The 72089-nt window shown below is 41.6% G+C and overlaps 1 protein-coding gene and 1 pseudogene across 1 annotated transcript; both read left to right on the forward strand.

Annotated features, from left to right (window-relative positions):
- Positions 1 to 17705: 17705 nt before the first annotated feature.
- On the forward strand, positions 17706 to 19297 carry LOC150040250 (testis-specific Y-encoded protein 9-like). Its single transcript, XM_090327320.1, has 5 exons — positions 17706 to 17996; positions 18571 to 18648; positions 18756 to 18867; positions 18954 to 19099; positions 19208 to 19297. Exons 1-5 carry the CDS (start codon positions 17706 to 17708, stop codon positions 19295 to 19297), a joined length of 717 nt encoding a protein of 238 aa, XP_090183446.1.
- A 15-nt stretch (positions 19298 to 19312) lies between these two features.
- Positions 19313 to 45980, forward strand: LOC150040251 (hormonally up-regulated neu tumor-associated kinase-like; annotated as a pseudogene).
- Positions 45981 to 72089: the final 26109 nt, after the last annotated feature.

The raw sequence follows: 72089 nt of genomic DNA on the forward strand, positions 1-72089 counted from the left end.
AACCTAGGGAAAAGTAAACATGAAAGAGACACAATTGAGAATGGAGAGGGAAAGAAATGGAAAAGCACTGAGTGAGTGTGATCAACAAATATTATAAAACAATACTGATGCTTACTAAAATATTTTGGGGAGAAGCAGAACAGATAGATTTTACACTGAATGCACATGTCAAAGAACAAAGTGGAAGAAGAAAAGCCAGGAGGGTTGGTATGGCAAACAGGAAGTTAAAAATTCCTGATTGCAACCTGGAGACTGGAAAGAGGAAGGCAAGACTCAAAGAGCAATTAATGGTGGAGACCAGTAATGCTGGAATGTGTGTATTCTATTAGAAGGATAATTCTGTAATAGTGTGTGGAGAGAAAGCCCAAATCATTTTTGTGTGTTCCTAATTAGGTCGTGTAACACCTCTTTGGTCTTCCTCCTTTTTTCCCACTGGCTCTTCTACTAAAGGTCAGCCTAAGAGGAGCTAGAGGAGGAAGAGCAGTACTTACTGATCAGAGATTAGAACTCCAGGGTGCTGTCCCTCTTCCAGCAGTAGTGTCCTGAAACTTGCCATTGACATGCGCATGCTAGAACTGCTAACTCCAAAGTCAGGAGTAAAACAAATATGAGATAGGCCTCTGTGTATGTTCTTTCTTTGCATACTGCTAGGTTTAGTCTTTCTTCCTATGAGGATCGATTCCCTATACAGACACACACATAGATTTACACACCTATATGTATAAATAGGTGTACCTAAATATATGAATGTATAGGTATACCTGAACATGCATATACACATACTCTTATTGGTATACACATGTAACTGTGCTTATAGGTACACATGTGTGTATATGCACGCACATACATACTGTATAAATGTATTTATATGTGCATAGTTCTTCATTACACAGAAATAGGGAAGGAGAAATGGACAAACTAAACACAGAAAGACAAGGACATATGCATAAACCAAGTGAGAACTTTATTTCAACTTGCATAGTGTTTTGGTTAGTTAACTTTTTTACATTTATTGTATTCCTGTTAGATAAATATCCTGTGACATTTCTGTGGATGGACTTTCCAGTGGCATTTTGTCACATCTCTAATCACTCCAGTAATCTCTAGAGATTACTATTGGGTTCAATGGCTTTTCAGTGCTCTTAGGCCTTTACTGATAAAGGACTTTGAATATAGAGGTGAAACTATTTGTGGTTAATGTGTACATTTTTTAATTTGTCAGAAATCCCTGGGTGAATTCCATATGCAACTGGCTCATTAGTCTTGATTTAGGGCCAAAAATCAAATGCGAAGAAAAAGAATAGCACCCCATGTTTTCTCCTTCTTTGGGCCATGTATCACTGTAGGACCCAAAAGAATTTCTGTTTTTAAGCTCAGATGCTTTATGGAGAGAGCATCTATACCCATAATCTCAGTTTATCGACAAGGGTCACAGGATTAAAGAACGTGTCTTCCCATAATTCTCTGCTGGGCAATCTGGAATGCTGTCTCTCTATTTGACTTGCACACTGTTTGATTAATGTTGTAAAACAAGGAATAGAGCCCTAGCTTCTGGATAGTGATCTGAAAAGAAAGCTAGCAAGGATACACTAGGGTTTTCACTTACTGCATGTTCCATAAATAGTAAAACCATATATATCAAGGACAATAATTCACAAGTGACCGCACTCAACCATTCAATAGAAACTGGCCATATGTGGACAGGTAGGTAGCCAGTTGAAGAAACTCTGGGCATTTGATTGTTGAAGTCCTGGCAGCATACATACATTTCACAAACCATTGCACTCAGTAGATCCAGCCTCTTCTAACTGTGAGCATTGATATGTTCATTGTATTTATTGCAATAAGACAAGGGCTTGGTGTCAAGTAGCAAAGACAAATATGCCTAAGTCTTCCCTACTCTATGGAAAACACACTGATTGGGAGCAGTTTGTCTCTGGATTCCCTGTCCCCTGTGCTCCAGGTATGGCATGAGTTGATAATGCAGACAGGCCTTGGGCTTCTGCCCTTATGTTACCACTGGCAGCTGTAAAGGGATGCCTGGAAAACATTACAACCAAATAAATCTAGACAAATACTAATTTTCTGATACTACCTAGCACAATGTACTTATCTGAGAGCTGTCACTTGACACAAGTGGATATTACCTGGCTAATAGATATAGTGGGTTATGAAAGGGTAGGCACTCACCTTGGGGAAAATGATCTCAAAGGATTTTCTTTTATGCACTCATGGTCCTAAGTAAACTGGTAGAAATGCAGGCAAGCACACAAGGGAAAGACGCCATGCAGGCAGTATTGTAAGAGCATTGTTTAGCTTTTCACGGAGAGTCTTGGCTCTTCACAGACTCAGGAGAGTAAGAGTACTTTGATGGTTTTTCAGAATTGGTGATGGTCTGGATATGGAAGTGAACCTGTTTCACACTTGAGTATTGTGCATGTACCTTCTTTACACAGATGGCTTTCCCAAGGAAATCCCTAAGGTGCAAAGGACTAAACAAAGTATGTGCAGGGATGAACATGGCTGAGCAGATGTCCTTATCATATACTTTGTTATGATAGATGCCCAGGATGGTATGGTGGGATCGTAGGGGAGGTCTATTTTCAGTTCTGTAAGCAACTTCCAAACTGTCTTCCAGAGTGGCTTTACTAGTTTACAATCCCACCAGCAGTGAAGTGGGGTTCCTCTTTCTTCACAATCCCACTAGCATGTGTCATTGTCCAAGTTCATAATATTGGCCATTCCAATTGGGGCAAGGCGGTATCTTAGCGTTGTTTTTATTTGCATTTCCTTTACGACATGGATGATGAGCATTTTCTCTTTTTTTGTTGTTTTTGCCATTTTAACCTGTTCTTTTGATACATCTTTCTTTAGTTCCCTTGGCCATTTAGTGATTGGAATGTTGAGTCTGGAGGGGATTTTTTTCTTGAGTTCCCTGTAGATACTGCATCTTACGCATTTGTCTGATATATTATGGGTAATTGTCTTTCCCAGTTGGATGGTTGTCTTTCTACTTTAGTAGCTATGCTTTTAACGGTGCAGAAACTTCTTATTTTTAGGTAGTCCCATTTGTCAAGTTGTTCTCCAAACTGTTGTGACACTGGGACTCTGTTCAGGAAGTTTTTGCCTGTGCAAATGAGTTCCAGTGTTTCTCCTACTCTATCGTGTAACAGTTTCAGGGTTTCAGGTCTGATCCATTTTTAGTTAATGTTTGTACATGGCAAAAGGCTAGGGTCAATTTTTAGTTTTCTGCCTGTGGCTACCCAGTTTTCCCAGCACCAGTCATTGAATAGGCTTGTTTGTTCTATTGTATATATCTGGCTCCTTTGTTGAATATAAGTTGACTAGAGTATGGTGTTTCATTTCTGGATCTTCTATTCTCTTCCATTGATTTCTGGTCTATTTTAGTGCGAATACCAGGCAGTTTTTGTTATTATGGCTCTATTGTAGATTTTGAAGTCTAGAATTGTAATACCATCTGCATTGCTCTTTTGCCTAGAATTGTTTTGTCTATTCTAGGCCTTTTATTAGTCCATATGAATCTTTATTAGTCCATATGAATAAATTTTACCCTTTATTATGTTGATTAGAAATATTCTGATTCCACTGTAATCAGCTAGCATGCAGGGGATTTCAACAGTCCTCTTGTATCTACTTAAGATTTTGGTGTGAACTAGTATGTGATCTATTTTGGAATGTGTTCCAGTTCTGCTGAGCTAAATGTGTAGCATTTTGTTGTTGGGTAGAAGACTCTGTTTCTGTTTATTAAGCCCTGCTAGGTTATGGTGTCATTTAGCTCACAGAAGTCTTATCTTTTGCTGAGTTTATCTGACTTTTGGTGAGAGTGGCATATTGAAGTTTCCCACTATGACTGTGTTTGAGTCTGTCTTATCAAGTAACTCCAAGACAGTCTGCTTGATATACTAAGGTGTTCCCATGTTGGGGGAGTAAACATTTATAACCGTAATATTCTGGTTATGAATTGACCTCTTTAGTAATACATAGTTTCAGTGAGCTTTTGGTGGATCTTGCTTCTCAATCCAATCTGCTGTTATGTGTCTTTTGATTGGATTGTTCAGCATGTTCATAATTAGGAAAATTAGGGAGAAGTGGTTAGCGTCCTCTGTCATTATTTATCTTTCCTTCTGTGTTTCTCTCTGTCTCTCTCTCTCTCTCTGTCTCTCTCTCTCTGTCTCTCTCTCTCTATCTCTCTCTCTGTCTCTCTGTCTCTCTCTGTCACTCTGTCTCTCTGTCTCTGTCTCTCTGTCTCTGTCTCTCTGTCTCTCTGTCTCTCTCTCTCTCTCTCTCTCTCTCTCTCTCTCTCTCCCCCCCCCCCTTGGTGCCTATTCATTTATAGGTGATAGCTTTTTCAATATATTTTATTATAATTAATAGAAGGGTTATATTATATTCACCAGATAGAAGATACATTACTTCACAAACATTGCTACCCTTTCTCATGTCTTGGTCCCCATTTCCTTCCCCTGACCGCATCACCTCATCTTGTTTTTCCCCTTCCCTTTCCTTGGTTTATACTAATTATTACAAATGAGGGAAACTACTGAGTCTATGTTCCTTTGAGTCTGGCTTATTTCATTTCATGAGATTTTTTTCTAAGTCTTTGGTGATAGCTTCTTGATAGGAATTCTTGCTGTTCAGAAATTTGTTCTTGATTATTTAATATGTTTTAATGCTAGTTTAGTGTGCATATATTCATATAGCTTCTCTTTCAAATGAAATATTCTCCCTCAATTGTAAATGCTGGATATATCACTCTGGGTTGGCAATTGTTGGTCTTCAGGTTTTCTTGTTTTTAGGGTTTGCATAGAGAGGACTGCAGTGATTCTAATAAGATCTTTGATTTTGCAGCATTAAGGATCATGTTTTTGTTATTCTAGTCTAATGTTTTTACTATGATGTGTCTAGGAGAGTTCCTTCTTGGGTCTTGCTTATTAGGCATTCTGAAGGTGTGAGCAATATTTTCCCATTTGAGTTTAGGGAAGTTCTCTGCTATAATCTTGGTGAATAAGTGTTTCATTCCCTTTGTTTGAAGCTCCTCCCCTTCATCAATTCCTATTACACAAAGAGGAGATGTCTTGGCTGAGTCTGCCATTCTTGGGCTTCTCTTTGGTGAATTATGACTGATTTTTACAGACTGATGGCTCTCTCTTCCAGCCCTTGTGTCTTATCTTCTGTTTCTGATGTCCTGTCCTCCATCTCAGTCAATCTGTTGCTCAGTGCTTCCATTTTAGTTTGCAATGTGGACATTGAGCCCATCATGTCTCCTCTGCTAGCATTCATCTTTCCATCTAAGGAAGTTTAAACTTTGTCTATTTGTCTACTTCTCTTTTAAAAGCAAGGAACTCCTTGGTAAATTTCCTGCTTATATTCCCAGATTCATTTTTGGATTTCTGCCTTAATCTTTTTAGGCATGTCTGCAACCATCTCCTTGAACAGAGTCATGTGTCAAGTCTCTTCAGGAGGCATTTATTTAGAGCTGACTGCTCTCTCATCCCTTCACTCTTGTTACCTTTTGGGATTTGTGTGGGACTTTGAATGTTCATATATTTTGTGATTTGTCTCTGTGTATAAGTTACCATGTGTGTTTGTATTTGGACAGAATAAAATACTTGCATGAAGTGATATGTCTTGTATGAATTTTTTGCAGAGTTATTCATAAATAAGAAATTAACTTAAAGAATAGTACCAATATTTGAGTTTGAAAAAAACTTGAGTATGACACAGAGCTATCTGAGGATGGAAAGGGAAAGAAAGTGAAAAAAAGAAATGGCTGAGAACAATGTAAACACTTCATATTTTTGCCTGGAAATATTAATGAAGCATAGTAGAATTGTTTGGGGAGAGGAGTGCATCAAGTGAAACAGGTGGATTTATTAAAAATATACTGTATATGTGTATGGAAATAAAGTACACTAATAAAATCCAGAAGCGATGGTAATTATAAATCCTTCCCCAAGATAGAAGGCCTGTTTAGAATTGCTTTCTCTTAAAGATAAGACCCAACTTAAGGTGAGTGCATCCATTGTGTTAGAAATATCCAGGACATCTAGAGCTGAAATAGATGACAACAAGCAAAGTACTATTCCCAAAACTTATGTAATTCCCTGCAAGAGAAAAACAGCTAGGTCCCATCATCAGTAAGATTTCTTAAGTTTGAAAGTGGACTCGGGAGCATGATTTTCTGAGAAAGGATGAATGGGAAGGCACTCCCCTATGTGGAAAAGTTCCCATAGCATTTTCTTTTGTGTACCCTGCATAGTCCCATGCAGTAAAAACAGGCACACAAGAGAAATGCCATGCAAACAATATTCTTCTTTTTTTGCCAGTCATGGGCTTGAGCTCAGGGCCTGAGCACTGTCTTTGGACTTTCTCAAGGTTAGAGCTCTACCACTTGAGCCTCAGCACCACTTCCAGCTTTTTTCTATGTATGTGGTACCGAGGAATCGAACCCGGGTCTTCACGCATGCTAGGCAAGCACTTTAACCACTAGGCCAAACTCCCAGCCCATGCAAACAATATTCTAACAAGAATCTTTTTCTTTTGCCAGTCCTGGGCTTGGGCTCAGGGCTTGAGCACTGTCCTTGGACTTTCTTAAGGCTAGTACTCTACCACTTGAGCCTCAGCACCACTTCCAGCTTTTTGCTATGTATGTGGTACTGAGGAACTGAACCCAGGTCTTCATGCATGCTAGGCAAGCACTCTACCACTAGACCAAACTCCCAGCCCCCTAACAAGGATCTTTCCCCTTCCACAGAGATTCTCCTGGCCATTCACAGAATCAGGAGAGTATGAGTACTTTGATGGTTTCTCAAGGATAAGTGAACCTGTTCCACACATAAGCTTCCACCTCTCCTCACAGATGCCTTTGTCAAGAAGATACCTGAGGTTCATATGACTACACAAATTATTTGATTTATGATGGCCTTCGTACCCATTTTCCATCAAGAAACACCAAATCATTTTATTTGATTTCACAAAACATATCACAGAAATTTCAGAAATCCATTCCATTACTCAGTCACTGAGAAATCTTTCCATATTCTTTCCCTGTACTTTATATAAGGCATTGTTAAATATAGTGTATAACTTCACATGATTGCAAATATTTATGGAGTTTGCATTTCCACTCATCAGAACACATAGCTGTGTGTTTGTGCGTGTATGGGTCTGTGTGTGCGCGTATGTGCGCGCACACACACACATACACACAGCATTGAGAATATCCCAAATAGCAGGTACTGAGTTAGGTTATAGTCCTGTGGCAGTAGTCAGTACTGTGTAGTCAGTACTATGAGACTAAGCTGAGTAGCATCATGTGAGTCTTCCTAAGTGGAGGGTAGAGTAAAAAGAGAGCTATCTAAAACAGGGTTCCCTGTGTCCTTAGGTTTTAAACACAACCAAGACCCCAACCTTAGAGCTCTATGAAAATATTTGCAATGTTTATGTTATCTGTCTTTATAAGCTTCTGTCTGTCTCTGACTCTCCCTGCCCCCCTCCAGCCAAAAATAAGCACAAGTTCTCTAGAAGTGGCAGCCCTGAACAGAACCTTTCTCACTTCAGTGGTGACCATGGCTGGGATCAGAAAGTCCTTTCCAGTTCTAAGCTGCAGCTTGATTCTGGATGCTGCAAGTTGGAAGTAGCTACCAGGCGGTGGAGGGACTGATACATAAGGTCTGGCAGGGTTCCTCAGGGAGGTGTTGGAAGGCTCTGTAGCCCTTGTAAATGCATGCCACTCATAGTCTTCTCTGTGAAGTTTTCTGAGCACCCACTGATCTCAAGGTTCAAGTTATTTGCAAGAACCCAGGTGGACCTTTTGCTCACCTGTGACTTTGAAGTTCCTTGAGCCTTTGATTTAGGTGTAAACCAGCTTCTCATTTGATTGCATAACTAGTGAGCTGTCTTCACTCTCATTACCCTAATCAAGGACAGAATACTGAGCACAGGGCTTTCTTCTGTGTTGCTAATCTCAAATTAAGCCAGAGCAAGAACATAGAGGGGCCAAAGAAAATTAGGAAATGCAGAGACATATGTAGTAGTAGGGTGTGAGGGATCACAGGATTATAGGCACTTGGGCCCTGAGTCTCCAGCATGCAGATTTACTTGCAGGTTCACACAGGGAAGATTACCATGGAAACATAGAAAAACCATAGTATGCATATGACAATTAAAGAAAAAATAGCATTTGCAAGAGACATAGGTTCCTTTTTTTTAAAAAAATATCAGACTGCGGCTCAGCAACAGTCCAGACACAGGTCTTCTTATCTTGTCCCAGAGCTAAGCTATCAAGATCTCCAGTACTCAAAGCCAAAGTGCTAGCATTTCCAGTACTAAGGTAGGGGGTACAGCATTCCAGTTTTATAACCCTCTCCAGAGCAGTCTGAATTAACCCTGGATGGACAGCTTTTCAGCAATCCAAGTGCTAGATAGAGGGCAGCTAGCCTCTCCAAACTTTTCCAGGCTTCACAGCTCAGCATCGGTGTTCCCTTTACCCTTACCCTTACTGGCTTTACAGTCAAAATAACACTGAGAATGTCTGAGTAGCTTCTAATCCTGTCTGGGTGTGCACCCTATAATATAGCACCAGAGCCACATGTAGCCTTATCATGTTTCCCAAGGTGCACATGTGATTCAAATCTATTACCATTCCCCTTTCAATGTCAGCCAGAATTAGCTGCCTGATCACATCAAAACCAGGCCACAAACACACATCAGTGGGAAGCAAGCGTCACTGCTGCTTCTCCAGCCTCATGTCTAATCTGGCAGATCATGGATTCAGTTTATGCCACAGCCTAGAGCATTGCTGGCTACAATACCAGCAATGATGTAACCCAGGGTTGTCCATGTGTAGAGATTCTGACCACTGGTAGATGTGATGCTGAAGGCCAGTTCTGGGGTATGGGACTGCTGACATGACGCTGTGACACAGAGTATACTTTTGAGATACTCCGTTTCTTCTTCCTGAGAAATGGTTTGTGATTTTTGGTGAGAACCTCTGGAAGCTGGACCTTCTAGTGTTGAAATAGGGAAAACATTCCAAGTACTCACTTACACATAAATCTAGACCCAGGTGGCACCCAGAAATAATGAATGTGATCTGGAAGTAGGCATAGAAGACCACTCCAAACTGCATAATTATATAATAATAACTGAATGGCAGGTAAGGTCACATGGTACAACACTCTATGAGTTTTAGAAAAGCCAAGCATGGTGGTGGTTACTATTTGTGATACCAGCATTAGGAAGGCTGAGGAAGGACGATCTACAGTTCAAGGCCAGAATGAAGCTACATACTAGACCCTGACCCCTGACACACACACACACACACACACACACACACACACACACACACACACACATGCACACCAATAAAACTCTAGTTTTCAGACAAACTTACTTGTAATTGTCAAAATAGAAGGTTCCAACATAAAAGATCATGTGCGTAACACATGTAGCTATCATGGAGGAGTCAGTCTGAAGATATGATAGGAAGAAGAAATGTATGAGACCTTATGGTAAGTTAAAAATAGTGGAATATACCTGTGACTTAAGTTATGTGGAGTAGTAGAAAGAACGATATCAGCGCAATATGGACAGGAGCAAGCCCTAGGCCAAAACTAAATCGCTAGAGCAAATTAAAAAATTAAAATCAAGAAACAGCTAGAGGTTTGATGAAACCCCTGCCTATCAGTCATGTGCAACCTGATTACTACTGAGTACAAAGCTCATTTATACAGAAAAAAATACAATGAAAACAGATTCTTGTCAATACTTTGAGAGTGACCAGTAGAAAAGAACAGATGCAATATTATTTTGTTTATCTTGAAAGCAGAATAGTCAAACATGATTCAAGGAAAAGAACATGAAAAAATGATTAAAGCATAATATGCTAATGTGGAAACGGCAATTATGTTATGAATTTTTGAGCTTTAAAATGTGCAGGCACAACAACTGACTCACAGGCACTGGTGGGCACACATGCTTCATCAGATGCACATGCCTATGGTGGCACATGCTCACTATGGGACCCAGGTGCTGTAAAAGGCATGTACACAATGTTATGGGTCCGAAAATGAGCCCACCAATCTGAATTTAGGGTTCAAAGAAGTTTATTACAGTCTTGCAGAAGCTGGCTGGCCAGGGACACAGTGCAGATTTGGGAGCTACCAATGTGACCCCAAAGGGTTCTCAAGTTGGGCTTCTAAGGGTAAGCACCCCAAACAGTTTGAGTTGTACGGTTCCATTAATAAAACATCAGCTCTTTTGAAACAAAGGACCTTACCAAATGTAGTTACACATTACTGGGCAGGAGGGAGGGCAAGGTGCTTTCACATTATTCCATAGGAGGTCCAGGGACATTCTTCCAAAAACCGGGCCTGGGGTTGAGTTAAAGTAAAACTGCTGTTTCATAGTATTCCTTATTTCCCCAGTAAGGGTCCAATTCCTGGCTCAGCTTCTCAACTTAGTCAAGAGGCTTTCTATTCCAAGGGACCCTTACACACAAGTATGCACATGGGCTTCAAGAGACCCACCTGAGTCAGCTGGCATAGTCACATCAGCAGGCCCACACAAATCAGCATGCAACAGGCAGACATGTAGGACAGTTGGCATAGGGAATTGCAATAAAACCGGGAGGCCTACATGCATTTGCTGGCACAGGGACAGGAGCAGATGAACTAGCATCAGTAGTTGCAACTTTGTACCTGCATGCCACCACCAGATGTAACCTTTGCCATCCATTTCCCATGGACACAATGGCATGCTTACTCTTGTATAGGAAGCACAGCCCATGTCATGGCTGGGTGAGCAGAAACCTCTGCCCAGTGGTTCTGCTAGGGCCACGCCCATGCTACACAAACACCCTAGGACAGACATAGGACATAGGAGCTTGAGTACACTCTAATAAAGCACAAAAGAACCAAAAAAACCCAGAAACAAGAAACAGAAACACACACCAGCATATACACAGCCCTGCATGTGCACACACGTGTGTACACACACAGACACACACACACACAGGACAGGAAATATCAAATGTGTAATCCTCACAACTAAGCTCATTTGCAGGCCTTTGTGCCATACCAGGAGTCCCACTCACAACAGAAACTCCACCTGTACTTAGGCATGCCTAAGCTCACAAACAGACTGCACATACTAGCACAGGCTCTCTTGGATAGGAAGTGCACCTTACTGTTGGCATCCAATCAGACAATACCAACAGAGAGAAAATGTGAACTCAGGTTAAACTATGGGCTCCCCCTCTCATGGGGACACTGAGAGGATGGGCTCTACAATCTTCAACTGCACATAGGCTCCAATACAGTGCTCGCAGGTAAAATGACCATCCTGATAAGGACTCTACCTGTGCTCTGTGGCACCATAGAACTGGACAGGGAAAGTCCAGTGGGACCTAGGACTCAGTACCCTGCTGTGACACAGAGCAAGCACTTCCCCTCTCCTGTAAGCAAACTCCTTCTCAAGGAGCCCAGCAGTTCCTACAAGACTGCAGCAGTACAGGTAATGCAAGAGGAGGTCAGGAGCTGAGCCTGGGAAACACCTGCCCACAAGCCAGTGCCTGTGGCAGCTGCAAGAATGCAGGCCCATGCAGACTGTGCAGCTGTCCATACACCAAGAGTGAGATGCTCACAACTTGGAACCTGTGGGAGTCTTCATCCCTTTCTGTGTGTGCTTGACCCTGCCCTGGGAAAGCCTGGCCTACTGGAGTCATGGATGGTCTGGCTGGGATTGAAGGAGTCGCTCTTGGCCCTGTAAAACTACAAGTGGCTAGAAGGGTGGATAGCACCTGCTTCAAATGCCACTAGGCATCAGTACGTGATGCTTGACCAAAAGGAGAAGGAGGAGATGCAGAGAGAGAGGAGAGTTTTTTCCACACCCAGACACCTAGTCACCCATCCACTTGGTATTGGGATTCCTCCTCATGTTTCCACACTCATGGAGATCAGGCTAAGGTTGATGTCTCCACTTCACTGAAACACACACACCTCCCAGCTGAAGCTGGGGTCTGTCCATAAGTGCATGTCTCTTTCTGAAGTGGGCAGGCCAGACCTGCTCTCCGTCACTCTGTGATATGAACTATAGATGGAACTGCATTCTCTTCACCTTATGGAGAGACTGCTTGAACCTGATTCTTGTTCATGGGTCCTCTTATTCCATCCCCTTGCTCAACCCCACCAAAAGATTCCTGTTGAAATAAAGGATGTCTCCTGAATATAAACCTCCTGACAAGGGACTCTGCCATAGTCCTAGCAAACTGATGGCTAGGCAAGCCCTCTTGCAGAGGTGAGAAATGCCTCCAGCTCTGATTTCCTTTATAGTTTAGAAATATGGATGGTCTTCCCTACTGTATATTATGCCAAGTGAATTCCTCCACTTCATTTAATCTGGCATCCACCCCCGTAGAAACTGTGTGTAAGAAATGAGAGACAGAGGGCTGGGAGTTTTGGCCTAGTGGTAGAGTGTTTGCCTAGAATGTACAAAGACCTGGGTTCCATTTCTCAGTACCACATACATAGAAAAAGCTGGAAGTGGTGCTATGGCTCAAGTGGCACAGTGCTAGCCTTGAGAAAAAGCCAAAGGACAGTGCTCAGGCCTGAGTTCAAGACCCATGACTTGGAAAAAAGAAAGAAAGAAAGAAAGAAAGAAAGAAAGAAAGAAAGAAAGAAATGAGAGACAGAGAACCAACACAGGCTCAAGGCTTTATTAGATGTCAGATAAACTGAGATATTCCAAGCAGGAAAGGAGGCAGCAGAGATTCACACATATTGGCAAAATTTAAGCTAAACTGTGGGAGCAGTCATGGGGTACATTACATGGGTTGTGGGAATTAGAGGAGAGCGATGTTCTGAGAAATGGAACATGACTGATGTAACTGGGCTGGCGTGGGCCTGGATGTGGGGGAAGGAGAGGGGAGATGTTTCATTGAAGAAATGCAAACTTAATAGACTTTTTTCAAGAGGAAAGTATATGAGGTAGAGGATTAAGTAACCAGAAAGCTGATTCTGAGAACTTTGACTATATTTCATTAAATTAAAAAAAGGACTTTCTTTAGCATACAACTGCATTCTCTCATTCTCTAATGGACCATGATATGAAATTCATATTTGAACAAGATGGAAAGAGGCTTGAGGTGGTAACAATTTTGTAGGCAAAGGAAAAATAAATTACCACCTCCTTCAATTGGCCAGGAACAGTTCTTTTTAATTTTTATATTATAGACTCTCTAGAAAGGAATAACATTAATTGTATGACCCTTAAGGTTTTATAGTAAGTACTCATATAATACATTCGTTAAAGTATTTGAGGCTATTTAGTTTGTAATGAAGTCAGTATGTATTTATTGCCTACAGCTATTCTGTACTTATAAATATAAATACCAATTAAATTACATTATTCCCACATGAACTACTGATTCATTTTATGATGTCTATAACTTATTCAAATGGCATGAAATGGGATACACAGACAATTCATCTCATAAGTTTGCTTCCTTTAAGGGTGTGATTTTTCACTTAGAATGATATAGTATCATTTGTAAAGGAATGGAACACAGGACCTAGAAAAATTTTGTTAAGTGAAGTAAAAGCCATGTCAGAGAGAATAGATGGCTGATTTCCCTCATCTGTGAAAGCTACATTCACATACATTTGGAAGTAAATACTCTAGTTGGCATGCCAGTGAATACAAATCTATTAACAGAAATATGGTAGCTTCAAAGAAATGCTCAAAAAGATAATTCCATAGAAAGGCAAAGATAAAGTTCAACAGAATACACAATGAGGAATGGGATTTGAAAGAAGTACATTGGGATAAGGGAGACAGGAGGAGATGAATAAAGAGCAGAAGGTAAAGGAGAATGCAGTCAAGAATTCAGTATGTTTCTTACAAGCTGAAGAGAAGTAAAGGAAGGGGTGGGTTAGAAATGAAGGGTGAGAATGTTGAAAGGGGTGACAGTGATCAAGATGCATTTTATTTATCAAGTCTTTGTCAAAAGACACCTACCATTTCTATGACATACAAACCCTTAGCCTGATTTGGATTAAGTTCTAAAAACTAAGTCCCAGTGATTGTATATAGAGATTCCCTTCTTGAACACTTGTTTGATAAACTTGTCATTTGAAATATCATGTAAAAATCAATGTTAATAAATTCTTTAACAAAAAAAGGCAATTACCCTGATAAACTTCAAGGCAGGAAGGAATGTATGTGTGTGGACGGGTGGGGGAATGTCTTTTCAGAACACGTAAATCTAGCTAAGTGGCTTTCATCAGATGGTGATTATATGCAGTTTGGGGATATTTGCAATGCTTTGAAGACATTGCTGATGTTTGCCACTGGGCTTTATGGACAGGGACAGGAATGCTATGATACCTGACGCACACCCAGGACACTCCCCGGAAGCTTAGGGCAGGTAGGCCACAAATATCCAATGACAAATCGTAGAAACAATTAAATAGAAGACTCTCCCTCCTTCTCCTCTTGTTCCTCTTCCTTCTCCTCCTGTTGTTTCTCCACATGCCTCATTCCAGGCTAGGCTGGGTTACACAGGCAAGTCTTTCTTGAAATACAAAATCAGAGTTAGTGGTATGGTTCCAGTGGTAGAATTCCTGCTCCGCAGTTAAAGCCCTGAATCAAGGTTTGGGATGGGGGTAGAGATTGTAAACTGTCTGAATTCAAATATTATTTGAGATCTGAAAACCATCACAATACCAAACAAACCATTTCCTCTGAAGCTGAAAATTCAAAATACACAATGAGGTAAATAGAGATCATATGATAATGCTCATTGTCCTAAGAATAATGGGGAAATATTTCTCAAGTATGACCCCTAGATTTTTCTTAGTAGAAAGGAATAAAGAGTTATACAGATTTCTATATACAGTCATAAAAGAAAAAATTGGACGTACATATAATATAGCTTACTTGAAAGTCACTTAAAAAAAGAAGAAGAAGAAACTATTGGAGCAGTAACCCTGATTATCTAGAATGCTGAGGGCTGAGGATTATGGATAGAAGACAGCTCATGGAGACTCACCTGTGCAATATTCTAGGAAACAGCTGTTCATAGATATGTGATCCTTCTGGTAGCATATCAGTCATGAGTGAACTAGTGAAGTGTGAACTCAAGAAACAGAGTCAAACCTCAGAACCGGATAGACTCACGACAATAAACCTAGATACTTTGAATGCTGACATGTGAAGATCAAGGTTTGAAGTTAGCTGAAGCAGAAAAATCTGAGACTCAAAAATAACATCTGAGACTCAAGAAAAAAACAGAAGTAGAACTGTATGTCAAAGGTGACACTTTAAGCATAAAAAAACTCAAAAGAAAGCTCAGCGCAGTGGCTCATGCCTGTAATCCTAGCTAGTCAGGAGGCTGAGATCTGAGGATCAAGGTTCAAAGCCAGCTCAGGCACAGAAGGACCTGAGACTGTCCAATTAATCTCTAGAAAAAGTGAAGTGGGGTTTGGCTCAAGGATAGGGTGGTGTCCTTCAGCTGAAGAGCTCAGGGAGCACGCCCAGGCCCAGGGGTAGGGTGGTAGCCTTGACCTGCCGACTCAGAGACCTGTGCCCAGCCCAGGGGGAGGGTGATAGCCTTGAGGTGAAGAGCTCAGGGGCAACGCCCAGGCCCGTGTTCAAGCCCTATGACCCACAAAACAAAAGGAAACAAAACACTCAAGAGAAAGTACTTAGATCCTGGGTTCAAACTGAGGCACAACCCACAAAAACTAATTAAGCTATGTTTAATAGTGCTGCTTGCCAATTCGTGTGTGACTGTGTGCCTTTGTCATTAAAGGTTTACAGAAGGATCATTGTATATATCCATCACAGTGATCTCTAAAATACTTTGTACTTGAGATGTGGGAAGGAGTTTCATGGTCGACCTGGCCAGGAAAGTTCTTGTGACTCTTGTTCCAATAATGGCTGAGGAAAGTGGTGGGTTCCTGTTCTCTCAGTTCCAGGAGAGGGACAACGGCTGGGTGCAGTGGATTGCAGCTGTCGTCCCCAGCCACAGGGAAAGCAGGGAGCACGACCAGCCCGGGGCTGGACGGGCCTACACTGAGAATGACCGCTGTGTTGTTGTTTTCCTCCTTTCTGACTTTGATGTTCTTTACAAAACGAGAAGAAGCAGGATTGTTCTGGGTTGCCAAGGGAGAGAAAGAGGAAGATGTTCCTGGGCCTCTGCTAAGAAGAGACGTGGACACGGCCTGTAGTTCATAGGGTAATGGGATCCCAAAATACGGGAAGACTTGCGTTTAGTATCGTTCAGTCTGAGTTGAGCCCCTCATCCAGCTCCTTGTAATGTCACGTTACACTGCCATGATTGCCGTGTCATCCGACCAAGAAGGTAACGTGGAGTCCGCACTGCTAAGTGACACCCAATCTTTAGACTCTTCCAGTTTCCACGGCAGAGTCTCTGCTTCCGTCTCTCCCGCTGTCTCTGTCTTCGTCCTGCCCTCCTCTCCCTTTTCCTTTGCTTGCCATGTACTTTTTCTTCTTCCTCTGTCTGTGCGGGGCTTGGACTGAGGGCCGGGTGGACTCCCTGCGTGTCTCTGGGGTCAAAGCTGGTCCTGACGGGCATCAGGGGTCGTTTACCGGGGATCGTCTCAGGAACGGACTTTCCTTCCAGGACCAGGCTTCAGTCGCCCATCCTCAGGCCCAGGCTTCCTGAGTAGCTAGGATTGCAGGCTGTGGCCCCTGCGCCCGGCCTCCTTGCAGCTTCTGCTTCTAAAGGGAGGAAAGCGGAACTAGGTTCCATCAGCCTCAGGGGAGGGAGGCAGAGGGAGGCGGAAGTATCCGATTGCCTTCCTGTGAGGCTGCTCGGGCCCCGCCCCCGGCAGAGAGCCTCTGGGCAGGCGAGTTGCCTGCAGGCCCTGCTTCATTTCACCAGCTGCTGGTGAGGACCCGCAGGCCTGCATGGCGACTGGAGGGGAATTGGGGACTTCCCAGGAACAGGTAATACAGCAGGGTCACCCCTGTGTGGAGGGGTGGCGGTGCGCCAGTGGGGGGGGATGGGCGTCGGAGAGGGAGAGGGCACGCGGTAGCGGGGAAGGTGGGGCGTGAGGCAGAGCAGGGAGGCGGGCAGGGCAGCAAGGGTCAGCTGAGGTGGCCACAGCCACTAGGGGTTGGGGAGGGAAGCGAGCACTCTGGCAGGGAAATGGGCGTGGGAGGGTCGGCAGGGAGGAGGAAAGAGGCATGTTGCACCTGATGACGGAGGTGGTGCACGGGAAGGGGCAGGGAAGGCGGCAGGCATGGAGAAGGAGGACCTGTGTCTTAGGGTGAAGAGAGAAAGCGTGTCAGGAGGAAGATGCTCAACAGCACACACGGAGGGAAAGATGAGGGTGGCGGCACATGGAGGGAAAGAAAGAGAGGGGGCCAATGCCTGAGGGTAAGGGGGCAGTTGGCAATGGGAAGGGGCGGACAGAGGGAGGCACAGCAGGGCCAGCCGACGTGACTCAGGTGCCAGCCTCCAAGAACTCCTCACCATACACTGCTGGTACGGCAGGCCCAGGATCCCCTGTACAAACTCCTGGCCATGATGAGGCCTGGGTGCAGACAGCACCACCCAAGGGGGTGGAGGTTGTGCTGCTTCTGCTGCTGGATAGCATGCAATGGTGGAAATATTTACTGAGGAGTCTGTGCGGTAGTTGCAGCAGCAAGAGGACAACATGGCTGAAGAGGAGACAGAAGAGCAGAGGGGACTGATGCAGGGCCACCTCTTGGAGAACTTGGACCAGAAGCAGGAAGAGAGGAAGCCAGAGTCATCCAAGCCCACACCTACAACTTTCCAGAGCCCACTGGAGCAATTGCAGGCTCTTCAGTTAGATCTGGGACCAGTGAATAGCCAAGCCACCAGGGCCTATGACCGCCTGAAGCAGAATCTCAGCAAGAGGCGAAAGCCTCTCCTGGATTGCAGAAGTATCAGCATCCAGGGCATCCCTCACTTCTGGGCCCAAACTGTATCCTTGGGCATATTTACTCCTTACTGTCTGGCGGTCTGTGATCTAAAGGGAAAAGGCCTGGTGTTTGAGATTGATGATGTGGAACATCACACTGCTGTGGGCCCTAGATAAAAGGATTATGGGTATCACAAGCTGGTATGTGGCACAGGGATGGATTGTGGGGACAATGAGTACTGGAAGCTATAAGGATCCTGAGTAGCTCAAGGAAGTTGTCACAGAGACTGCTACTTAGAGTACGTTTCTTTGCAGTCATGCTATGTGAAGGGGCTGTGAGTGACCACTCTCATCAGTCAGTGCTGGGCTAGAAGACATTTAGACAGAAGCAGATCCTAACATCTGGCCCTCTCCACACAGAGACCAGAGTCCATGACAGCTCAGTGCAGTCAGTCCCCAAATTGCCCAGTCCTGGTTTACCTTCTCCTTTAGGAGATGCCTAGCTATAGGAAGAGGAGCTACGGTAGAGTGCAGTTCCTACAAGATCATTAGCCTCACAGGTCCCTTGCTGTTTACCATATGCCAAGTATTATGCCAAGTAATTCCACAGCACCTGAAGGCTCCTTGACCTGGGCAGTTTTTGAACCATCCCCATCTGTCCGTGATGATCAGTGATCAAGATGAACACATGCTTAGGTACATGACCAGTTTGGAGGTGAGTCCTCAAGGATGTACACTGTCAGGGAAGAGAATTCTTTACAAAATAGGGACTTGGAGGTTACATAGAAAAGTGCCTTTAATTTATGCCTTTTGTTCTGTTAGGTTCTCGAAGTCAGACATCCCAGGAGCTCCTGCAAGATCACCTTCATCTTCAGGAATAACCCATACTTCCAGAATGGAGTGATTGTTAAGGAATACCTAGTGGATATCACTGGTAAGAAGTGGCTCCCAGGCTGTGTGGGAGAGAAGGTGAATTGATAATGTCCAACGTGACATGGATAGTCTTATCATGTATTGCAGGGTATAAGACAAGCCATTCCACTCCCATTCAATGGCATCAGGATTACAGAATTGAAGCTGATAGTCGGAGACACCACAACACCAGCCCAAATTTCTTCAACTGGTTTACTGATCATAACTTTGCCGGCTCAGACAGGATCACCGAGGTGCATCCGAGAAAGACTAAATCAATCCATCGGTGACCTTGGTTGGTTCACTGGCTTGCTGGGGTGTTGGGTCTCATTCCTGATGTGACATCCCTGTTTCATTGCCAGATCATCAGAAGAGACCTGTGGCTCAATCCTTTGTACTACTACAAGAGATTGAAGGCACCTGAAGAGGAAGCAGAAAGGAAGGATGAATAGTTGGGTAGCTAAGATATGCGTCCATCTTGTCAGGTAACTACAAGCTAACTTCACACCTGTATATCTGAGGGCTGTGGCCAAATGGGGATGCCCAAAGCTAGTCTATCCAGGGCCTCTAGAGGAAACAAGAACTTGGAAGAACAGCAGTGAAACAGTAGTTTGAGGCTGAGCTGATTCTACTTGAAGCATGCTGAATATCCAGAGACACTCAGGCAGAAGCCAGGCTGAATCTTTAATACCCTCTCCCTGCACATGATTCCACAAGAGAGAACTCCATTTCCAATCTTCCTTCCATCTTCCTGAGTTTTTGCTCTCAGAGATTTCTTTATACCAGTATCTAGGAATAATACTGGTTGAGGTAAACCATGTCTTGTAAGTTTTCTTATTTAGTCCTCTGCATGGAAGTTGGGAAGGAATGATCAAGAATTGTTCTTGATCTCAAGGAACTGCAAACTTAAGAGATCATAAATCTGGAAAGGAGTTAGCATGTTTTAGCCAATGTCCTAAAAACCAAAGCAACTTTAAAGTTTACAGTTATAATGTATATGTATTTTTCATGTGTTTTAGGGTACATTAGACAGTGACCAGAAGATGATGGAGCATTAAATTATATCTGAATCCACAAGTAAATATATTCTTCAAAAGCCCTTCTTCAGATTCAGATTCTGTAGCAGCACAGAAAATTCATGGAACACACATGAGGTGGTGAGAAAAGCCAAAGAAAGCCAGAGGGCTGGAGAAATGGGAACTGATATTTCAGGACAAACCAGTACTGTCATTTTGTCTGTAACTCTGTGCAAATATATTTAGGACTTGATTGAGTAAAAAAGCAAGCCAGTGCCTTCTGTGAGTATATGATTTTTTCTAAAAGTCAGTCATAGACTCTTCCTATACCATTCAAGTGGAAGAAGGAGACATAATTCTATCTGAGGTCCTGTTTGGGGACACAAATTGGCCCCTTTCAGGCCCAGAACAAGGGAGGGTGGAGACAGAAAAGAAGGCCCAGAACAAGGGAGGGTGGAGACAGAAAAGAATGCAGTTAGATTGGAGGCTTGTTGTAATTGAAGGGAAGTTAAGCAGGACCCAGATTCCACCTATAGAATATAGTCCTAAAATATATGCAGCTTTTCCAACTGATGACCCTGAGTGTGTGAAGCTTGACCCACGTCTATGCTAGGAGTAAGTAAGCCAAGTTGAAACCCTGACATCTACCTGTATACATAGCTAGATACTGTGGTCTGGAGCATTAGCTTCCATCCCAACTGTGCTTTCTCCATATTCTCTGAATTTCATATATAAGTCCTAAAACATTTCAGGGGTACCTAGAGGACCATGTCCCTGCTGTCTGGATGGCCAACAGCAGCCAGAGGAGTGACAGAAGCCTTCTACAAGACTTGGATTATCACTTTGGGGATAAGGAAGAACTGCTTACAATGTAAGCACCTGTGTGGGGTTAGAAAAGCCCTAGATGACACCAGCAAGAGGGGTAGGGGAACTGGCAGAACGGGTAAAAGCCATGGAATGGCAATAAAGTTGAAGTCCATGAAGGCTTGGCTTTTTCCCTCTCCCAATACCAGAATATCGAATGTGTATATGCATATGTATATGTATATACATATGTATATATATGTGATTCACTATCATCATTGTTTATACAATTGTGCTGAATATGAACATTATGTAGAAGCTCTTGGTCAAGAAAAATGTTCTTTTAGTCTGCAAGCAAATGTAGAGGGGACAGGGAGACACAGAAAGAGAGAGACAGAGTGAGTGAGAGAGAGAAAGAGAGAGAGAGAAAGAGAGAGAGAGACCACACGTTGTGTGCATGAATGGGGATGTTTTTATGTGCCTAATCAAGAAATTGTTATCCCCTCAAGGGCATACCTCCAATCAAACATGTCTTTCAGTTAAACCCCAACATCTAGTTTCTATAACATTCTAATAGTACATTTAGTTAAAACTATATGGAAATATTAATTCATATATGAAGGTAGAGCCCTCATGATTCATGGTGAAGGTGAGATGAACAAAACGGGAAAGTACACACACACAGCAGGTCAGAGAGAAGGAAGGAGTGGAAAGGAACAAATTGGAAGCATGATTGAGAAGAAAGACAAACAGGCAAACTGACTTAGATAAGGGCACACAGTAGCTGAAAACTGAAGACAGTAAACATCACCCATGTAAAACAAACAGCACAAAACAAAGAAATAAGAAAACACAGATGTTGTTCAGGTTGCCTTGTTACCAGTTGATATTTAGGTATCCAGGAAAATTAATGAGTGAGAGGACAGGGGTAGGAGATGAAATGGGTTAAGGTAGGAGATTCACTAGTATGTGGGGAGGGTTGAACAATGAGAGGGCAATGAGAAAGGGGTAAAAAGGATCCAAAGAAGAGGGTAAAATGGTAGGTTCTAAAGGTCAGTTAAGGATGATTTCAGGTGGAGGAAAACTAGGGAACACCAAATTAAGTGGAGCGGGTTCAATGGAAATCAATGGCAAGTAGTTTTATTTCATTTTATTTTATTTTTCTTATTTAGTCTTAGAAGAAGCCAGAATTAAATACAGATTAAATACAAAGGCACAAAAGTCTTTTCAGTGGAATAACAAATCCCTTTATTTTCATCTAAGCCAGCAGCTTGACTTCGGTCACTGTTGTGACTTACCTGATCCTTAGGAAAAAGAGAGGGATAGTGAGTTAACTCCTGTTTCTGGGGACTCAGATGGCACCACACTGGCTTCCAAGGGCCTCAGTCTGCATGGCAGACAAGTGAGCAGATCGCACAGTAGGCATCAGGGAAAAACTGAGCTGATCCCTACAGCAGCCATCCTGGGAGAAATTGAAAGGCCATGATCAGGCCTTAACCACTGCCCCGTGCTGGACTCTTAATGGCCTGTGGACCTTTCACTGGTCTGCCTGCACCTGTCCAGGCTTCAAAGCACCATCAAGAGCTCGGGCATCCAATCACGCAAAGAACTATCAACCCACACCCAAGCCCTGGAACAACATTCACACCGAATCTTATAAATGCCACCTGGCTCCAGTCCTGTAGAACTGAATTGCCAGCTTTCTAATTTATTTCAGAATTTGCAATTAATCTATTTTCCTAGAATTTTAGTCATCATTAGTATATTAATTGACCATTGTACTTCCTTCCTTCATATAAACTAGTGAAAAAAGTAGGTCATGACTTAGTACTCAGACTAAGGAACTAAGTTTAAAGTAAAAATAGGTAAAGGTGATTTTTATTCAGTTCCTTCAAAATGAACGTATAATTTTGTTTATGGAATTACTAGAGAGTTATATGGAGTAAATATATTGTTGAATAAAAAAAGAATTGTAGATGACTATTTCATCTGTACCTAGTGTAAGCATGACAGTCTAGAGGGCTGAATTCTCCAATACCCAGTGGCTTTGGGTAATGGAGAACTACTGCTCTTTGATAAAGAAACTCAGTAATCCATCATGTTGCTAATTTAAAATGTAATGTATGTAAGGCTTGCATTGCAAGTGTTGGTGCCTCATTGTGTGGTATCACCTAGCGATCACATTGTATTTTCCTAATATTTGGATATCTCATGGGCACAAATCAGACCTACATATTGCCCGTTGTTCTCCACATGGAACCGCATTAATTATTTTAATGAGGACTAAACATTGAAGTGAGAATATCATGGGGTAGCCACCACTCTGTACTTAATTGATTTTGTAGTATGTATATCGAATGCTTAACTGCATTCTTTCCCCCAACTCCACCTTCTCCTCTTCATTCCTCTACCCCTGCTCCCTTAACCCCATCCCACCTCTTGCAAGTACCCATTAGTTGGCAGTTAGTTGTTGGACTTTCTCTTTGATTTCTAAGTAACTGAACCTTTTCAGGTCTCCCTTGAGTCTATCATATTTCAGCTTATAACTGAAATATGGTATTTGTGAATACTTGTATACCTTCCAACACATTTACTTATAAGTTTATAAGCTACCTGTAGCCAGGTTCCACCCATGCATCTTTTGTCTCTCTGGGCCTGGACTTACTTCACTTAACCCAATTTTTCCCCCAATCTTTCCATTTCTTTACAAATGGTACAATAGGAATGCCTTCTAATAGATGGAGTCAATTTCTGCTGTGTACACATACCACATTTCCTATCTGTTGAGTAGCCTCTGGGCTGATTTTATAACTTGGCTATGGTGACAAGTGCTAGAGTAAACACAGTTCTGCTAATGACTACTGTATCCTGGCTTGCAATTTTTTTGGGGTAAATGCCTAGGAGTGGAACTGCTGGATCCCACAATTTAGTTCCTTTTGGGAAAACTCCACACTGCTTTCAGAATAGTTGAACAAGTTTGTATTCCCAAACTAGGGTTTCCTTCTGGCTGCATATCTTCACCAGCATCCCTTATTGTTTGTTTTCTTGATTATGGCTATTCAGATGTGGTTGAAATATAATCTGAGTGGTGTTTTGATTTGCATTTTCTTTCTGGTGAGAGATGATGATCACTTCTTCAGGTGTCTGTTGGCAATTATTATTATTTTGTCAGTCATGGGTCTTGAAATCTGCACCTAGGCTCTGTCCCCAAGCGCTGCAGTGCTCTACCACTTGAGACACAGTGCCACTCCTGGCGCTAAGAGTCTCACAGGCTTTATTGCCCAGGCTGGCTTTGAACCATGATCCTCAGATCTCAGCCTCCTGAGTAGTTAGGATTAGCGGTGTGAGCCTGGTGACAGGCTGTAGTGTCAATTTTTAATTCTTCCTTCTTCCTTCTCTTTACCTCTTTAGTCTGTTCATTAATTAGTTTCTTGTTGTTTCCAAAGTTTAACTTTTAAGCTTCTCTGGATATTAGGATATTGGGCCATAGTCGGATACTACACAGAACTTTACAAGAATTTCACTTGGCAAAGCAGCATCACACAGGTGATAAAACACCCTAACTGCCTCACACCACCCAAAAAACTCCAATTTATCCCTCACTTAATTAAAATACTGAAAATGGTTCCCAGAGAACTGTAGTACTGCATGAGAATTTTTAATGGGTTCTATTCTGGTTCTATGCATTGTCCCCAAACCTCCCACCTTCAGCAGGCACCTTCAGGTGCTCCAATATCCAAGATGGATTTTTAACCATCACCTTTCTAAATTGCCTCCCACTACTTCTGCACCTGCCATACTGCAGAGATTCCACTCTCCCACAACAGGTGCTTCTTGGCAGAAGCCCAAAGCATCCTGGACCAGTAATCACAAAAGGGCCACAAGGCCAGGGCTACTCCAAGTGCTCTTGAAAGAGTACAGTCCAGTACAATATACCTTCAGGGCTTTTGCTGTTCTGGGAAACTCCTGGCAACGCCGATTCTTATGGTGCAGTACCACTTTTACTTCACAGCACATCTTCATTGCCTCCATGTCTATGATCATCACAGCATATAAGAAATTCATGAAAGACATTGCTTGAAGGAACTGAAATATGAAGATGATAGCTTCTGAAGCTAGTTCCTCACTGAAAACTGAGAGGTTACAAAAGGGCAGTAAGGAGGCCTTTCTTCAGCAAGTCATTTCTCTGCTCTATATTGTCCCTCTTTAGGTAGCAGACCTGCTGAACTGGAAACACTCCAAAATAATGTAAGCGTGCAGACTTACCCAGGAAGACTGCCATATTCATCTGGATGATCACATAAGCACTCACCTGTGGAAACATAGTAACTTCCTGATTATGTGCTTCCTGCAACCCCCAAAACACAGAGCTCTAGTCAGACTCTCCAGAGGCTAAGTGCTCAGAGAAGCATTATTCAAATGGAAGAGCTTATGCCCAGTTGAGGAAAAAGTGGTATGTGTAGCACCTGGAGATAGAAGTGCAGAAGACATGCTCTGTTTTGATTCCATCTTTCAGAGACTTCAGTTTTATCATTCTTGATTCTCACACTGTGGTGCTCAGCAGGACCATTCCTTACAGAGTTCTGGGATGGGGCTTATCATCTCTCCCTGTTGGTCTCAGTTCCTAGCATGGAAAAACATTTTCAATGCCCAGAGCCTCAGTACTGCCCTGAAGTTGATGGCCCTGCCTGGCAATTCTTAGTTAAGAATAAGGCCTGAGACCTATGGCTTGAAAGAGTCATGCAGGCTGAGGGAATAAAACAATGCTCAGCAGGTCTTTATGAGTCAGAGGACTATTAAGTTGTAATATATATTCTGGCTTCTCCAAAACACATGATGTGAAAAGTATGTGTACAGGAGCTTGATAGGGCTAAGCACAGGTCATGGGTATGTAATAGAGGCAGCTGTGATTTCTCAGAAGCTGAGATGGTAGAAGTTATGAGTGCCAGTTGGTCAATATAGAAAACACTTCCTAGAGCATTTGATCTCTGTGCCCTATTGCAGTTTCCTGTGTGGATGGACCAGTCAGTGTCCAGCGGGAAAAGCCTCTATACAAATATGCACAATAATGTGACGTGGGGGTAACATGTAGGTATTCCAAATGTCTCTGACCAGTCATAGAGCCAGAAGATCCGAGGTGCTTCCTTGGGTGTAGTGCACTGTAGGGATAATGGACTGCATTCTGAACACTGACTCTTGTTTTACCTGTGAGATCTTGAGAAAAGGATTATGCTCCTGTGTCCCAGTTTGCTCTTCAATTAGATCTTGAGTAGAGGACCTAACTTTCTTTGCCCCAGCATGCTCACCAGTGAGAGGAAGAGAATAATGGCCCCAGCTAGACAAAATTGTGGTGAGAATCAGAATGGGTTAATACTTCAGAATCTCTTAGTGTGTGGCATACAAATAAAATGATCCAATTGTTTGCCTAATACTGCAGGCATTTATGAAAAGAAAACAAAATAACTGTACAGCCATGGAGTTGCTTATGCCTGAGTTTACTATGTCTGAGGTGCCAAATAGTCTAGTCTAGGATGAGTTGGAGAGAAGGGCAGAAGATGAGCAAGGAATTCTGGGGCTTCTGACATATAAGGCATGCAGAATCAGAGAAATCCTTCAGGAGAGACAGAGGGGGAATTTTCAGGAGAGGACAGAGGAAACTGCTTCTGCTATTAGAGCTCATGTCAGTACCCCAGGCAGGGAGTTAGGGGGCAGTGGGGGGTGGAGGAGGTGGGAAGATGCAGTTGATGTACTAGCCATCTCTGCCATTCACTGTGAAGCATCTGGTCTTGCATTTATGACTGGTTGGAAGTACTGACAGAAGCCTAATGTTCCCTATACTTCCTGGTCTACCAGTACTAGAATCTGTGGAGAGTAAACAGGTAACTTCAGTGCCGCAGATAATCCCTGGCAGCAGGCACCAAACCAATCATAGGAGAAGCAATGTACATACCTCATGTCTACATGACTCCAGCCATTTACTACCTTTGCATGACTCACAAGATCCAATATGGAAGGTGCCATGCCCAAAAATATTTATTAGGAGGAAAATTATTAGTCAGACTATGACACTCAGCTCTGAAAGAATCATGATTGCCTAAGAAACTTATAATGCAAGACTACCTACAGTGAGAAAATTAGTAATTAGGAAGGAAAGCATATCCATTCCACCAGATGCTTTGCAATTTTAATACAGATACAAAATAGTATAGCCACTATAGAAAAGGGTTACTTTGGTTCCTTCAGAAACTAGCCTATATGCATTCCATCTCAGTAAATATCTTCCATCCAGGTACTCTGTACTTGGTTGTGTAGATAACCGCACTATAATTTTATCCATAAAACCTATGCTATGGAATGAACCTAAATGACTGTGAACAGATAGATGAATAATAAGCAAAGGGTGTACATGAGTGTTTGAAATATGTAAAAGTTATTTTATGTGTTGATTTGTATGTAACATGAATGTCTTATGTATATTAATTATGTATCTGTACATATGTAATGTTAGTATACATATGTACAGATAGTCATAAACATACACATATAAATATATGTACACACATGCCGGGGCCAGCCGGCAGCAAACCAGGGTTCTCAGATTGGGATTCCTGAAATAGGGGGCAAGGACTAGGAAAAAATAGAAGAGAGACAGACACACCGGGTCCGGGATGTCTGCAGCCCAAGTAAAGACAGCCTCGTTTATTCAACTCCAGCTTATCCCTTCTTGAAACCAGGGAACTTCCAACTGTTACATTCATATGGTAAATCTTCACTCCTCCATGTAGGCTGTCCCCTTGAGGTCCCTTTAGAACCCACAGTTTCTGTTTCTTGTCTACAAGTTGGGAGTTGCCTCAAGAATTGGCTATGAAAAACTTTAAGATGGACATGGTGGCTCATCCTAGCTACTCAGGAGTTTGAGATCTGAGGATCAAGGTTCAAAGCCAGTCCTGGCACAAAAGGATCTGATTCTTATCTCCAATTAACCTCTAGAAATTGGGAAGTGGGGCTTGGCTCAAGGGTAGGGCTATAGCCTGGAACCAAAGAGCTCAGGGACAGTGTCCAGGCCCAGGGCTAGGGTGGTAGCCTTCAGCTGAAAAGCTCAAGGACAGACTGAGGCCAAATTCAATTCCCATGACCCACAACAAAAAAGAAAAGGAGGAAAAAAAGAGAAAAGAAAAAAGAAAGAAAGAAAGAACAAGGAAACATCTTGGATTCCACCTGCACTGTTACACCAGAGGACTGATGCAGAACCATGTGTTAGCTTGTACAGATGCCTCTTCTGCCCACCAGTCAGGCCCTCTGGGAACCCAAATGCCAGACCTCTTCTATACACACAATTGCATCTGCCCCCCAAAATGCATGCATTCCTCACGTCCCTTCAGTCTGAAAGTCCTTTCCAATGGGTGGATGGATCACCTCTGTTCTCCATGTTGTTGTTTCTGGATGCTTCATGATGGACACCTTGACTGGAATGAGATGGAGTCTCAGTATGTTTGGATTTGTGACTCCTTTATAGTCAGATATGTAGGTCATTTTCATGTCTTTTTGACTAGCCTAGGGGTTACAGATCTTTGCTTTGCAGAGAGATTTCAGATTGATGTAATCCCATTTATCAATCCTTGCTCTATGTAGTGAGCCAGTAGAGTTCTAGTTAGGAAGTTATTGCCTATATCATTCACCTGCTCTCTCCTGTACTGCATTCAAAGTTTCAAATTTCTTTCATCAAGGTCTGTGATCCACTTGGAACTGATATTAGTATAGGGTGAGAGATAGGAATCCAATTTTTATCTTCTGCATATGCACATCCAGCTTTCCCAGTAGCATTTTTGGAAGACACCATTTATTCAAACATATGTTTGGGGGCTCCTTTATAAAAAATAAATCAGGCTTGGAACCTTGATAGGCCCAGGCACTGAAGTCTGTGGGACTCTTATCTCTAAGTAACCACTTGGAAACAGGAACAGGCACTGCAGCTCAAGCGTGATAGCCTTGAGGCAATCACGCTTGAGCTGCAGAGCTCAGGAACAGTGCCAGGGCCCAACATAAAATAAATAAATATAGAAAGAAAAATATGGATGTGTGTGTATACACACACACACACACACACACATATTCCTTGCCTCTTCCCATTTCATTGGGGCAGTTTTTGTCTCACTGCTATGCTGTCTATATTACTGTGGGTATGTAGGAAATTTGACGTTTGGGACTGGGTTAGTTCCAGCACTGGTCTTATATACATTTTTGGACCACTTTTTCTTTCTCTGTGAAAATTCACATTAGGACTTTGCTGGGTATTAGGTTGAATTTGTATTGGCATTATGACCATTTTCAAAATGTTAATTCTGCCTCTCACAAACATGGAAGTCTTTCTAACTTCTGGTGTATTTATCAGTTTTTTTTCCCCAAGATTTTATAGTTTCCAATGCAGATGTTCTTTGGGACCTTGGTTACGCTTATTCCTGGGTGTATTTTTCTATTTGTTAATTCCTCTCATATCTTGGTAGTTGTTGGGAACTTCTGGGCTGCAGATGGTTTACCAGCTCTAGGAGTAACATAATGCAGGGGACATCCTTTTCCCTTGGTGTGGAAGGAACATGGTTTTCTTTAAAAGATGCACAATTCAACCTGTCATGGTTTGAATAAATTAAGAAAACCCAAACACACATTTCCTGCTCAGGGAGTGGCACATGCCTGTAACCCCTTTATTTAGAGGCTGAGGTAGGAGGATCCACCACAACAGGCCAGACAGGACCTCATGATAGATTTAGGGAGGTATACTGACATTTTCCTGCTGTGAAGGAAGAGCTTGTAGAAGAGGAATGAAGTTGTGCTTTTGTGCACTCTAGATAGGAGGATGCCAGCAATGTGATCTCCCTCTCACAGCCTTACTGCTCTACTGTTCCTTCCTTCCCTTACGTCTACTCATTTGGGATCTTTCTGTGATGGCCATGATCTTTTCCATTAATGTTTTGATGGAGTAAGTGGATTATGTCAGTTCTACAGGGAATCTATTAACAACCCATGTGCCTCTCAAGTTCCATGTGGCAGGTGACCAATTCACTCTAAGACTGGTCAGCTGAACTTCTCCTGAAACTACCTGTGCCGATTATTTTAACTATCCTATTTAAATATCCTATTGAAGGATGGTTTGATTCACAGAAAGAGTTTTCTCTGTGCCTCTTCTGCTTCCCACATGCTGGTTGACTTTCTCTGCCAGGGCTGCCATTCCTGTTGCTGCCTCTTATTCCTATGCTCTGTATTTTTCCCTCTGTTTCTGCCTTCTAATGCATCTCTCCTGTTTTCTACTTTTCTATCCCCTTCAGTCAAGACAACTCCTGGAAATAATAACAAGCTTAACTTCTTCCTCTGTTCCTTTCTTTTCATTTTCAAGTTGGGAGTTTGGATTCAGCGGTTGTAAAGCAGGTTAACTAGAGCCAGAATCCAGAAACCAGCTCCCTTTCCCAGACATTCTCTGAAAGGCTCATGAGTTCTATCTCATCCTACTAACTCTCATAACCACTCATCCCTGTGGGGAAGTAGTGGCCAGTTTGTCCTTCTAAGGGGTAGACAATTCTGAGCTAAGTCTAACCGAAATGAGACACCTGCAAAAATGCAATCCCATGTGTTCTTAGCCTGATCTTTTCACAACTCCTACTTAAGGCTCCATGCTATGGGAAACTTTTCTTCCAAGAGGCATTATCCCTCATTTCTCTAGTCTATCCCACTACCATTGCTTTAGGAACCACACGTGTACTCCCACAACCATGGGAAACTAAAAAAAAATTAAGAGAACGACTTGTCATTTCTCATAATGGTATACTTTATTTAAAAACCTTGCACTTTTGCTTTCTGTGTGTTCTCATGTCTTCATTGAATGGTTTTTTGTGTGTGATGACAAGAATCCAGGGTCTTCTTTTATTCAACAACTCAACCTTGAAACCATTGATCCTGAGCACCAGGGGCTTCCTAGGCAGGCCATCTGTGACTTGAAACATTTTCACAGGCTGACTAGAGATTCCTGATATATTTTATGAACTACCTAGACAGTTGTAGTCTGATGCCCATAGGGTGTATTGTTCTGGTCTTCAGAATGGGTCCAGGACATCAAGACTTGAGGGCCAAATGCCTTCCACTGCCAGGCACAACCATCAGAGCTCCTACTCTGTGGTAGGAATAGAGGAGGCAGCAGCTTGGTGTCTCACACAGGGTCCCAATAGCACAGCAATAATATAGAGAGGCCATAGGTAAACCATGGGTCTGAAGAGTGTTGAGCAGAGACAAATGGTTCTAGAAAATCTTGCCAGATGAGGCCCAGGAGACTTTCATCCCAACAGTGAGAGATAGCAATAGAAACTTGGCCACTCGTGGACTGGGACAACTCACCCTCTAAGCCTGGAAAAGGTTTTGGATAGGGAGAGTCCAAACTCCTGAGCAGAATGAGGAAAGGGATTCCATTAGCAAGAACAGGTTTTCCTGAAGAATAAAACATAGGCAACCCTGTGTTAGCTGGACATTGTGGTTTGCAAATCATCTGTACAACCACATGAGAGTGAACAGGATGACATAGCACAGATAGCTTCTGCCCTTTTTTTTGGAGCAGTGGCAATATATGTGCTCATGGACCTGTGTGGGCAAAATTATTTATTTGATAACCATTCTTATAGGCAATTATTTGTTTTCTGAGAATTATTAGAAGTAGCGTGAACTACAGGAATCTGTTTTATTTGAGCATGAGTCCAAGCAAGGGTGGATTCACAGACCAAGATATCCTAGCATATGTTTCAGACAAGGCTATCATGTGATTTTCCTGCTGGGATAGAGAGAATCCCATGTAAGGCCGTCTCTAGGACTCTGGAAGCTGAGTCCTGACAGAAGCCTATGAAACCCAGAATGCTGTGCTTGAGAGATCCACAACTCCCTATCTTGGACTCAAGTACCCAATAATGCAGGCCGTGCAGGAGAGAACCAGCCCTCAGGTGTGAGGGCTCTCTCTCAGCAGAGAAAACCAGTGCTCTTTACTCTGATACTCTTAGTCTCTTCCCCTGGCCCAAGTGACACTTGGCTCCAGAAGGCTTCTTTGCTGTCCACTTCAATTTCTCTCCATCCCATTACTGAACTTTCAGAAATTCTTAGAATGCAGAACAGTATAGACCCTTCAGTCAGAGACCCAGACCTGGAGCATTCTGGCTCCTAGAGGTTGGAACAACCATTTCTGGTGTCACATGGTGCCTAACCTGGTGACCAAAGCTGTGGTGGACATGAGCTATGGGTCAACCAGAAGCTTCCAGGCTCTCAGGCTTTGTGGGTTTGTGTGTCTTTTGTTGTGGCTGCTTTATGCTGAATGGAATATGAGATGCCTGTTATTGTCCATAGCTGTACTTCATTCATGAGCAGTACCATCACTTGGTCTGAAAACTGACGCAATCCCCTACAGTCCTTCTCCAATGCCTACTAGCTCCTGAAGACCCCAACCCACTCCAGGTGAATGTTTGAGAAAAGTGCAATGCTTTGCAGGCTTCTGGAAAGGGCAGGTGAGCACTGTTTAATGGCATATTGAAAGCAAGGCCGAGTCTTCTCCCATGTATGCCAACAGAACAGGGACAAGTTATTAGCAATTTACCCACTTTTCTAATTAAGGAAAACAGAACTCTGCTTTCTGTGGAAAAAAGAGGAAAAAGATGTAAAAAAAGAAACAAGAGTTATGCTGCCTCAGGGTTTCCTACTATTTGACGTTTTTGTTCTCAGCATCCTCTGCTATTTTTAACATCCCAGAAATCTTTGAGCACATCCACCTGTGGTGCTAATGATTTTCTCCAGGAACATTAGATGGGAAACTTGAGATTTCAAATGGAATCAAACCTTCTTGGGCTATCTATCGCTAAAGTAAAAGCTGTCAAAGGCTTCATGTTTTCTGATTTTACACACAACATTCATAAGGATACAGAGGGCAGATAACTGAGATTCAAGGTGGTTTCCACTTGTTTAAGGTCTCTTAGATAATAATTGTGTCTGCATATCCTGAGCATATCTCTGCCATTTGCTTTTAGGTAACTTTGAAGAACTTATACAAACCAAGAGCCTCCTGTCCATCTGTGCAGGTGGGATCTCCTTTGTGGGCTGTTGTAATAGTTCCAAGGATAATGTTGGTGGAGACTGATGCAGCATCAAAGGGGCACATGTTGAAAAGGTGTGTGTTACTATTGGTGAGGGTGTTCTTTCATAGGAAACCTGGTCTCTCCAGCTGCAAAGCTATAACTTCTCCTCCCCAGTCCTTTGGAGCCTAGACATAAAGCATCCACACCTGACTGCCATGCAGGAGTGTCCCCTTACCAACTTGACTTGATGCCTCCATTGATGGGGAGATCCTTCTTTAATTTCAGCTGGGCTGTGCACAGATGGACTATGTCTGATGAACAGATCTTCTGCGGTACCTTCCCTAGTGCCTCATATTAAGCATTTACTCCCTTCTGAATTTGTCCCAATAACTTCAAAACAGAACGAATATCTGTGTCTGTGTTCATATGCCAGGCTATCACAAAGCAAGTGAGGGGAAACTGAGAGTGACAGGACACTGTTTCTCACAGCCACGTAGTGTGTATGCTGTGAAATCATTTTTCTGTTCTCTGGACCCAATCCAAGAAGAACCCAGAGCATACACAGGATGCAACTCCATCTGGCAGGGAAGATCCTCAAATCTATGATCCTAAGAGACATATGTGTGTGGAGAGGGGACTTGAGGAAGGGCTGATGTGAGGCTGAGAAAAAGGGAAACAAGTGGCTTCATGATGACACACAAAGCAAATGGGCAGAGTATATCAATACTGACAAGAGAAGACTGAGGTTATATATCCTGTGCAGCTCCTGTGGGCACACCTGGGACTGAGGTAAATTCAGAAGGAAGAAAAACTCACTTACTAACAAAGAACTCTTTGGGAAACATCAACCTACACTGGTATGGTGGATCCTTGAACTTTCCTTTTGCCTACATCTTCTGGACTTTTCTTTTCTCTTTGTCCTTTAGAATCAGCACCATATAGTGGTGTGAGGGTAAGTAGGAAGAAGAAACAGTAACACAAGAGACCCAGACACTGTGACCAGGCAAAATGGAGGTCTGCTAGTCTCAGGTGCCTCAATAAGTAGGATTATGGTGAGCCACACTTCCTGGCTCACGCTACTTCTTGGTATGGAGGCTCACATAGTCAGAGAGGATTCCAAAGAAACATCCCCAATCCTAGAGATTAGTCTGAGACCTCATATGTGACTACCGGTGTACTTCCATGCACACATCTCCCCTCTGATCACCATCTCAGCTCTGAGGACACTACCGAAAGAAGCACTCCCTTTTCTGAAAGGTTAGGCAGAGAACCATAGAGTCAGACAGACTGTTTTCAGGAACACATGACTTCTTTATTTAGGCCATAGGGTTGTGAAAGAAAAGGGCTTAACAGATGGTTCTTTGGATGAGAAGGTTCTTGGAAATGCCTTCTTAGTTTTCAGAGATTTCCCCACTTATTTTTTTATATGATCAACAAATGCAGTCCATAAAGATGCCTGTCTGAGGGCTTTAGCCAGTGTGTGGGTTGCCAAATATGAGTTGTGGTAGCAAGGAATGAGACATGGATTTGTTGTCCACTTTCCAAGGGACTGAAGGAGCTAGACATGTTAGTGTTGACATGGGCCTATCCAGGGCTGAGTTTATATTCCTCAATTGCAAGAAGTCGAGAGGTTCAAAGAATGCCCTGATAATGGCTTTCTACTTTGGTTTCAGCTAGTTCTGCAGGAAGCTGTTAGAGTGGTCATGTGTTCAGTGAAAACATTTTGGCCAAGGTTGTTATCTATTTTAGCTTAAATAATACGTTGCAGGAATGTGCAATCAAAACAGGAGTCAGGTAGCTTGTGCTTGAGTTTAGAAGGATCATTTCTATTAAATAAGGTAAGATGAGCTTCTTCCAAGAGGTGGAGTCTGTTAAAAAATGGCACTGGGAAACGGGGACTCACACTTATAATCCTAGCTATGCAGCTAGGACAATACACATCCCTAGAGTTCAAGCCCCACGGACAACAACATCACCTCCACAAAAATGGAGTACACTGGAGGAATATCATGTAGGAGTCTTCTAAAGAACAGTTCCTTGGGGGCTAATTTGGTGAGACCACTGCTCTAGGGAAGCTGAAGCAAGAAAGTCTGCATTCTTCTGCTAGGTAGGGCCATAGAGTTGCCCTTGATGGCTTGTGTGAACTGCCGGAGGAGGGATGGAGTTGTACAGTTTGTAAGGGAAGGTTGGTTTCAGGAGTATGGAGGCATTTCAGTAATTAGGTCATACAGTTTTGAAGACAGTGTCAAAGGGTCTTAAAATGAGAAGTCGGTTGGCCAGTATTTTGTTGAGAAGTTTTGCATCGATGTTCATCAAAGAAATAGGTCTATAGTCCCCTTTCTTTGATGAATCTCTGGTTTGGGGATGAGGGTTATGCTGGATTCATATAATGAGTTTGGTAAAGAACCTTCATTTTCAATTTCATTGAAGAGCTTGAGGAGTATTGGTGTGAGCTCTGCTTTGAAGACCTTATAGAATTCAGCTGTGAATCCATCTGGCCCTGGGCTTTTTTTAGGTGGAAGATCTCTTCTGGCCATTTCTATTTCAGAGCTTGTAATAGGCCTGTTGAGTTGGGTTAGTTCTTGGTTCAGTGTGGGTATGTTAATATTGGCTAGGAATTCATCCATTTCATCTAGATTCTCAAATTTGTTGGCATAAAGGTTTGAGAAGTATTCCCTCATGATATTCTGGATCTTGGTCATTTCTGTTGTGATTTTACCATTTTCGACTGTGATTTTGTTTATTTCAGTATGCTCTCTTTTTTTCTGGTAAGATTTTCTACGGGTTTGTCAATTTTGTTAATTCTTTCAAAGAACCAACTCCTTGTTATGTTGATTCTTTCTATAGTTTTTTTTGGATTCCAAATGATTTAATTCTGCTTTGATTTTAATAATTTGCTTTCTTCTACTGGGATTAGGGTTGGTTTGTTGCTCTTTTTCCAGGAGCTTAAGGTGAGACATTAACTTGTTGGTTTGCAATTTTTCCAACTTGTTGTTGTAGGCACTCAGAGCTATAAATTTTCCTCTGAGCACTGCCTTTGCTGTGTCCCAAAGGAGTTGGTATTTTGTGTGATCCTTATTGTTAAATTTCATAAACTGTTAGATTTCTGTTCTGATCTTTTCGATGACCCATTGGTGATTCAACAATGTGTTGTTCAGTCTCCATGAGTTACAGGGTTTTCGATGGTGGACATGTGTGTTCAGTTCCAATTTGATGCCTTTGTGGTCTGAGAGCGTGCAGGGAATAGTTTCAGTGTATCTGAATCTGTCCAGGTTTGTTTTATGGCCTAACATATGGTCTATTTTGGAATCTGTTCCATGTGCTGCTAAAAATATATATATTGTGTTGTTGCTGGGTGGAATATTCTGCAGATGTCTGTTAGATCTAGTTGGTCTATATAATTTTTCAGTTCTAAGGTTTCTCTGTTGAGTTTTTGCCTTGTTGATCTGTCCATAGGTGAGAGTGGTGTGTTAAAGTCACCAATAACCACTGTGTTTCGATCTCTGTATGATTTCAGTGAAAGTAAAGTTTGCTTGATGAAGTCCAGAGATCCAGGATTGGGTCTGTAGATATTTAGGATCATTATGACTTCCTGGAGGAAAGATCCCTTTAGTAGTATGTAGTAACTTTCTTTGTCTTTTCTTACTAATTTTAGTTTGAAGTCTATTTTATCTGATATGAGGATGGCAACTCCAGCCTGTTTATGGGGGCCATTAGCTTGATAGAGTTTATTCCAGCCTCTCACTTTCAAAAGATGTTTGGTTTTTTGGGTAAGATGTGTCTCTTGAAGACAGCAGAACTATGGATCTTGCTTTAAGAAGCAAACATAAAGGGGATCCAAGTAGGGAAAGAGGAAGTAAAACTATCCCTCTTGGCAGATGACATGATTCTGTCTTTAAAGAATCCTATAGACTCTACTCCCAAGCTCCTTGAGCTGATTCAAAACTTTGGAAGGGTAGCAGGCTATAAAATTAACCCTCAAAAATCAACTGCCTTCCTTTATGCCAACAGTGAGAGGAATGAGGCACTAAACAGGAAAGCAACTCCTTTCACAATAGCCTGAAAGAAAAAAAAGTACCTAGGAATTAGCTTAATAAGAATGTAAAGGACCTTTTTGATGAAAACTTTAAAACCCTAAAAAAGGAAATTAAAGCAGAACTAAGGAAATGGAAAAACCTCCCATGCTCCTGGATTGGAAGAATCAACATTGTGAAAATGACCATCTTGTCAAGGGCTATCTACAAATTCAATGCAATACCCATCAATATCCCAATGGCATTCTTTAAAGAAATAGAAGAGGCAATCCAAAATTTCATATGGAATAATAAAAGACCCCATATTGCAAAAACACTTCTTAGCAGAAAGAATAGCGCCGGGGGAATTTCAATTCTAAACTTTAGTCTATTACAGAGCTATAATTATCAAAACAGATTGGTACTGGCACAAGAATAGGTCTGAAGACCAATGCAATAGAACTGAGGACCCAGATATTATACCACAGACCTATAGCCAACTAATCTTTGACAAGGGAGCCAACAAAATAGAATGGAAGAAAGACAGCTTCTTCAACAAGATGTGCTGGCAGAACTGGTTAAGCACCTGAAGAAGACAAAAGTTGGATCCTTCTTTGTCACCCTGCACTACAACTAAATCCAAATGGATCAAAGACCTGGAGGTAAAAGCTGACACACTGAAAACTGTACAAGAAGGAATAGGAGATACAGTAAGCCTCCTTGGCACAGGTCGAAACTTTCTTGGTAAGGACCAAGAATCACAGCAAATAAGAGAAAGACTGAATAAGTGGGATTGCATTAAACTGCGGAGCTTTTGTATGGCAAAGGACATAGCTAGTAAACTAATTAGGAAAATCTTCAACAATCAAACAATGGACAAAGGCCTCATATATAAAATATATCAACAGTTCAAAAAATTGAATCACTCCAAAACTGATGTCCAAAGTAGCATCCATACCATTAAAAGAGAGCCAAAGACTTAAAGAGAGTCTTCTCTGAAGAAGAAATAGGAGTGGCCTACAGACACATCTCTGGTCATAAAAGAAATGCAAATCAAAATAACTCTAAGATTCCACCTCATTCCAGTTAGAATGGCCAGGATCTGGAAAACTAATAACAACCGATGCTGGAGGGGATGTGGCCAGGAGGGATCACTACTACACTGTTGGTAGGAGTGCAAACTCATTCAACCATTATGGAAAGCAGTATGGCAGTGCCTCAAAAGACTAAACATAGAGATCCCCTATGACCCAGCAATTCCACTACTTGGCATTTACCCAACCATCCAGAAATTAGGGCATACTAAATCCACTACTTCAACAATGTTCATTGCAGCATTCTTCACCATAGCAAAAATATGGAACCAAATTAGATGTCCCTCAGTTGATGAGTGGATCAACAAGTTGTGGTATTTGTACACAATGGAATTCTATGCTGCTGTCAGGAAAAACAGCATCGCCCCATTTGTGAGGAAATGGAAACTCTTAGAAAAAAATCTTATTAAGTGAAGTAAGCCAGAATCAAAGAAGTTAGGCTCAATGGTTTCCATCATTTGTCATAATCAGTAGAAACCTTGGGCTCTACTGGCAGAGATCTGCAATAGAGCAAAATCTTGATACATAAGGCCATATAGTATGAAGCTAATTGAAAAGACCTCCAGGATATTGAAACAAAAGCCATATAATGAATGATTGTTGTCCTTAATGTACTATGTTATCTCTCATCTCTTTTGCTGTTTCTTGGTTATCTCATATTGTTACAATATTTCACTTTGTTACCTGAGATATTGAATTTATTTGTATTTGGTTATTTCAAATTGGATAGGGAAGTGAGGAAAACCTAGACAGGGGGGTGGAAGGGAGGGTAATAGGGACCAAGACATGTGAAAGGGTATCAATATATGTGAATTAATGCATCTTCTACCTGACAAATATCATGTAACCCTTTTATTAACTACAATAAAAATATTTTAAAAAATGAGAAGTCAAAAGTTATAGAAAGCAAGTTTTCCAAGCAAACTGAGACTGCAATTTATGAATCCCATTTTCTTTGAATCCTGGTCTATTTCAATAGCTCATTTATCTTAATTTATATGAGTCTAAGGAAAATCAGTTGTAAGTGATAGATTAGTAAAAGCAGAAGCTTAATTTTAGCCTTGTGAGCTCTTCAGCTCAAGGTTAGTGGTCTACAACCTTGTACCATACAGCCACTTAACAGATGCTTTCATACTTATTTAAGAAGTGAGCATTAGGTTATTGTAGTATGAAATAATCATCATTTGTGTATTATTCCTCTAAACTTTTGGTTTTCCACATGCATAAAATTAGCCTTGCATGGACTCATACCTCCAGCCCAAGTACTACAGGAACTCTTCATTCTATAAGCTAGAGGCTGTGAAGAGAAACACAAGCCCCTGAGGTTGAAAAAACATTTTGTGGATAAAGAAAACCAACCTTGCTAACTGACTGAGGATTAATCTTAAGAATGAGTGTGGGCTCTGGTCCATATGATTAGCAATCTCTGTGATAGTTACATTTTTCTCAGGTGAATATGAGGGCTTAAGAACCTACATTGCATCCATCTGTACCCATCTATCTCACTTTGATGTCACTGACAGTGACATATTCTGCCCTCTACTGTCAGTTTTATGTCCCTATTTGACTATTGGCATTTGCTCATCTTCTTTTAAATGGAATTGTATTACCAAGGAGATGTACAGAGAAGTTACAGTTACAGATGTAAGGTAGTACATTTGTTGTCTGACATTGTTACCCTCTCCCACGTTTTTATCCCACGTTCTCTCACACCACCGTTTGTTGTAAAGTTCATTTCCATCTATTGTCTTGTGGGTATTGCTGTTGCATTGATTCACCCCTTGTCCTTTGTCTCACCGTTTTATTCTTCCCTTTACTTCCCGAATTCAGATAAACATATATACAATACACTAGACAGCAAAATCAAATACAGGAAGCACAGGGGATAAAACAACTGGGAGCAGGGGAAAATGAAAGAGAAAATAAATAACTTCGCATAATATCTTAGAAACAGCAACCACAAAGAAAAACCTCTTGTTTCCATACCATGGAGTTCATTTCACTTAGAATAATCTTATATGTCAAATGTACAAAGCTATTGACTATTGTGAATCTCTGGTAGGACTATCCTAGACATACAGTAATTATAATTGTGGGAAAATGTACCCTGATTTGTGTGCCCAAGCTGCTCAAAACTAATCCTTAGATTTCAGTCTTCTGAAATCTAGAATTAATGGCATATCGTGTGGGTAGGGCCGGTCAGATCTGGCTGAGTATGCTAGAGGACAGTAGAAGCACACTTCCTGCTCATAGAGATGTAGCCTACAGGCACGTCTGCCTAGCTTGACAGCCATGAGCTGTCCATGCTCCCTGCACTCCCCCAAACTACCAAGTACCTTAATCAACTCCATGCTAGGTGATTGGAAGGGGAGGCTCAGGAGGTTGGGGTGCTGGAACTATATAATTCCTGATCAAGAGACCTGCTCACATTCATCCTCCTGGTGTGTGTACTGTGTGCACATCGTTCACGCTTACCCCCTGCCAGAGAGCTAGCCCCACAATACGACACTTCCAGCACTTTTAATAATTGTTAAAATGGTAAACTGGGATCCCTGCCCCTCATGAGGAGGGGATACCTGCTTGGTTTGGGGGAGGGAGGCTGCTTTGTGTGGCGATCAGCCAAATTCACGTACCAGTTCCAAGTAAGGTGATAGGTAAATTGAAACACTAGGCTGTAACCCTACTGGCTACCTGTGTGTGGCTGAAGCTGGCTATATCATCCCTTCTGTGTATGTAACAATCCCATTGGTCACCTGTGTGTGGCCAAACAATGGGTTGCACTTAAAAACCCTGGGTGAGAACTGCTCAGGGTCACAGTATCAGCTCCCAAGTCTGTACTATGTCCTTGGCCAGTCAGTTCATCATTTACTTCCCCAATAAATTCACCTTTAAAAAATGGTAAAGTGGGGCCAGGAGTTTGGCCTAGTGGTAGAGTGCTTGCCTAGACCTGGGTTCAATTCCTCAGTATCACTTATATAGAAAAAAGCTAGAAGTGGTGCTGAGACTCAAGTGGTAGAGTTCTAGTCTTGAGAAAGTCCAGGAACAGTGCTCAGGCCTTGAGCTCAAGCCCAGGACTGGCAGAAAAACAAATAGTAAAGTGCCAGGTGCGTATGGTGTGATGTATTCCAATAACTCTCAAGAATCCAAACGCTGAGGTCAGAACATTAGGGCCTTGATCCATCCTGGAGTCTGTTCACCTCCAAAGGAAAAAGTGGAGATGCACCTTTACAGTTTGTGCAGAGCAGGAAGCCCTTAATCAAGTCTTAGTACCAAGAAAGAATTTGAGCAAATAGAAAAAAGAGGAAAAAAAGTATCTCTGTTTTTCCACTCATTGATTCTGCCACAAAATTTAAACAATTCTGTACTTGGGAAGGTGGCACTGTTGATCCTGACTCTTTGATCATCATATTCACAGAGGTGGCTAACTCTTACAAGAGACTGAGTGTATCTGCAAGTAGAGTTGCCTTTCCTGTGTGGACTTGTCACCTATTGACAAATACAAGTCAAAAAAGTTATAATCCTTAAATTCTGTTCTCTTTCTTCCCCAGTTCTGGTAGCTCCCTGCTTGAGAGCAAAGATTTGTATTATAACTTTACCAGGCCAGCTTCAAGTTCACAGAGTTCAAAGTTCTCTGAACAGTCTTCTTTACTATTAACTACTGTCACTGAATCTGCAGGTCTGCATGCAGATCAGAAACCAATTTCTCAGGCCTGTACTCATTCATAGCATAGTTGCTTAATGAACCAGTGAATAATTTGGAGATTGAATAATTTGGAGATTGAATGATTTGGAGATTGGAGATATAAAAATACACGAAGAATAGAAATATTTGGGACTGGAGAGATAAAATTACAAGGGCTTCTACCTGGCTTTGCCAACAGGTTGACAGTAATGAATGAAGTCTCTTGCCAACCAAGAGTGACTTCTGGACACTGGTGCTCTGCAGCTCCTAATCAGAAACATGGATCTTGATGCCAGACTTGGGAATCAATTTGAGGACCTGCCGAGGGTACAGGAGGCTGGCCATCACAGTGTAGTCCAGAGTCCTTGTCAGTTCATGTGATTGGACAAAATGGCTTGGAGTAGCCAACACATAGTCCAGATGCAGAGGTTTGAGGAGAAAGCAACCAAGGAAAACTGGACAAATCTGCCTATGCATGTGGATGAGTCTCTGCCCACTTCTCACCTAGCCAAAGCCACATGGCCCTAGGGAACCACAGAGAGGAGAGTTACATTGCTTTCATCAAGGGTAGATAGAAATGGGAGAGCATTTGGGTGCCTTGTTCCTGCAAGCCTAGCCTCAGGAGTCCTATCAATGACATTTTTGGAGAGATGCATGACAAGGTAGTTACCTATATATCCATTAACTATCTTAATGTTAGGCAATATGTTCAATATGTGCAACTTAATCCTCACAAAACTCCTATGATTGAGTATTCTGATTTTAATAGTACAGAATATACCTAGAGACTATGTGTTTGCTCTTTATGTCAAATGGAGCTGAGACTTGAATGTACACAGGGTGTTGGGGTTTCTTTTGCCAGTCATGGACTTCAACTCAGGGTCTAAGCACAGTCCCTGGACTTTCGCAAGGCTAGAGCTCTACCACGTGAGCCCCAGTACCACTTCTGGCATTTTTTTCTATGTGTTTGGTACCAAGGAATCAAACCTGGGTCTTTATGCATTCTAGGCAAGCACTTTACCACTAGGCCAGACTCCCAGACCTTGTAGTTCCCTTTTAACTCACCTATAATCTGCACAGCCCTCACTCAAAATGAACTATCACTCAAGCCCAATAATATTCAAGAGAAAAGGGAAGATAAGTTTCTTGTTTGAGGAACAGTAAATGGGACAAAATCAAATACCTGCAGAAATCACTGCTCTGGAGTAACTGCCTCTGACAGTTAGGTAGTCCCGAAGAGTCTCTACTAAGCTTTGTAAATTCAGGAGATTGTATCTTGTGAATCACACCCAAGAAGCCTGCAATACCTGGTTAAGAGGAAAGCTGGGCAGCAATTTTTGAATGTTGTCAGAATAGTAGGTGTGCCAGTGCTAGTGAACCGGGGTTGCACAATCAGAATAGTTCCAGGATCTCAGTTTTATATGGAGCCACCATATTTCCAAGCGTTGGTTTCCATGACAGATACAGTATCTACTCTACAAACCTGGCATCCCTGTCAGGAATTCAAGGAGGGAAGGACTGTATCACTCAACAGATCCAGACAGGACAATCACACTTTCTCCAAGAAAAGCTTATCCAGACTCCAAAGGAAGGAAGACCAAAGATAAAGAAAGTGTGTCCTCACCAGTACTCCTCAAACTGAACACAAAATAGAAAGGAAAGGAACACTACAAACCAAACCACATCTACTGAAGCCTGTGTTATCCCAATTCCAAAAGCAGTCCAGGGCACAATGAAAAACAGAACTATTACACATTAATTTCTTCCATGAACACAGAGGCAAAAAAATCTCCTTAAAAACAAGTTTTCAGGGCCTGCAGTTTGGTTTGGTGATAGAGTGCTTGCCTAGCATGCAGAAAGACCGGGTTCCATTTCTCCACTACGACATACACAGAAAAAGTAGAAGTGCTGCTGTGGCTCAAGTGGTAGAGCTCTAGCCTTGAGAAAGTCCAAGGACAATGCTCAGGCCCTGAGCTCAAAGCCCAGGACTGGCAAACAAACAAACAAACACAGCAACAAAAACTGTTTGTATTACCCCAACCTCCTGCCCCAATGGTGGTACTGGGGTTTAACTCAGGACCTTTTAGTTCTAAGGAAGGATCTCTTATTGTCTCCCATGGTTTCTACTGGCTCCCCACTCATCTTCAACCATAGTGCTGGAATTCCTAGCAGTAAGACAAGAGAAACATATAAAGGGTATCCCAATATGAAGAGAAGAAACTCTATTCCTTTTTGTAGACAACATGATCCTGTATTTAAAGAACCCTATAGATTTCCTCATCCTGCTACGTGAGTTGGTTTGGAAGTTTGGCAAAGTAGCAGGTCATAAAATCAACCCACAAAAGCAATATCCGCAGTTGGGGCACTGGACCCCGAGGAGCTTAAGAGCTGCGAGTGCCATGACAGCGAAGTTGGGGACCGGCTCCTGGGCGAGTCGGCAGCGTCCGGGGCGGCCTGAGCTCGGAGGACGCGGGCCCGGCAGGAAGTGGCCTTCCAAGGGCTTGCAAGGGAAGTTTCTTGCCAGTCTGGGTAGTGGTGTGCTCTGTGAGCTGCTCTGCAGCGTCCAGCACCACAAGCAAATGGGTAACTATCTCATGGCAGCAGAAAGCTGGGCGAGAGCAAGGGGCTGCATGGACTGACCGAAGAGATGGTAACAATAAAAGTCATGAATAAGAAGGGAGCCAAGAAGGACACTTATGTCATCCAAAATCTGAGGGGAGAGGAGCAGATCTAACAGATGATCCGCCACGCCAACATCACACAGCTGCTGGGTATTATCTCGTGTTGGAGCTGTGTCCGGTGGCAACTTAACACCAAACAAGTGACTTGTGACAAGAAACTGGAGGAGTCGCAAGCCCCAAGATGCATCTGGCAGCTCGTCTCCGTAGCGGAATGTCTGCGCGGGGCTGGGGTGGTGCACGGAGACCTGAAAATACAGAATTTGGTACTGGATGAAGACAATATCAAGCTCACTGACGTCGGATTGACCAACGGTGCAGCGATTCTGCATTATTCGTACCCCTTCAGCACCCAGTGTGGGGGTCCTGCCTGTGCTGCACCCGAACTGCTGGCCAGGAAGAAATATGACCCCCAATTCGATGTCTACTCCATTGGCGTGAACCTGGACTTCATGTTGGCTAGGATCCTCCCTTTCACTGTGGAGCCTTTCAGCCCAAAGGCTTTATACCAGAAGATGGTGGCCAATAAATGAAGCCCCTCCCCATCGACCTCTTCACAGGGGCCATCAATTTCCTTCCCTCTCTTCTGACCCCGTGAAGAGGACCAATATCCACCAGGCACTGGCAACTTGCTGGCTGAATGAGAATTACACCGGCAAAGTGCCCCATAATGTCACCTTATCTCTGCAGGATTTCTCTGGAAGGCCTGAGTCCCCAGCATGGTGCTGCACATGTCTGAGAAGCCGGGCTACAAAAACAGCGATGTCATGAACACAATGCTGTCCAACCATGCCTGCCACGTCCTTGCCATCGACTCCCTCCTAAACAAGAAACGCGATCTCTACTTGTCAGGAAACTCTGAAATCCAGGAAACCGTGGGCTCCATTTATAAGACCCAGCTCTACCAGACACAGTAGCCCTATCAAGAGGCAGTGGACACCCGGAAAAGACTTGGAAAGCCATGCTGCTGTGCAGGATAAGAAGCCCAAAGAACAAGAAAAGAGGGCATTTTCTTCATCAGATTTTCCAGTAAATTGGACAGGAACCTGCCCTCACACAAAGCACCCTCGCTGTCCCTCCTCTCGCAGATTCAGAACATCAAAGCCCTGCTGAAGGACCTGAAGGCCTCAAGGTCTGCCATCCCTGACAACGATTCCTTTGGCTGCCACAATGTTTTCCATAAAACCTCTGATTCCACTTGGGTGGCACCATCTTCCGTGGAGTTCATCCCCATCTCACCTCCCAGGAGATGAAGAAAGCACAGCCCCAGCAGCTAGGGCCCGGCAGGGCTGGCATCCTTCCCGAAGTAGACCCCCACCCCACGGGGTACGCTCCTTTGAGTCTGTCGATCGCGACGACCATATAGAACTGTTGTCTCCCTACCACTGGAGGATCCTGAACCCACCTGTGAGGAATCCCAGCGACAGGACACTCCAGGCTCTTGTCGGGAAGTGGGTCACCTCTCCAGACCCCACAGCATCCCACCCTGGTCTCATGAAGATAGGAGCAGCCTCCCAAAAGAGGAATGGGTGTGTTCCCCACCTCCTGTTCCCCGAAGTGGCCCAGTGCATCCCTTCAGGTGCCCCATCTGTGTGAAGAGCCGAGGCAGGTTCTCCATGATGGGCACTGGCTATATGTGAGCAAGCGACACCAGAGCCTGAAGCCCTCTGCGGAGGGGTCCCTGGAGCCCAGCATGCCTCTGCTGCAACTCACCAGACCCAGTAGCCTTTACTTTGATACGGCTGAGTTTTAAGAAGCAAAAATAACGCTTGTAAAATAAACAACACCACATCTAAAATAACATATAATTATCAAGTGGATTTCATTCCAGGATGCAGGGAATAATCCAGATTGTAAAAATCAATAAATTTAGTATAACAAATAAGCAGATTAAACAGAAAAAGAAAGGCACAAAATAATCTCAAGTAATTCATCATCCCTGGGGCTGGGAGTTTGGCCTAGTTGTAGAGTGCTTCCCTAGCATGCACAGAGAAGCGAGTTCAATTCTTCGGTGCCACATATATAGAAAAAAGCCAGAAGTGGTGCTGTGGCTCAAGTAGTAGAGCTCTAGACTTGAGAAAGACCAAAGACAGTGCTCAGGCCCAGGATTGGCAAAAAATTCAAACATCCCTTCACAATAACAGTTTGGGGGAAAGTAGGATTAGAAGAAATATACTTACACATAATAAAAGGTATGCATGGCAAACCCAAAGCCAATATCATGCTAATCAAGGAAATAAAAACATTTCTTCTAATCTCAAGAATTAACAAATGTTGTTATTAATACAGTGCTTGAATTCCTAGATAGGGGGAGGGTAATAGCCTTGTGCTGCCCAGCACCCAGTCCAAGTTCAAGCCTCATAACCAACAAAATAAACAAACAAATAAATAAATTGATAGATAGATAAATGTGAATACCTAGGACTATGAATATTCCCTGCTTTGCACTGTATTTTAATGGAATTTTAGGTAATGTCTAATTCTCTGATTTTTGGGGGAGAGACAAAGTGTGAGACATAGTACTCAGGCTGTCCTCAAATGTGTGATCTAAGTGCTAAACTTAAAAGCATAAACCAATTTGCCTAGCATAGATAAAATGTAATATATATATATATATATATATATTCCCTGACATCTGACAAAAGTTATATTCATATTACAGAAGATATCATTATCTGGGGCTGAAATTTGAAATTTGAGGTTGAAAAATCAACTGCCTTTTTTTTTCACTTGGTAGTACTGATGTTTGAAATTGGTGTCTTCAAGTGCTCTTCCACCTGAGTGCTCTTTGATAGGGGGTCTTTCCTGCCTTTCCACTGGGGAGTGCCTTAGATCACAAGCTTTCTTGGACTAATAGCTTCTAACAATTGGTCTATGTTTTCGTTCCAGCTGGCATATTACAATGTGACAGCTATGCCTCCAGCTTGCACCCCCACAATATCTAGGCTTTTATCAAGATAGGATCTTACATTTTTTTCCTGTCAGAATGATGTGTAGAGGGGTTAGAGGTATGTTCGTAAGGTGGTGAGTACATTACTTTGTGAACATTGTTACACCTTCCTATATTTTTCTTCCACTTTCCCTTCCCTTCCCTTCTATCTCTGGACCTCTGCTCATCTTTCAACCCTTATACAGCATGGATCTACACTTGATGGCTGTTGAGCAACACTGTATATCTAGGTGTTTAATTATTCTCTAGGCTCAGAAGGACTTAAAGACAATGGAGATTGAATTGAGAGACTTATTGTTTTGGGTATAAATCACTTATCAGTGGATTATTAGACTGGTCGGTAACTGTACAAAAAGAAAGAGTGATAACACCAATCAAAACTTGTGAACATCTAGAGTCTGCCAGCTACATAGGTCTAGGTTGGTTATATCTGAAAAACTATAATCGTGGTTAGTATTAATCTTGCTCCCATTTTGAAATGGGCAGAACAAGCAACTCAAGAAAAATGTCAAATCAAGAAACAACATCCCCCACCCAATGTAAACAGACAATGGAACAGTCACTGGCAATCCTAGAGGAGAGTCTTCCAAGTGCTGTACAAATGCAATTGATAAACATCATGAATGAAAAATGTGAAAATATAAAGAAAGAGATAAGGGATGAAGCCATAGCTGAACAAGAGGAAACCTTAAACAAGGTGATAAGTGAAAAAGAAGAAGCCATACAGGAGGCCATAATAAAGGTTTTTCAAAGAAAGATGGATGAATTCATAGAATCCACAGATAAAAAGCTGACCGAACTCCAGCAAATGTTCAAAGAAAGTAAAGCTACTGAGCTAACCACTCAAATGGAAATCAAGGAGCTAAAGAAATACATACATGATTTAAAAGAAGAGATGCAAGGCATCAAAACTGAGCAATTAGAAGCAAGGGAGATGAAAAATGAAGTGGATAGTTTTGATAGCAGGTTAGACAATGCAGAGGAGAGAATTTCCGGGGCTGAAGATAATTTAGTTATTATAGAGAAAGAACAGAAAAATGAGTCAATCCAAATCTAGGAAAAATGAGAGAGCACTTCAGGAGGTCCAAGATACAATTAGGAAGCCTAATTTAAGGCTAATTGGTATTGAGGAGGGCGTGGAGAAAGAGGTCAATGGTATTGGAAATATACTTCAGGGAATCATCTCAGAGAATTTCCCAAACATCCAGAAGGGCAGGCCCCTCCAGATACAAGAAGCTTTTAGAACCCCAAACAGACCCGACCAGAAAAGAACATCCCACCGCCACATCGTAATCTGAACTGGATCAATAGAAACCAAAAAAAGGATCCTAAAGGCAGCCAGGGAAAAGGGTTCAGTAACCTATAAAGGAAAACCAATCAGAATAACCCCAGATTTCTCAGCAGAGACCATGCAAGCAAGAAGTGACTGGAAGCACATATGTCATGCTCTGAAGTCAAATAACTACCAACCAAGAATCCTGTATACAGCTAAGCTCTCATTCATAACTGAGGGAACAATAAAAACATTCCATTCCAGGGAAAAGCTGCAACAATATGTCAAAACAAAACCAACACTACAGAGAATCTCAAAGATGTTCTATACATAGAAAACCTAAATAAATGCAATATAGGAAAAGAAATGGCACCTAAACAGCATACCATCTAAGGACCACAAGAAATGTAAAGACACAGGCAAAACAAAGCTTTTAAAAATGGTATGACCTAATAAATATCTCTCAACCTAACTCTCAATATCAATGGGCTTAACTCTCCAATTAAATGGCATAAGCTGTCTAGTTGGATCAAAAAGCAAGAGCCATCTTTCTGCTGTCTTCAAGAGGCACATTTACCCAAAAAAACAATCATCTGTTCAAAGTGAGAGCTTGGAATAAACTCTATCAAGCTAATGGCCCCCATAAACAGGCTGGAGTTGCCATCCTCATATCAGATAAAATAGACTTCAAACTAAAATTAGTAAAAAAAAAAGGCACAGAAGGTTACTAAATACTACTAAAGGGATGTTTCCTCCATGAAGACATAACGATCCTAAATATTTACACAACCAATCCCGGAGCTCAAACTTCATCAAGCAAACTTTACTTACACTGAAACCATACAGAGATCGAAACACAGTGATTGTCGGTGACTTTAACACACCACTCTCACATATGGACAGATCAACAAGGCAAAAACTCAACAGAGAAACCTTAGAACTGAACAACTATATAGACCAACTAGATCTAACAGACATCTGCAGAATATTCCACCCAGCAACAACATAATATACATTATTCTCAGCAGCACATGGAACATTTTCCAAAATACATCACATCTTAGGCAATAAAACAAACCTGGACAGATTCAGAAACACGGAAATTATTCCATGTACACTCTCAGACCACAAAGGCATCAAACTGGAACTGAACACACATGTCCACCAGCGAAAACCCTGTAACTCATGGAGACTGAACAACACATTGTTGAATCACCAATGGGTCATCGAAGAGATCAGAACAGAAATCCAACAGTTTATGAAATTTAACAGTAAGGAGCACACAAAATACCAACTCTTTGGGACACAGCAAAGGCAGTACTCAGAGAAAAATTTATAGCCCTGAGTGCCTACAACAACAAGTTGGAAAAATTGCAAACCAACAAGTTAATGTCTCACCTTAAGCTCCTGGAAAAAGAGCAACAAACCAACCCTAATCCCAGTAGAAGAAAGCAAATAATTAAAATAAAAGCAGAATTAAATGATTTAGAATCCAAAAAAACTGTATAAAGAATCAACAAAACAAGGAGTTGTTTCTTTGAAAGAATTAACAAAATTGACAAGCCCTTAGCAAATCTTACCAAAAAAAGAAGACAGCATATGAAAATAAACAAAATCGCACATGAAAATGGTAATATCACGACAGAAGTTACCAAGATCCAGAATATCATGAGGGAATACTTCTGAAACCTTTATGCCAACAAATTTGAGAATCTAGATGAAATGGATGAATTCCTAGCCAATATTAACATACCCACACTGAACCAAGAAGAACTAAGCCAACTCAACAGGCCTATTTCAATCTTTGAAATAGAAATGGCAATAAGAGAACTTACACCCAGGAAAAGCCCAGGGCCAGATGGATTCACAGCTGAATTTTATAAGGTCTTCAAAGCAGAGCTCACACCAATACTCCTCAAGCTCTTCAACAAAATTGAAAATGAAGGTTCCTTACCAAACTCATTCTATGCAGCCAGCATAACCCTCATGCCCAAACAAGACAGAGATTCATCAAAGAAAGAGAACTATAGACCTATATCTTTGATGAACATCGATGGAAAACTTCTCAACAAAATACTGGCCAACCGTCTACAACAACTCATCAAAAAAATTATACACTATGATCAAACTGGATTCATCACGGGGAGGCAAAGCTGGTTCAACATATGCAAATCAATTAATATAATTCAACACATCAATAGGAGCAAGGACAAAATCACATGATTGTCTCAATAGACGCGGAAAAGGCATTTGACAAGATCCAACACCCCTTTATGTTAAAAGCTCTGGAGAAACTAGGAATCCATGGAACATTCCTCAATGTAATAAAGGCTGTGTATGAGAAAGCTACTGCTTGTATTACACTTAATGGGGAAAATCTAAAGCCATTCCCTCTAAAATCAGGAACGAGACAAGGATGGCCACACTCTCCACTCCTCTTTAACATAGTACTAGAATTCCTAGCCAGTGCAATAAGGCAAGAAGGAAGCATAAAGGGTATCCACGTAGGGAAAGAGGAAATAAAACTATCCCTCTTTGCAGATGACATGATTCTGTATTTAAAGAATCCTAGAGACTCTACTCCCAAGCTCCTTGAGCTGATTCAGAACTTTGGAAGGGTAGTAGGCTATAAAATCAACTCTCAAAAATCAACTGCCTTCCTTTACACCAACAGTGAGAGGAACGAGGCAATAATCAGGAAAGAAACTCCTTTCACAATAGCCTCAAAGAAAATAAAGTACCTAGGAATTAGCTTAACTAAGAATGTAAAGGACCTTTTTGACGAAAACTTTAAAACCCTAAAAAAGGAAATTAAAGCAGAACTAAGGAAATGGAAAAACCTCCCATGCTCCTGGATTGAAAGAATCAACATTGTGAAAATGACAATCTTGCCAAGAGCTATCTACAAATTCAATGCAATACCCATCAACATCCCAATGTCATTCTTTAAAGAAATAGAAGGGGCAATCCAAAATTTCATATGGAATAATAAAAGACCCCGTATAGCAAAAACACTTCTTAGCAGAAAGAACAGCGCTGGAGGAATTTCAATTCCAAACTTTAGACTCTATTACAGAGCTATAATCATCAAAACAGCTTGGTACTGGCACAGGAACAGGCCTGAAGACCAATGGAATAGAACTGAGGACCCAGATATTAAACCATAGACCTATGGCCACCTAATCTTTGACAAGGGAGCCAAAAAAAATAGAATGGAAGAAAGACAGCCTCTTCAACAAGTTGTGCTGGCAGAACTGGTTAAGCACCTGCAGAAAACTAAACTGGATCCTTCTTTGTCACCTTGCACTAGAATTAACTCCAAATGGATCAAATACCTCAAGGTAAAAGCTGACACACTGAAAACTTTACAGGAAGGAATAGGAGATACACTAGGCCTCCTTGGCACAGGTTGAAACTTTCTTAATAAGGACCAAGAATCACAACAAATCAGAGAAAGGCTGGATAAGTAGGACTGCATTAAACTGCAGAGCTTTTGTAATGCAAAGGACACAGCTAGTAAACTAATCAGGAAGCCTACAGAGTGGGAGAAGATCTTCACCAACCAAACAATGGACAAAGGCCTCATATCTAAAATATATCAAGAGTTCAAAAAATTGAATTACTCCAAAACTAACCTCCAAAGTAACAACCACCCCATTAAAAAAATGGGCCAAAGACTTAAAGAGAGTCTTCTCTGAAGAAGAAACAAAAATGGCCTATAGACACATGAAGAAATGCTCAACATCTCTGGTCATAAAAGAAATGCAAATCAAAATAACTCTAAGATTCCACCTCACTCCAGTTAGAATGGCCAGGATCAGGAAAACGAATGACAACAGATGCTGGAGAGGATGTGGCCAGGAGGGATCTCTACTACACTGTTGGTGGGAGTGCAAACTCATTCAACCACTATGGAAAGCAGTGTGACAGTGCCTCAAAAGGCTAAACATAGAACTCCCCTATGACCCAGAAATTCCACTACTTGACATTTACCCAACCATCCAGAAACAAGGACATACTAAATCCACTAGCACAACAATGTTCATTGCAGCACTATTCACCATAGCAAATATATAGAACCAACCTAGATGTCCCTCAGTTGATGAGTGGATCAACAAGTTGTGGTATTTGTACACAATGGAATTCTATGCTGCTGTCAGAAAGAATGACATCGTCCCATTTGTTAGGAAATGGAAAGACTTAGAACAAATCATATTAAGTGAAGTAAGCCATACTCAAAGGAACTTAGGCTCAATGGTTTCCCTCATTCATCATAATCGGTAGAAACCTTGGGCTCTACTAGCAGAGATCTGCAGTAGAGCAAAATCTTGATACATAAGGACATATAATGTGAAGCTAATTGAAAGGACCTCCAGGATATTGAAACAAAAGCCATATAATGAATGATTGTTGTCCTTAATGTACTATGTTATCTCTTATCTCCTTTGCTGTCCCTTGGTTATCTCATATTGGTATAGTATCTCACTTAGTTATCTGATATATTGAATTTATTTGTATTTGGATATTTGAAATTTGATAGGGAAGGGGGGAAACCAAGTTGGGTGGGGGTTGTGGGGGGGGAGGGAAATGGGATCAAGACATGTGAAAGGATATCAATGTATGTGAATTAATGCACCTTCTATCTGGCAAATATCATGTAACCCTTTTACTAATTACAAGAAAAAAATGAAGAAAACCAGAGAGGAAGATGGCGCCGAGACAATAGGGATGCTGCCTAGCTCTCTCTCACAAAAAGAGAGAACCAGGGAGTCCCACAAATCAATTACCTTAAGAAATCCAGAACAACAAACTCAAGAAGCAATGGAAAAAGACCCAAACCTGAAAAGAAATCCAGATAAAGCTCACATCCAGGTTTCTCAAAGAATTCAGAGCCCTCCCCCACCGTGCCACCTCTGAGCCAGGAAAAGCGGCGGTGGAGGGGGTGGTGGAGGGAGCCAGTCCGGGCAGTGCCTGGTCATGCTGGTCCATGCCGGGCTGGACAACCCCGATCTGCAGAAAGCAGCATAGAACCGTGTCAGCGAGCCCCAGAATCAGTGGAACCCAGACGCGGAACCAGAGCAGCAAGCAGCAGAACCCAGACGCGGACCACAAGCGTTGGTGGAGATCCGAGGGGAATGACGGATTCTCCAACACCATGCAGCACCCTCAGAGGAATGCAGAGGTGTGAGTACAGCAGGCGGCCTGCAAACACAGAGTGGGTGCCAAGCCATAGAACTTAACTCAGACCCCTCTACCCCGCCTGAGAGGAGCAGGACCAGGGGGGCAAGGAATTTAGAATCCTGTCCCTTCCCTCAACAGCCCTCTCCCCCAGGCTAATGACTGGAGATTGACAGGCGGGAGGCACTAAGACCCAGCACCCCACCAAGGGAGGCGGAGGTGTCCCAGTTCCCACCGGCCCACCAGGTTCCTCTCCCAGGCCTCTGACTGGAGACTGACCAGGGAGCTATGCCAAGACCCAGTACTCCACCAGGGGAGGCGGGGATGTCCCAGCTCCCACCCACCCACCTGGTTCCTCTCCCAGGCCACTGGGTCTAGAGAGTGGGGAGCGCTGTGTCCCTGCCTTACAACAGTGGGTGGGGTGTACGGGACAATAGGAGCCAGCATCTGTCCTCCTCAAATCCTGAGCCGGGCATTCTCCAGCTGGGAATCCTGAGCGAGACAGCACCAAGGGGCTCCCCTGACAATCACAGACTCTCTGACAAAGCAGCAGGGAACTGAAGGGCCGACCAGCAGCCAAACTCACCTTCTGAGAATCAGAAAGGCTCAGCTCCGCCCTTGGAGCCCACATCCTGAGCTGGGCCATGCCCCTGGGAACAGAGTGGACAGCTGCAGGTCCTGCTGAAAGCCCCTGGAAACTCCCAAACCCCAGATCCTTGGCGGGGGACCCACCCCAAGAAGCAGCACAGGGAAACCAACCATCTACCCAGAACACTGAGACAGAAGCTCGCAGATCCATCCCACGGCCCACTGTGAGGCCACTGGCTGGGCTGAGAGCTAGACGTACAGCAGCACACAGCCTCGGGGAATCGAATGAACACCTACAAAAACGGCGAACTCTGACAGAGTCAGCAGAGGAATCAATTTGGCTGAGAACCACAGGTATTCACATATTCCCAGAACCACAGTCCCAATCCAAGCAAAGACCGCTACCTACTGACTAGAGAGCAAACTAAAACAACAGTTCTCGATGCCGAGGACTCCAGAGACGAAATCACAACATACATAAATAATCAAAGTCCCACACAAAGCCCAAAAGGCAACAAGAGCGATGTCACCACCCAAGAAATGACACCTGAAGAGACACGAAACATGACCCTATTCAACGAGGTGATTGTGAACATGACTAAAGAGAATAAAACAGAATTCCAAAAACAATTCCAGGAACATAAGCAGGAAATCTCCAAAGAGCTCCTCGAATTCAAAAGAGAAATGGAAGAAAAGATTAATACCCTCAGAGCAGACATGATCAGCTCAACGTTCACACTTCAAGCAAAAATGGAGGCATTAAGCAGCAGATTGACGGAGATGGAGAATAGAACATCAGAAACGGAAGACAAAACACAAGAGCTGGAACAGAGAATTGCCACCTTGGAAAATCAGTCAGAATCTACCAGAGAGAGCACCAGGAACTAGCAGATGCAGCAAAGAAGTCTAATCTTCCTATAATAGGGATTGAGGAGGGGGCCGAATTCCAGGACAAAGTTATGCAACCTTTATTCACCAAAATCATGGCAGAGAACTTCCCCAACTTCAAAAGGGAAAATATTCACATTATTGAATGTTTCAGTACCCCAAGCAGGCAAGATCCTAGAAGGAACTCACCTAGACATATCACAGTAAAGACATTAGACCCGAATACCAAGAAGGAGCTATATTATAATGGGAAGAACATTCGAATTATAGCCGATCTCTCCACACAAACCCTAAATGCAAGAAAAGCTTGGAAACCATTATTGATGTCCTGAAGACCAATAACTGCCAACCCAGACTGATATATCCAGCAAAACTAGCATTTACATTTGAGGGAGAAACAAGAATATTTCACTCCAAAGAGAAGCTTTATGAATACGTGCACACTAAACCAGCGTTTCAAAAAATATTAATTAATCGAGAACAAATTGTAGAACATAAAGAACCCCCATCAAGAAGAAAACATCTATAACTCACTAAACACAAAAGGGGAAAAAAGAGAAAGAAACATAGAAGTAAAAATAAATAACAACAATGGACACTGACCATGTCTCCATAATCTCCCTAAATGTAAACGGGCTGAACAATCCAATCAAAAGACACAGAGCAGCAGACTGGATTAAGAAACACCATCCATCCATATGTTGCCTCCAAGAGACACACCTCACTGCCAAAGACAGAAACAAATTCCAAGTGAAAGGCTGGAAACGAATTTTCCACTCCAATGCACCATGCAAAAAAGCAGGAGTAGCAATCTTAATCTCCAATAAAATTAACTTCTCAGTAAAATCAGTACACAAAGATAGAGATGGCCATTATATATTAGTAAAAGATACAGTCCATGCCCATAATATTACAGTTATAAACATCTACTCCCCCAACACGGGAGAACCCAAATTCGTCAAACAAACTGTATTAGAACTACAGAACAAGATAGACTCAAACACAATCATTGTCGGTGACCTCAATACTCCACTCTCAACAAATGACAGGTCAACTCAACAAAAGTTAAGCAAAGACACCATCGACTTAAATGACAACATAGCCCAGCTGGGCTTAACAGACACACACAGAGTCTTCCACCCAATGGTGAAACGTTTTACATTTTTCTCAGCAGCACATGGAACACACTCCAAAATAGATCATATAACAGTTCATACAGAAAACTTAAGCAGATACAAGAAGTCTGATATAATCCCATGCATCCTGTCAGACCACAGTGGAGTCAGACTAATTCTGAACAATGCAGTCAAAGTCAAAAAACATTCAATGACATGGAAACTGAACAACACACTTTTGAATAACCCCTGGGTAACAGATCAGATAAGAAATGAAATTAAAAACTTCCTTGAATGTAACGACAATCAAGAAACATCACAAAGAAACTTATGGGACACAGCAAAGGCAGTTCTAAGAGGCAAATTTATCGCACTACGAGTGCATATTAAAAAGACAGAAGAAGGGCATGTAAATAACCTTAAAAAAACTGAAACACCTAGAGGAGCAAGAAAAAGTTAATTCTAAAACAGCTAGAAGGACAGAAGTAACAAAAATAAAATCAGAAATTTCAGAGATTGAAATAAGATCTATTATACAAAAAATTGATAAATCAAAAAGTTGGTTCTTTGAAAGAGTCAACAAAATTGACAGACCCTTGGTACGATTAATCAAAAAAAGGAAAGGGGAGACTCAAATAAATAAGATTAGAGACCCCACGGTAACAATCACAACTGATTCCCAAAAAATTCAGTGCATAATGAATAGGTACTACCAGGGTCTATATTCAAAGAAACAAGAAAATCTAGTAGAAATGGATGATTTCTTAAATAAATATAGGCTACCCAGACTGAACAACGATGAGGTAAACAAATTGAACAGACCAATTTCTTACAACGAAATTGTGGAAGCAATCAGGGAAATGCCAACCAAAAAAAAGCCCAGGTCCAGATGGTTTCACTGCGGAATTCTACAAGACATTTAAAGATGAAATAATGCCTATACTCTTGAAACTTTTCTGAGAAATAGAAACAGAAGGAGCAATACCAAACTCATTTTATGAAGCTAATATTACTCTCAGCCCCAAACCAGGGAAAGACCCAACAAAAGAAAACTACAGACGTATCTCTCTAATGAACACAGATGCAAAACTGCTCAATAAAATATTAGCCAACAGAATCCAGAAACAAATTAAAAAAATCATACACTATGATCAAGTGGGCTTCATCCCACATATGCAAGGCTGGTTTAACATTTGCAAATCAATCAATGTAATACATCATATCAATAGAGCTAAAGATAAGAATCATATGATAATTCCTCAAAATAGTGAAAGCTATATATGAAAAACCTACAGCCAGTATAATACTAAATGGTGAAAGACTGCAACCATTTACCTTAAAATCAGGAACTAGACAGGGATGCCCACTCTCTCCACTTCTCTTCAATATAGTGCTGGAATCCTTAGCCAGAGCAATAGGACAAGAAAAGGACATCAAAGGGATCCACATAGGGAAAGAAGAAATTAAACTATCCTTATTCACAGACGACATGATCCTCTACTTGAGTGACCCAACAAACTCCACTCCCAAGCTTCTAGAATTAATAAACCACTTTAGCAAATTGGCAGGATACAAAATCAACCTTCAGAAGTCAGTAGCCTTCTTATACACCAACAATACCCAAACAGAAGGCCAAATTAAGAAAATGATCCCATTCGCAATAGCCCCCAAAAGAATAAAATACTTAGGAATATACTTAACCAAAGAAGTAAAGGAATTATTCAATGAACATTATAAAAGCCTAATGAAAGAAATTAAAGAGGACACTAGGAAATGGAAAGACATCCCATGCTCATGGCTAGGGAGAATCAACATAGTGAAAATGGCTATATTGCCAAAACTGATATACAAATTCAATACAATTCCTATCAAAATCCCAAAGACATTCTTTATGGAAATTGAAGATATAATCCAAAGATTCAGATGGAACAAGAAAAGACGTAGAATAGCCAAAACAATTCTAGGCAAAAAGAGCAATGCTGGTGGTATTATACTACCAGACTTCAAACTCTACTATAGAGCCATAGTAACAAAAACTGCTTGGTACTGGCACAAAAACAGACCAAAAGATCAGTGGAACAGAATAGAAGACTCAGAAATAGAACCAAATACGTATAGGCAACTTGTATTTGACAAAGGAGCCAAAGATGTACAATGGAACAAACACAGTCTATTCAATTATTGGTGCTGGCAAAACTGGGCAGCCTCATGCAGAAAACTAAAAATTGACACTAGCCTTTCGCCATGCATAAGCATTAACTCAAAGTGGATCCAAGACCTCAAAGGTCGCGATCCCCTTGGCCGGCAAGGAAAATCGCAACAATTAGGACTTCTTCTCAAGCCACGTTTTATTCAGCCCGCTCGCAATTTCTCTCTCCTCCCATCTATCTCTCGTTTCTCCCTCTCGTTTCTCCTCCCACTTCCTCTTAACCTCGCCTTAGAAGGCTCTCTTAACCAATCAGTTTGGCTTCCTCTTATAAACAAGCTAATCATATAGCACACTTTGGGCAGACCCTATTATGGCAGCAGGCAGACTTCCGATCACGCAGGAGGAGCGTGACTAGGCATTCCACTTCCTTAACTTCACGGATCAACAGATTCAAAACAAGAAGGCAAACAGCGGGAATTGGCGCCATCTTGTAATGGCGATTTTCTGGCTACCTACATCTCCCCCTTTTTTGTTTATTTGTAGTAGGAATGGTAAGAGGCCTGCAGAACCTCCTGTCATTCCCAGCACAGTAGCAAGGGACCATGCCTGTCTTAGTTTGGGGAGATGCCTCTTGATCCTTACCCGTCATGGACACAAGATACTCGAGCATCGTGGTCTGTCTTAGGTTGGTATCAAGACCAATCTCCGCACTTACCTGTCTTTGACTACTAGTCCAGCATGCTTAACCATACCTGGGGGGGGTTGTTCCATAGTGATAGCCATTAATGCCTGTTTTATTATCAGTTGATCACGCTTCCTCTGCCTCAGTATTTGTCTGTGTAATGCAAACACAATCCAACACAAAACGCCTAGACCCACGCTCAACAATACAATTAAAGATACACGTCCTGCCCATTCCTTAATCCAATTAAAAGAGCTGGAAACCCAATTTACAAAATCTTCCACAGTGTCAATATTTACCCGCGTGGTATTAACAATCATAATTTCGTAGCGCAACTGATTGGTAAGAATTTCAAATTCTAAAGACCAGGATTCCGTCAACATTTTCCCTAACCTTCTAGACAAATTGGAAGCATGAGAAAAAATATCATAAGTCAAAGAAGTAATACATAATCCACTACCCGTACCCACACAAGCAAGTTGAGCATAACTATATACAAGATCCAACTGTTCCTGCAGTAAGTCCACTCTCTGATTTAACACCATAAATCCACGATAAAGGTGATGATTAACTTGTATCTGTGTGTCCATCGCTTGAGAAACAGCCTCGGATAGTCTATTTGCGGTTGCAGCAGTCTGAACTGATGTCACCAGGGCAGCAGCACTAGCAGCAGCTGTTGCGATCAAAGACAAGATCAAGACAACCAAAGCAGTGACCCCAAGGTCACTCCTCGGTCTCTTTAACTTTACAATCAAGTCCTTCTCTTGCACTTGGACTGGAACAGGAACAAATGTTGACAATCTCATAACCACAGCAGCATTAAACAGACTAGCATTCCAACATTGGCTCAAATAACATCGATTTTGTGAACAATTTAAAAAAGAACCATTAACAATATTATAATCAAAAACAAGAAACATAAAAGGAGGCCAAACACAAACAGGGCTAGCATCAAAATTGGCCTGATATTTGCGGGAAGAATTATATCTAACATGATCATTATAAATTGAACCATCTGACATCATACAATTAGAATTTGTACAAGTATAATTACAATAACTAATCATCCCATCTTGCAAAAAGGCCAAGGCATTAGCACTACTACAAGCATATTTTCCACACATTAACCAAACATTAAAGGGATTCTCAGGATGAGAATAACGAGGTAAATGATAGGTAAAATTATAATTACTAACAAAAGTACTATTGGCAAATTTAGCAATAAAAGGGGTAAAAGCAAAACCAGATTTTAATCCCACCGCTCTGGAACTCTGGCATCCTGTCCACTCCCACGGCCATACCAATTTTGACTTACACCTAGGATACAGTAAAGGTACTTTGGCATTCCCTAAAAACTCCGAATAAGGGGCTAAGGGAGCTAGGGCAGTAAGACTTAATACACGTTTATCCTGAGAAACATTTTTTTGCAAACACTCCTATCTCTTGCTTATCCAGCTGTATACAATCACCATTAGTAGCATTTTGAGATACAACAAAACATAATGTAGCCTTCAAATGCACGGCTAAACTATAATTTCCTAACTCCAAACTAAAAGGGACATAAGGAAGTTGTAATGAACCATTGGCAGTAACAAATATGGAAAAACTCTAGAGGTACTAGTCACAGGCATCGGTAATGGGAACGTCTTCATCACGGCCCATAGTAGACGAGGCTCCACCAGCGGGCAGATCAATGCTATCAGCAATATCTTGTTTATGATCATCTTCTTGCGCTTTTCTCACCAGTCATTCCGGCACCCAAATAGGATCCTGTGAGTCCTGTGGAAACACACAAACTGCTCCTCGTACCCATGAGAGTACGGGGTCTGGCCCATTCCATTGGCCAGTTAATATATCCTTCCACTTTACCAATCACTTGAATTGCCCTATAATTGGAGTGGTGTGCTGCTCAGTGGCAGAATGGCCTTGAATATCCAAATTTAAAAAATTTATAGTAAAAAGGGCTAATGAAATTCTTTCTTTTGGTGTCCTTTTATACCCAATTCCCCCTTTTTGTTTTTGTAAATAAATTTTTAAGGTGCGGTGAGCTCGTTCCACAATACCCTGACCTTGAGGGTTATAAGGCAATCCATGGGAAACCTGCACTCCCATGGTTTGGCAAAAGGCACCAAATTGTTTACTTGTATAGGCAGGACCATTATCTGTTTTAATAAGATAAGGCATTCCCCAGGAAGCCCAAGCTTCCAAACAATGAATAATTACATGATGAGTAGTCTCTCCCCCTAAAGGGGTAGCATGAATAATTCCTGAACATGTATCAACTGAAACATGTAAATATTTTAACTTCCTGAATTCTGTAACATGAGTAACATCCATTTGCCAAATTTTTAAGGGAAGTAAGCCACGGGGATTAACACCGAATGGCACAACTGGAAGATGGGTAACACATCTTGGGCAATTTAATATAATCTGCCTGGCGGCTTGACCAGACAATTTAAACCGAGATTGCAGGGTGCGAGAGCATTAACATGAAATTGACTATGAAATTCTTGGGCCTGCACTTCTAGGGTAAATACAGCAAAAGCCATTTGCATACGCGTACACTTATCCACTACATCGTTGCCTAGACTTAGGGGCCCAGGCAAACCTGTGTGGGCACGTAAACACAATGGGAAAAAAGGGGATTTTCGAGCACAAATTAATTCCTGCAATTGCATAAACAAATTACATACAGTGCTACTTTTACTTATGGGTCCTGCAGCTTCTAAAGACTGCAAAGCATTAACTACATATGCAGAATCAGAAATAATATTAAAAGAGAAAGAGCAATTTTTAAATACAGAAATAACAACCTGGAATTCTATTTGTTGTGCCGACCCAGGCTGAAACTGACATAATACTGGTTCCTGACCCTCAACCAAATAGGCTCCCAAACCATTTTTGGAACCATCAGTAAAAATATTAACTGCTCCGGGTATGGGTTGCTTGGCAGTAATTACTGGAAAAACAATTGGATGTTCCTTAAAGAATTGTAAAAAAGGATTTTGGGATAGTGATTATTAACTTTCCCAATAAACATACAATTTAAAATAGACCATTCATCAATGGTGGCATTTAAAACTTGAACTTGATGGGTATTATATGGAATTATAAGAAAATTAGGCTGATAGCTGAAATGTTGTATGCTAAATTTAATTCCTAAAATGGATAAATTGGCAAATGCCGTGGGATAATATTCAATGGATTTGGCGGGGGACATTTTCGGATGGATCCACGCTAAAGGTCTATCCTGCCATAACACTCCTGTGGGTTGTTGGAACGAGGCTAAAATAATTAAAGAAATTTCTCGCCCTGGCTCTATTCTTTGTAAAAATGTCAAATTTAGTTTTTCTTCTAAAATTTCTAAGACTTTTCTAGCCGCAGGGGTCAACTCTCTCGGTGACTCCAAGGCAGATGAACCTTGCAATAAATCATATAAGGGTTTCAATTCACAATTACTCATAGGCAAGGAGGCTCGAATCCAATTAATGTCTCCCAAAAGTTTCTGAAAATCATTCAAAGTCTTAAGATGGTCTTTTCGCAATTGCCATTTCAAAAGCCTTATTTTTGGGGATGTTATTTTACTTCCTAAGTACTGCACTATCCTATCCTTCTGTACTTTTTCTGGGGCTATGAATAATTCTCTATTTTCCAGGCAATTAATTAATGTGGCAAAAGCCTTGTCCAATATATTTTGATCTTTGGAAGGTAACAAGATATCTTCATACAGTGTAAGCACCGCACCGATGGAAACTTCTCCCAAACAGGAACTAAAGCTGCATGCACATACAATTGACACAAGGTGGGGCTATTGGCCATTCCCTGAGGCAGCACAACCCATTCAAAACGCTCATCTGGGCTCTCTTGGTTTATAGAGGGTAGGGTGAATGCAAACCTACAAGTATCCATAGTATTCAGCGGAATGGAAAAGAAGCAATCTTTTATATCAATAACAATTATGGGCCATTCTCGAGGCAAAGTAGAAAGTAAAGGCAGTCCTCGTTGAACAGGCCCCATGATCTGCATTTGGTTATTGATTGCTCGCAAATCATGTAATAGTCGCCATTTTCCAGATTTTTTTCTTGATAACAAATATAGGAGTATTCCAGGGAGACACTCAGGGGCGGACATGTCCTAAATCCAACTGTTCACATACCAGGGCTTGGGCTGCAAGTAATTTTTCAGAGGGAAGTGGCCACTGAGGAACGCACACAGGGTCCTTGAAAAACTGGGCATCCAAGACAAAGTTCCTTTTGTACTTGTTTCCACACTTCTGGAGCTCGGGAGCGTCCAACACCTGCAGCAGGAGGAGCAGAAGGAGGAGGAAAAGGAGGGGGCGGGTGCAGCACCTCAAAATGAGGAGCTTTCTGCCCTGTATTAAGGTCCAACCTCTTATGCGACCTTTTCCAGTCTGAGATAGCACTAAGCTGGGATACTGCACCTAATGCAGGCTCTTCCGGGTCAGACTCCTCCTGCATATTTTCAGGTGGCAAGGGGGGATAAATAGAAGGAATCATTTGATCCTCCCCTGAATTCTCGCTCCTGGATTCTGACCTTTCCTCCTTAAATTCCTCCAATGCTATTTTTCCTTCCACTAGCGCGCCGGAGCAGCACTCATCAGACAAACAGCTCCTAACTAGTTTCCAAATGGGTTTTACTCCGGGCCTTAGATGTCCTTGATCTGCCACGGCATCCAAGTCTCTCCCTAACTTATCCCAAGTAGGCAACAACAGATTTCCTGACACAGAGAACCAAGGGGCTACCTTCCTCCACATTAAGGAGGAAAAGTCTCAAGATACTGTTTCACTTTCAAATTCTTAGCGCGCAGTAGCGCGCAAAGAGCAGTCACTAACTGTGACGATTCTGAGGCTCCCATTCCAGAGCTTTTCTCCGCTCTCTCTTTACCTACAGAAGAGAGCAAAATAAATTGGTCCCTCTTACCTGGGACTTACCGGTGCACCACCTTGAGTTCTGAAGTCCTCCCCGTACGGGCCACCAGTTGTTGCGATCCCCTCGGCCCGCAAGGAAAATCACAACAATTAGGACTTCTTCTCAAGCCATGTTTTTTTCAGCCCGCTCACAGTTTCTCTCCTCCCATCTCTCTCTCCTTTCTCCCTCTCGTTTCTCCTCCCACTTCCTCTTAACCTCGCCTTAGAAGGCTCTCTTAACCAATCAGTTTTGCTTCCTCTTGTAAACAAGCCAATCATATAGCACACTTTGGGCAGACCCTAATATGGCGGTAGGCAGACTTCCGATCATGCAGGAGGAGCGTGACTAGGCATTCCACTTCCTTAACTTCACGGATCAACAGATTCAAAACAATAAGGCAAACAGCGGGAATTGGCGCCATCTTGTAATGGCGATTTTCTGGTTACTTACACTCAACGTCAGACCAGAAACCATGAAATTGTTACATGATAATGTAGGAGAGACACTGGAACTCATAGGTACAGGCAACAGATTCCTGAACAGAATCCCAGGGTCACAACGGATTGGAGAGAGACTCGATAAATGGGACTACCTAAAAATAAAAAGTTTCTGTACAGATAAAAACATAGTTACAAAAGTAGAGAGACATCCAACCAACTGGGAAAAGATATTCACCAACAATATATCTGACAAATGCTTAATATCTAGTATCTACAGGGAACTCAAGAAACTAATCCCCCAAAAACCCAATAAACCACACACTAAATGGGCAAGGGAACTAAAGAGAGACCTATCAGAAGAAGATTAAAATGGCAGAAAAACATATGAGAAAATGTTCATCATCTATGGTCAGAAAAGAAATGCAAATTAAAACAACCCTAAGATACGACCTTACCCCAACAAGAATGGCCAAGATTTTGAACTCCCACAATGACAATTGCTGGCGGGGTTGTGGAGAAAAAGGAACCCTACTGCACTGCTGGTGGGATTGCAAACTAGTTCAGCCACTCTGGAAAGCACTGTGGAGGTTCCTTAAAGAACTGAAAATAGACCTTCCCTATGATTCCGCCATACCACTTCTGGGCATCTATCCTGAACAGCATGATCCAGGATATTATAAAGACACCTGCTCAGCTATATTCATCTCTGCACTATTCACAATAGCTTGGAGATGGAAACAATCCAGATGCCCTACTGCAGATGAATGGATACAGAAAATGTGGTATATATACACAATGGAATTCTACATAGCCAACAGACAAGATAAAATAATGGCATTCTCAGGGAAGTGGATGAATCTAGAGCGAATCATGCTGAGTGAGACAAGTCAAGACCTAAGTAACAAAAGGCATGGGGTATCCTTAATATGCGGTTATTAAATCCAAAGTGTACAAGAGCGAGGACTCAATAACTGCATACCCAAAGCTATGGACATGGTAATGGAAATACAAACATAACTATATAGACAAAAAACATATGACTCTATAATCATAATGTTTTATTTCATAAATTGATATGTTCCTATGACATACAAACCGTTAGCCTAATTTTGATTAAGTTCTAAAGACTAAGACCCACAGAATATAATTAGAGATTCCCTCCTTGAACAATTGTTTGTTAAACTTGTCATTTAAAATATGATGTAAACATAAGCCATATAATTAATGATTGTTGTTCTTAAGGTACTATGTTATCTCTCATCACTTTTACTGTCCCTTGGTTATCTCATATTGTTACACTATCTCACTTTGTTACCTGATATATTGGATATATTTGAATTTGGTTATCTGAAATTGGATAGGGAACAGGGGAAAACAAGATGAGGGGTGGTGGAGGGGGAAGGAAATGGGGACATGTGAAAGGGTATCAATATATGGGAATTAATGCATCATTTACACCATTTATCTGGCAAATATCATGTAACCCTTCTATTAATTACAATAAAAACATATTTAAAAAATGAAGAAAACCACGGAGCCAGTGTATCTTTGGCATGGCTTACTTCACTTCCTGTGATTTTTTCTAAATTTTTTCCATTTTCTTACGAATGGGTCAATGTTGTTCTTTCTGATGGCAGTATTGAATTGCATTGTGCCATAATGAACATAGCTGTACTGTAGGTTTAGTATGCCCTTGTTTCTGGATATTTGAGTAGATGCCCAAGAGTGGAATGGCTGGGTCATAGGGGAGCTCTCCCAAAGTGACTGAAGAACTTTGGATCCCTTTTAATGACATCCCCACCAGCATAAGTTGCTATTAGATTTCTTGATAATGGCCATTCAAACTGGATTGAGGTGGAATCCCAAAGGTTTTTGACTTGCATTTCTTTTATGCCAAGCATTGCTGAGCATTTCTTTATATGTTTATTGGTCAGTCTGATTTCCTCTTCAGAGAACTCTCTTTAAGCCTTTAGTCCACGTTCAAAAGAGATGGTTGTTTCTGGAATTGATCCATGCCAAGGATCACCATTGTATCTCTTATTACTTCCTATAAACATTTCAGGACATCTGCTTTTGCCTCGAGGTTTTTGATCCATCTAGAGTTGATTCTGATGCAGGGAGACAAAGAAGGATCCAAGTCTGGTTTCCTACATGTGCTAACCAATTCTGCCAGCACCATTAGTTGAACAGGCTGCCTTTCTTCCATCCTAGTTTTTTGGCTTCCTTATCAAACATTAGGTGGCCATGGGTCTGCTGCTTATTTCCTGGGTCTTCAGGCTGGTTCTTGTGTCACTGCTAAGCTGTGTTTATTTCTATAGCTCTGTAATAGAGTTTGAAGATTGGTATTTATATTCCCCAGTGCTATTTTCCTTCTAAGGATTGTTCTTACTATTACGTGTCTCTTATTATTTCACTTGAATTTTTGGATTGCTTTCTGTTTCACTAAAGGATGTTGCAGTGGCAATATCGACATTTTCACAATGTTAATTCTCCCAACCAGGAACATGGGAGGATTGGTCCACTCCCCGAGTTCCGCTTTAATTTTCCTTTTTAGGTTTTTAAAGTTTTCATCATAAAGGGCCTTGATTTTTTTAAAATTGCAATTAATAGAGGATACATTATGTTCACCAGATAGAAGATGCATTACTTCAAAACATTGTTACACTTTCTCATGTTTTTGTCCTATTTCTTTCCCCCAGACCACACCCCTCATCTTGTTTACCCCTTCTCTGTCCTATTTCAAATAAATAGCTAAACATATACACAGTATATCAGATGAAAATGTAAGATACTGTAACAACATGAGAAAACCAAGGGACAACACAAGAGAGGAGAAATAACATAGTACACTATATGGCTCTCCTTTCCATATCCTGGAGGTCCTTTCATTTATCATAATCCTATATGGCCTTATGAATCCAGATTTTGCCCTATTGTAATCCTCTGCTGGGAGAGTCCAAGGTATATACTAACTATAACAAATGAGGGAAACCACTGCATCTATGTTTTTTGATTCTGGCTTACTTCCCTTAGTATGATTTTTTTCCAAGTCTTTCCATTTCCTTGCAAATGGGCAATGTTGATCTTTCTGATGGTGCACAGAATTCCATTGTGTATAAAGACCACACCTTGTTGGACCACTTAGGGACATTTGGGTTGGTTCCATAGCTTTGCTATGATAAACAGTGCTGCAATGAACATCATTGTGCTAGTGGATTTAGTATGTCCTTGTTTCTGGACAATGGGGTAAATGCCAAGTAGTGGAATTGCTGGGTCAGAGAGGAGCTCTATGTTTACAACCCCACCCACAGAGTAGTAGTGATCCCTCCAGACTCCGTTTTTATTAGATTTCTTGATCATGGCCATTCTAATTGGAATGAGTTGGAATCTCAGAGTTGTTTTGATTTGCATTTCTTTTATGGCCAGGTATGTCTAGTATTTCTTCATGTGTGTGTCTACAGGACATTCTTCTTTCTTCTTCAGAGAAGACTCTCTTTAAATCTTTGGCCCATCTTTTAATGGGATGATTGTTTTTTGGAGATTAGTTTTGGAGTGATTCAATTTTTTGAGCTGTTGATATATTTTAGATATGAGGCCTTTGTCTATTGTGTGGTTAGTGAAGATCTTCTTTCCCTCTCTGAGCTTTCTATTTAGCTTGCTAGTTATCCTCTTTGACATACAGAATCTCTGCAGCTTAATGCAGTCTCATTTATATGGCCTTTCTTTCACTTGTTTCTGGGCCTTTATTAAGAAAATTTCGACTTGTGCCAAGGAGAGCTAGTGTACCTTCTATTCCTTCTTGTAAAATTTTCAGTGTATCTGCTTTTATCTCCAGATCTTTGATCAATGGATCAACTCTAAATGTGGAGTTAATCCTGGTGCAGGGTGACAAAGAAGCATCGAACTTTAGTTTTCTGCAGGTGCTTAACTAGTTCTGCCAGCAATTTTTTCATTTTGGCTCAATTATCAAAGGTCAGGTGGCCGTAGGTTTGTGGGTTGTTTTCTGGGTCTTCAGTTCTATTCCATTGGTCCTCAAGTCTGTTCTTGTGCCAGTACCAAACTGTTTTGGTTATTATAGCTCTGTTCTAGAGTCTAATGTTTGGTATTGAATTTCCCCCTGCACCGTTCTTTCTGCTAAGAATTTTTTTGCTATATAGTGTCTTTAATTATTCCATATGAAATTTTCGATTGCCTCTTCTATTTCTTTAAAAAATAACATTGGAATATTGATGGGTATTGCACTGAATGTGTAGATAGCCATTGGCACGATTGCCATTTTTATGATGTTAATTCTTCCAATCCAGGAGTACGGGAGGTTTTCCTTTTCCTCAGCTCTGCTTTAATTTCCTTTTCCAGGATTTTAAAGTTTTCATTATAAAGACCTTTTACAGTTTTAGTTAAGTTAATTCCTAGGCACTTTATTTTATTTGAGGCTATTGCAAAAGGAGTTGTTTCCTATTTTTTGCTTCATTCCTCTCATTGTTGGCATATATAGGAAAGTGGTTTCTTTTGCAGGCTAATTTTAAACCCTGCAACCTTGCCAAAGTTTTGAATCAGCTCAAGCAATTTGGTACTGGAGTCTGTAGGGTTCTTTAAATACAGAATCATGTCATCTGTGCAGAGGGAAAGTTTCACTTACTCTTTCCCGATTTGGATGCCCTTTATGCTTTCTTCTTGCTTTATTGGTCTGGCTAGGAATTCTAGTACTATATTAAAGAGGAGTGGAGAGAAGAGACAGTGGGCATCCTTGTCTCATTCCTGATTTTAGAGGAAGTGGCTTTAGCTTTTGGCCATTAAATGTAATGCTAGCTATGGGTTTTGTCATACACATCCTTTATTATAATGAGGCATGTACCATGGATTCCCAGTTTCTCCGGAGATTTTGACATAAAGGGCTGTTGGATATTGTCAAATGCTTTTCTAAATCTATTGAGACAATCATGTGGTTCTTGTCCTGGCTACTGTTGATGTGATAAAATGTATTAATTGACTTACATATATTGAACCAGTTTTGCATCCATGTGATGAATCCTGTTTGATCATAGTGCATAATTTTTTGATGAATTGCGGGAGATATTTGGCTAGTGTTTTGTTGAGCAGTTTTGCATCAATATTCACCAAAGAAATGGGTCTATAGTCCTCTTTTTTTAATGAGTCTGCTTTTGGGATGAGTGGATATATAGAACAAGTTTGGCAAATAGCCTTTGCTTTCAGTTTCATTGAAGATCTTGAGGAATATTGATGTGTACTCTGAAGACCTTATAGAATTCAGCTGTGAATCCATCTGCCTCTGGGGTTTTCTTGGATGAGAGATCTCATATTGCCATTTCTTAAAATAGTGCTTGAAATATGTCTGTTTAGTTGGATTATGTCTTCTTGGTTCAGTGTCAGAATGTTAATCTTAGCTAGAAATTCATCCAGCTCTTCTAGATTCTCAAATTTGTTGGAATAAATGTTTGAAAAGTATTCCCTTATGCTTCCATGCATCTTGTTAATTTCTGTCTTGATATTTCCATTCTATTTGTGATTTTGTTTATTGGGGTGTGTTCTCTTCTTTTTTGGGTAAGATTTGCTGCTAAGGTTCTGTCAATTTTGTTAACTTTTTTGTATAGTTTCTATGGACTCCAATTCATTGAATTCAGCTTTGACTTTTAATAATTTGCCTTTTTCTACAGGGATGGGGATGGTTCATTGCCCTTTCCTAAGAATTTAAGGTGCACCATTAAATTGTTGGATTGCAATTTTTTCATTTGTTAATATTAACACTCAGAGCTGTGTCCCAAAGGAGCTCTTATTTTGTGTTTCTTTTTGTTAATTTTCATAAACTTTTGATTTTCTGTTCTGATATCTTCAGTGAACCACTGGTGATTCAAACCACTCATTCATGTATATCTTTCTGTATGTTTTCAAACTTTTCATTCATCATGTTTACCAACTGCTCCCCTAAGTTTGCCATTGACTGCTCTATTGCTTGTTTATATTGGGTGGGAAGATGTTATTCCTTCATTTGCCATTTTCCTTGAGTTTCTTGTTCTGGGAGCAAGACTAAGACCACACATGCAATTACAATTTTAAGATATAACCAAGCTAGCTAGACAATAAAAGTTCACAGTTTGAGGCTGGTATTATTATTCTCTCTCTCTCTCTCTCTCTCTCTCTCTCTCTCTCTTTCTCTTTCTCTGTTTCTCTGAGAGAAGAAGGAGAGGGGAGATAAAAAAAAGAGTAATGTAGATGTGTAAGAGTAATTTAGTAATGAAGTACAGGAATAGAGTGAGAATAACTGACCTAAAGTGATAGAAAGGTATAGTAATTGAAAGTAATTGAATACAAAATTTAGAAAAAAAATAAGATAAAAGTTATTACTAAACAAGAGGGATAAAAAGCATTTATAAATAAAGAGGAAGATACATATGTGAGAGATCAATGATAAAACTTTGAAAAATTACAAAGGAAAGCAACAGGTGTCATCTCACAATTGTGAATTCTTAAACAAGAAATACTAAGGTTAAGAACTCACAGATTAAAAAGCAGGGGACTGTATCAATAAAAATAAAAACTCCCTTGTTTGTCTGAGTCCATGAAATTGGCAGGTCTGCACTATGGATAGGTGATGGCTCACAGCTCGGTCAGGCTCTGTCTGTAGCTGGCAGGTCCACACTGCCAAGAAGTGCTGTCCGCTCAGGTTCCAGTGGGAGGCTTTGTTTCCATGGCTGTTTGTTTGGGGAGAGGAGCCATTCACTCCAAACAACCTTGTTCAGCTGGCTGCCTGATTTTTTCCTCTCTGACTGGCATCTCTGTGATGATAAAGGTTACTTAGAACTGATCTTTAGGTGTGAACGTTCCTCTAGGATGCTAGAACTGGTATCTTGGTGAGAGCTCAGAAAGACCTGAACCACTGCTACTATCCGCCTTCTTTTGTTAAGCTAATTCCTAAGTTTTTACATTTTATTTATTTATTTATTTCATCATGGGGCTTAGACTCTGGGCCTTGGAGCTGTCCCTGAGCTCATCAGCTCAAGGCTCTAGCACTACATTGAACCACAGCTCCACTTTTGGATTTCCAGTTGTTATTTGGAGGGAAGAGTCTCACAGACTTCTATGCCTGGACAGGTTTTGAAGCAAAACATTTAGATCTTGGCCTCCTGAATAGTGTTTATTTCATGTTATTTAAATCTTACAGGCTATTACAATGGAGTTGCTTTCCTGATTTTAACCTCACTCTGCTCATGATTGGCATACAGAAAAGCAGTTGATTTTTGAGTTAATTTTATAGCCTGCTACTTTGTCAAGGTTTTGTATCAGATTGAGTTACTTAGGAGTGGGATCTATTAGGTTATTTAAATACATAATCTTGTCATCTGCAAAGAGGGAAAACGTTAGTTCATCTTTCCCTATGGATCCCATTTATGTTTCCTTCTTGCCTTATTGCCCTAGCTAGGAATTCTAATACTATATTGAAGAGGAGTGGAGAGAGTGGGAATCCTTGGCTCATTCCTAATTTTAGAGGAAATGGTTTTAACATTTTTCCATTGAAATATAATGCTAGCTGTAGGTTTATCACAGTCATTCTTATTTTGAGAAATGTCCCGTGGATTCCTAGTTTCTCCACAGCTTTTATCATAAGGGGATGTTAGATCTTAATCAAATGCTTTTTGTGCATCTGTTGAGAT

The sequence above is a fragment of the Megascapheus bottae genome, chromosome Y (genome assembly GCF_031878675.1).
Source record: "Megascapheus bottae isolate mThoBot1 chromosome Y, mThoBot2.hap1, whole genome shotgun sequence".
NCBI lineage: Eukaryota > Metazoa > Chordata > Mammalia > Rodentia > Geomyidae > Megascapheus > Megascapheus bottae.

Coding starts and splice junctions, on each gene's coding strand:
- LOC150040250 (XM_090327320.1), top strand. CDS start 17,706: ATGGCTGAAGAGGAGACAGAAGAGCAGAGGGGACTGATGCAGGGCCAC. Junction 17,997..18,570: donor CTCACTTCTGGGCCCAAACT/GTATCCTTGGGC, acceptor TGACCTGGGCAG/TTTTTGAACCATCCCCATCT. Junction 18,868..18,953: donor ATACCTAGTGGATATCACTG/GTAAGAAGTGGC, acceptor CATGTATTGCAG/GGTATAAGACAAGCCATTCC.